Source organism: Triticum urartu, chromosome 7A, assembly GCF_056163025.1.
Source record: "Triticum urartu cultivar PI428250 chromosome 7A, HENAU_Tu73, whole genome shotgun sequence".
NCBI classification, from domain to species: Eukaryota; Viridiplantae; Streptophyta; class Magnoliopsida; order Poales; family Poaceae; genus Triticum; species Triticum urartu.
Genome location: NC_141879.1, coordinates 144,645,355 through 144,717,443, shown reverse-complemented (window position 1 = coordinate 144,717,443; position 72,089 = coordinate 144,645,355). Strand labels below are relative to the sequence as shown.

Sequence of the window (72,089 nt, the reverse complement as noted above, 5' to 3'; positions counted from 1 at the left end):
CTGAGAAGATAAAAGAAATGCATAAGAAGGCGCCGGAGTTGATATGCAAGCTAGAGAAGATCTTCCCGCCAGGCTTCTTTACTCCGATGACACATCTGCTTTTGCACCTCCTGAACGAGGTATTGTTGGGGGGCCCTGTGCAGAATCGTTGGCAGTACGGCCCTGAGAGATAGAACAAGCATCTGAGACAGAAATGTGGAAACAAAGCTAAGATTGAAGCTTCCATAGCTGAGGCAGTTATCCTAGAGGAGGTGGCAGACCTCAGGACAGCCTACTATCCGGACCATGTTCCCACGTTGCACAATAAGGTGTCTCGATACAATACAGAAGAACCCAAGTATAAACCCAAGTTGCCTCTATTCATCGGGCAAGGTGGTAGGGCTGGATGCTCGAAACCTTATCTCATGCCACGAGATGAGTGGGAGGATGTCATGTTCTATATCTTGCACAACATCAAGGAAGTTGAGGATGAGTAGATGAGGTAATACCTTTGCACCATTCTTTCAGTCAATTCGTTATGTTCACTTTGCCTAGCTCTTATACCGCTTTTCTTATTGTAGTCGATTCGTTGAAGAAGAATGGATGGGAATGTTGCCTCCTACTGAAGCGGAGGCACTTGCTCTTCTCCGAAAGGGTGCTGATGGAAGGAAAAATTTCGTTGCGTGGTTCATGGAGAAAGTAATTTTTCACACTTTCAATTAAACTCATGCACCCTATAATTTCAATTAAACTTGTAGGGAAATGATCCGACCGAATCAATGGATGAAGAATTGAGATGGGTTTCCATGGGTTTTGATCCTATCGTCATGACATGCGAAAAATATGATGTGAATGGGTATCGCTTCCATACAGAGGAGCACCAGAACAGTCGGCCTGATCCCAAAACCATAAATACCGCAGTCTTCACTGAAGGAGATAATAAAGTAGATTACTACGGAAGGGTAGGAAAAATATACGAGCTTACATACAAACATGGCCGCGAATACCTAAGTCTCACTGTGTTCAAATGCCGATGGTTCGACCCCAAAAAGGGTCTGAGACATATGCCTTCTGTTGGTTTAGTTGAAGTTAAACCATCAACCGTCTATGCCAGAGCTGATCTCTTTATTGCAGCTACCCAGGCCACACAAGTATATTATCTGCCTTACCCATGCCAGAAAGAGTACCTAAAGGGTTGGGAAGTTGTGTTCAAGGTGTCGCCGCATGGTAAGCTACCGGACCCGAACGATGATGATTACTACAACATAAACCCCATGACATACGAGGGAGTGTTCTATCAAGAGGAACATGATGACGTGGTCCGAAACAACGAGGATGATGACTTGGGTTATGTTGACCTGGACCCGAACGACGACGACGCACGGATTGATGGTGAGGCAGTTGTGAATCAAAGAGACATAATTATGCTTGAAAGGTTAAATGAAGACGCTGACGATGAGGAAGAGCCTCCACCTCCGTCAGACAACGAAGAAGATATGCGTGATAGTGATGATGAGACTGGTCCACAAATAGATTACAATAGTGATGATTCATATGGGTTCTAGAAAATGTAAGTTCTTTTAATGATCATTACAATAGTATGCTTAATGTGCTCTTTTGGTATTAATGTTTTTCCTATATGCTTGTTTAATTGATATCCTTACTAATTGTTTATTCTCTTCTCAATGCAGGTTTGCTAATCATGGGCAAGTCCAGCGGTGCTAGTTTCCTCAGTAAATTTAAAGGACTTACTCGGAGTGGACGAGCCCACAAGGTTCCCTCCCGACTACGCGAGGATGACACCTCACAGGGAGGTGGAGGGGTCAGGGGAGGAGACCCTAGAGGAGGAGGCGGTGGGGGGAGAGCCCCTAGAGGAGGAGGAGGCGGTGGGGGGAGAGCCCCTAGAGGAGGAGGAGGTGGGGGGAGAGGCAGCCGGGGCAAAAAACTCCGGACCGTGTCCGAAATAGGAGGGTCTTCTTCGATGCCCTCCTATACAGAGGCACCTTCTGAGTCTGAGGAGGAGGAGTATGTTCCTGATGGTGAGGAGGAGGAGGCCGAGGAGGAGGGTGAGGACGAGGAGGCCGAGGAGGAGGGTGAGGAGGAGGAGGCCGAGGGGGAGGGTGAGGAGGAGGGCGAGGAGGGTGGAGGGGAGGTTGATCCCGCGTTGTGGCGTGACTTGCCACCGGGTGCTCCGCAGGGGTGGCTGCGTGGTAATGCCGGACTACCTACACCACCTTCTATTGAGGAGCACAAGTGGCTCATTGAACCTATGGGAACAGAGTAAGTGCCTCTCAATCATATTTTCAACACATGACAACATTTTCTTATTGTACACATGGCAATCATTTGATTCTTTTGCAGAAATTGGATCCTTCGCGGAAAGGGCCGTAAACCGAACGTCCTTATCACTGTCCTATCGAAGGAGTTTTGGCCTGGCCTATTCTGCCCGCGGCCAGACAGGGACCCGCAGCAGCGGGTTTTGGCCACGAGCTGGGCCACTACGAGGCTTGCAGCAACGCGGAGTACGGGACGGCCGCTAAGGCCGTGATCACCAAATTTTGGGTAAGTTCTCTTCTAAATCACTTGTATTCAGTTTCGTTCATAGTTTATCATTGAATCACTCAACTCATGCCTTGTTTGCTTCTAGTTTATGCATGATTGCAGCAACTCTATAGAGTTCTTGACGAGCACAAGGCCAGAGCCGACGTGGTCTTGCTTGCGGCTGCGAAGAAGAAAGCTCGTCAGTTGCAGTACGAGGTGCGCTGGGTTGCCGTCTCGCAGTACTACCACTACTACCTGCACCAAAAGATGACCAAAACTCAAGCGCAGAAGCTACGACTTACCTTGAACAGGGAGCAGTTCATGATGGTAACTAATACGAACTTTTCATTGTTTCAAGCAGTCAACTATATGTTTCGTGCTCACATGTCATGCTTCCAAAATTTGCATAGGTTGTTCCTCGTTGGTGCTATGGAAGGCATGACGGATGGGTGAGTTTGGTGGATAGGTGGCTCGGCGCTGATGCAGAGTTTGCTGCCAAGAGCATCAAGGCCCGGGCTAACCGTGGAGACGAAGGGACACACGGCCAAGGAAATAGGAACCACTGGGGCTTCAAGGCCATGAAGGTATATCTATGTGCATGATGCATTTTTGTTCTTCTTTACCGTCATGTTCTTATGAATGGCTGACTTCTATTTGACGTTGTAGGAGGACAAGTTGAAGAGGCCTCTCTCAGACATGGAGTCGTGGAAGCTGGCCCGCGAGCGGAGTCATCGCAAGGAGGGCGAGAGCCAGTACTACGGCAAGACCGAGGAGCACCTGGGGTCTTACATTCATCACTATCAGGAGTTGCATCCGAATGTTCCCGCTGCTGAGGTCGCACAATCTCAGATCGACGACACGGCGGTGGTGGCCATCCAGGGGAAGAAGAATGGCCGGTATCCGTGTTTCGACGGCTTGATCACTCCTTCGATCTCGTACACACGGCTTCGGGCTACCAACCCGAGCCAGTTAGAGAGTACGGGGCGTTCACAGACTCCCTTAGCCCACCAGCATGCTGTAAGTACTTCCTCTTTATCTTTTTCTATCTAGCATTCTCAGTTTATTTTCAGCATTGCTCACTTAGAAACAACCTAAATTATGTAGGCATATAAGGAGTTTGTCGAGCATATGAATCTCGAGGTGCGGGAGTACTTGAAACGAGTGAAGGCAAACGATGATTACAACCGTTAGATGATGACGGTTAGTTTGCCCTCTTAAAAGCAAGCTAAATTTTTGCACTTTCATTCCTTCTGATCTTCTAGTTTGCTTGTTTAACTAACATTCAGGCTATGTTGGCGTCTTGGACTAACCGCACGGATCCACTACAAATGGGACCCCCACCACCACCTGCGGGAGAACCCCCACACGTGCCCACGTTCGATGAATGGGTGGCACTAGGCAGTGATGGTCCGGTTAGTACATTTGCCTAACTACTGGCAAACTAGTGCTCGTTCATGAAACACTATCATATCATATTTACCGTTAGAATCTTTTCTGAAACATGTAGGGGACCGGTGGCTCGACTCCTGCTCCGTCGACCCCAGTCACTCCGATCTGGCAGAGTGGTGGTGGTCGCGATGGCGGTTTTGGTGGAGGAGGTGGTGGTTTTGGCGGAGGAGGTGGTGGTTTTGGCGGAGGAGGTGGTGGTTTTGGCAGAGGTGGTCTTGCTTGATGATTCCGTGCATGTGGCCATCGTGCCATGCCTTTCATATTCCTACTTTTATGAGGTTTCATGTCTTGCACTACTTTTATGTTCATGAACTTCCGTCGGTGATGATCTTTAGATGATGTGATGAACTTGAGTATGTTTAGATGATGATGGTGAACTTGAGTATGTTTAGATGGACTTGAGTATGTTTACATGATGAATTGTCATATTTCTGCATAATTTCATATTGTTCTGTTTTGAAATGCTGTCAAATGAATTGGAAAAGAGAAAACAGGGGGAAAAAACTATGCCTACGGCAAAGCCGTCGGCATATATACGCCCAGGAGTTACCAGGGCTTGCCACGTGGCACATCTATGCCTACAGCAAAGCCATAGGCATAGCTGAAAATCTATGCCGACGGCTTTGCCGTAGGCATAGCCCTGCTGCCAGGAGGAACCAGGAGATGACACGTGGCAGAGATATGCCGTTGGCATAGATTCATCTATGCCTACGGCTTTGCTGTAGGCATACCCCTGCCACCAGGAGTACCATGGGTTGCCACGTGGCAGAGGTATGCCGACGGCTTTGCCGTCGGCATAGCTCTGCGACGTGGCATTGCGTGATTCGTCAACGCTTTTGACGGCGCCGTCCATTGCCGTCAGACGAAAAACACTGCCGACGGCTATACTATGCCGACGGCTGACGTCAGGCCGTCGGCATAGGCCCCTATGCCGACGGCTATACTATGACGACGGTCTGACAAGACTACGCTGACGACATCTACGTCGACGGGCCTATGCCGACGGCAACCGTAGGCATAGATCTATGCCGACGGCCTAGGGGCCTATGCCGACGGCCCGTGGCCGTAGGCATAGACCGCGAGTCTGGTAATGAACACGGAGGGGAGGTGGAGGAGGACAACTGGGAGCATCTCTTAGAGGAATATTCGTTTTTATAGTGTCGTTTACAGAGTCTGTTCCGCGAAAGGTAAAGTCGACCCTTAAAACATGTTTTTTGTGACCCTTATAACAGTTTTAAGGGTCCGCGATATAAGGGACCTGCTAGAGATGCTCTAAGGTGAGACCGTGAGAAGCTCGTTACATCAGAGAAAGTGGAGAGAGATCTAACACGCCAAAGCCAAGGAACAGGTTATACTAGTCTAAGAGACTAAGATTGATGGGTTTCCCTACATCGATCGTAGCTTTCTGTATCACCTTCTCATCAAATAAAAACATTTTGAGAAATGTGTGATATATCTCGGGTGCCCTTACACTATACCTCGCCATATCTCGGGCCGGGCAGGGCCTAAAAAACCGACGTCAACGGGACAAGCCCGAGCCCGGCCTGGCCTGACAAATTCCTACGTTTTCCAGGCCCAGGCCTGGCCCGAGGCAAAGCCCGAAGCTCGGCCCGACAAAACAGCATTACAACACAAGTTTTGATAGTAAACAGTAGTGCTAAACTGCAGTAGAACATTAGGAAAACAGCATAAAAACATAACTAGTTTTGACATCAAAACAACAACAAAAAATCACTAGTTTTGACAGTAGAACGGCAGCGAAACAACACTAGTTTTGATAGTAAAACATCACTAGTTTTGACAGCAAAACAACAGTAGTTTTGATATCAGAACATCATAGTTTTGAGGGCAGCTAAACATTTACGATTAGACAATCAGCATGTAAACATTCCAGTTTCGACAATAGCATCTAAAGTTCTAAATGTTCCAGTTTCGACAAACACAAGTGCATGAATATCATTACATTCCAGAACCGAAATAAAGACTAGTAGATGGCTGGCATGCCTTCTCCGAATCTTCTCTTCTCATTGCTCTAGGAGTGTAGCAACAACTCTACAAGATGGAATGAACAGAAAGTTAGTGGTAGTATAAAGTACAACTTGACAATTGACAATGATATGAACAAACAATAGAGATGTTACATTCTTCATCCGAAGATGAATCTTCATCATTATCTAGCACAATCACTTCTTCTGCCTTTCTCTCATTATCTACAACAATACATTGGGTTAATTATCATTTGGAAGTAAAACATACAAATAAGAATGTGAAACAAACAAGATTACAATAGATACCTTCTTTTTACTGTAGTTTGTAACGATACCAATCTTGCAAACACATTAGGGCCTCAACCATCTTTGGTTTAAGTGAGTTTCGGTTCAGGGTTATAACCTTCTTACTCAAACTGAAAGCGGATTCTGAAGCAATACTTGACACATGAACTGCAAGGATATCATGTGCCATTCTTGCTAGTTACGGATACCTAGCTGCAGACTTACTCCATAAATCCAAGATATTGACATTTACATTCAACCTCTTCATAGGTTCAGCCAAATACAATTCCAATTCAGATCTCTCTTCATGTGAGCTCGTGCTTTCCACGTACTGATCATAGTCAGAAAAGGCACCAAGTCCACACATGCTTGATGATGCACTTGTTGCTAAGTTTTCATTGACATGTACACCACTACCATACTCATTAAAGAAAGAAGTCATTGTAGTTTTAACAAGATCAATGTGCTGAAGGGCATCATCACCATCATATAGCTTGGAGTAGGCATATCCTAAAAACTCGAACTTAATGCAGGGATCAAGAACAGCAGCACAAGACAGAAATATGCTATAGTCAGACCAATATTTCATGAATTTCTCCCTCATAACTGCCAACAAATAGAGGGTGTAAGGCTTACACCCTCTATGAACAGTAAATTCAAAAAAACTAAAACTTTGCGGCATGAAATATGGTCAAACAAGGTAGGTTCTTACAAGTTTTCTTAACAAAATATCATGTTGAGCTCCTCAAATATCATGAGTTTCAGATTTCAGTCCAAAAAGTGCTCAAAACTTTAAACATTGAAATCTTTTTCTTGTGTAGAGCTCCTCAAATGTTTTTTTGGCATGAAAACTTGCAAGCACCTAGAAAGTTTGATCATGTTTGACGTTGCAAACTTTCAGATTTTTTTCATTTTTTTACTTTATTGGGAGCGGAAAACCCACTCAAACATTTTTTGTAATTCGAGCGTCCCTGATGGAGGCATAGAGTACCTTTGATAATATACCACGTCATTCTCATAACTATTAGTGCAGGATGTAGCACTCCATGGCAGGTTGGTGCAAGTTCAGCTACAATACATCGTATATGGCACATGGCGCCGTGTAGACTAGCTTTTTTTCATAGCCATAGGATCCATGAATGGACCAGGTTCCACTATCAAAAGATAACGGAACAAAACATAAAAACATCGTCTAAGGCACAAGGCAGGAAAACAAAAGCAAAGGTTCATCCCAAAACTACAGCTCCCATATCGCATGCGCAAAAAAAGTTCAAACAACATTGCAGACCAGCTGATGGATATTGTAGCATATCGATCCTACACTACAAACTGCACAGGGCACGTTATCACATATATGTCTTCCTTTGCCCCGTATCCTCACCATGTAGTTCCACCATTATAAGATCGTAGCTCTTTCAGCTCCACCCCTTCTCATGAAATCTTCACATATGTTTTGATATGGTTGCAAAATAAGGCTAACACTTCTAGAAAGATTTGTTCCAAGAGCATCTCTAACAAATCCCCTAATAGGCATTAGAGGAGTAAAAATTCGGGTTTCCTCCTCTAAACCGCACCTAAACAATCCCCTATCACTATTAGAAGAGTATTTTTTTTACTCTGGAGCCGACCCAACTCTCAAATATACTTGGCCACCCACCCGTCGAGTATAAGTTTTGCCCTCCATCCCACGCCACATCATCATCGGTGTTGCCTCCGGCGACCACCCTTTCTCTCCGCTGACACATCGTTGTCTCGGCCGCCCTCCTTCCCTACTCCGAGACGGTCACCAGTTGGTGCCCTCGTCGGAATCAAGATCTATCGCCGCCACCAGCGCATCGATCTCGTCGCTAGAAGCACGCACTGCATCTTCTTCCTCCAATCTCCTCCATCGAGTGCCGGCCATCTCGAAGTCCCACCGACCACTAGCTACTTTGGCATTGGCGCACCATCGCTAGTCGGCCGTGAAAATCCCGTCGTCTTTCGAGTGTTCGACATATTACCTAGGTGAGTTATTTTGTGCTTTTTCATCTCTTTTTTCCTTTTGGCAATTGAACTACACCTTGTCATTTCTAGTGTAGATGAAGAGGTTGAGGGAGTTGAACTTTGACAACTCTTCATCGAATGAGGAGGAAGAACATGATGAGAACTTGGAAATGGTCGTTGCCACGATCTTCAACAGGCATTTTCGCAGCCAAGAGTAGGATCACAATTCGACCATATGCACATCAATCGAGATAGAATGAAGGGCCATGCCGAGATTATGAGGGATTACTTTAACCTCGATGCAACCACTACAAAAAATAGGGACAATTACATTTTTGCCCCTAGTTGGTTCCTGCCCACGGTTTTTGCCCTTACTTTTCGAGCTTGCTCAGTTTTGCGCTTACTTTTTCTGTCGAGGTCCCTCGAATGCCCTTTGATCGTTTGACCAAAACTTTGAAAATTCATAACTAATTCATATGAACTCAGAAAAATACAAATAAGATATCAAAATGTTCAGATAAACATTACCTTTATGTGCATATCATTTGCATTCAGGACAAAAGCACCATTTAAACTACTTGAGGTAATTAATGTTATTAACATTATTAAAAATAAAAAGGTATAAACAATATTTTTTTTCATGAATAAAAATTACAAGCAAATGTAGGTGATGTTTCCTGAACATCCTGATATCTTATTTCCATTTTTCTGAGTTCGTATCAATTTGTTATGAAGTTTCCAAATAATTGTCAAAGTCGTTAGAACATTCATAACATGATGATACGAACTTAGAAAAATGCAAATAAGATATCTGGATGTTCAGAAAACATCACCTACATTTGCATGTAATTTTTATTCATGAAAAAATTTGTTTATACCTTTTATTTTGAATAATGTTAATAACATTAATTACCTCAGGTTGTTTAAAGGGCGCTTTTGTCCTGAATGCAAACGATATGCGCATAAAGGTAATGTTTATCTGAACATTTTGATATCTTATTTGCATTTTTCTGAGTTAATATGAATTAGTTATGAATTTTCAAAGTTTTGGTCAAACGGTCAAAGGGCATTTGAGGGACCTCGACGGAAAAAGTAAGGGCAAAACTGAGCAAGATCGAAAAGTAAGGGCAAAACCCGTGGGTAGGAACCAACTAGGGGTAAAAATGCAATTGTCCCAAAAAATACACTTCTGTGATGATACGTGTTTGTCACAGTAGGTCGCGTTTTTTGTCATGCATGTACATCCATGACGATTTTATGATAGAATCAAGATAGTCATACCTGTGCTGTCATAGAAGTGTTCCATGACATTACCAAAATTATCATCACGGAAGTGTGCACTTCCATGACGATAAATCGCGCGTCATAGAAGTGCTTTCGTCAAGGGTGACCGACAGGTGGCATCCACCGTAACGGAACACCGTTCAGCTATCTAGTCGGGTTTTGGATCCGATAACCCGTTAACAGCCCCGACCAATGGGGATTTTCCACGTGTAAAATCATCATCGGCTAGAGAAAACACGTGTCGGCTCATCGTTGGGACATATGTCATCCACTCATTGGACAGAAGGCGCCTATGATACGTCGACACGTGGCACGGCCCAACAGAGACCCATTCCTGTGAAAAGGCCGGCCCGTTTGACTTGGTTAAACGGTGTCGGGCCGGCCCATGGAAAGCCTATTAACGGCATGTTCGCATGTAGCCCATTTACAGCCCGCTAACCCAAGGCCCGTTACGCCCTATCCGAATTAGGCGTCATCTCGGCCATCTAATATGATTCCAGCCCGTTTTCACTTCTGGCCCATGTATGGACCATGACGTCTTTTGGCCCATATGAGGCCCTATGTAACTCTTGGCCTATTAACGGCCCGTGGTGAAACTGGCCCGTACTGCACAGTGTATCACTTTATACCCATTAACGACCCGTTATTCCGTTGGGCCATTTCCAGCCGATGTTATCTTTCGGCCTTCTCAGAGCCCATTTATTCTTGGGCTCATTTCCAGCATTCGTTTACTTACAGCCTGTTACTGTCATTTTCTGCTTGTGGGCCAAATTCAGCCCGTGGTTACAGTCGGCCCGTTTGTGGTCTGTTAATACGTTGGGCCATTTTCATAGCGTCATCAAATACGGCCTATTAACGATGGCCTGTTTACGGCCATAATGCGGCCTGTTATTGGCCCATGTTTGGCTAATCGATCATATGTCCCGTATAAGGCCCATTGATGATACGACCCGTAGAAGGCCCATTGTTTCTAAGGCCCGTAGAAAGCCCATTATTTCTATGTCCCGTAGAAGGCCTACTGTTTCTACGGCCTGTAGAAGGCCCACTGTTTCTACGGCCCGTAGGAGGCCCAGTGTCACTACAGTAAATATTAGCCCATGGTTATTGTGGCCTAGTTTTAAAAAATAGGTTATTGCAGCCACTAGCAAACTGTGGAAAAAGAACTGCACTGACTACAAGCAAACAAATAAACAAGACAACAAGGAAATAAATAAGCAAGCAACTTATGCTAGGCTATCACGGCTATTACACATATTACATCCACTGGGCATCAAAGTTTGCCACCAATGCAAATATAGGGAACAAAGCAGCATATAAACGTAGAAGCAAAACAAGTCCAGAACTGAAACCACTTCAGAAGAGTTCAAGAAACAATATCCTGGGTACCCATAATGATGGCAAGATGCTTAGCAAGATTATTAACTTTCTCTTGTTTGGCGCTTAAATCCTCCGGCGCTTGTTGTTGCACAAGAAAGTATGCATCTGAATTCTATAGGGACTTCCTCAGTCCTTCGGCTTCTTGCCGCAGCACAGCTGACTGATGCCTTTCAGCTTGTAGCTGAGACTGAAGAAGCCGAAGTGATTCAGGTAGCGAGTTCGAAGAGATTGTGCCAGCGGTACTGGCCAGTAACTCAAACACTACATCAACGCAGAACTGTGGGGTTTTCTCACTGTCTACAAGATTGTTTTTATCACCTTTCTTTGAGACCAACAGGGTTGTCTCACTATCTTGAACCTTATCTGCATTACTTTCTCTACCATTGCATAGTGGGGTGCTCTTCTCCAATATTCTGTTTGCATACTATAAGAGAAACAAGCAGACACATCACAGGTTTAGCTTGTAGTATACGAAACTCATTTTGGTAAACCGGTTTAGTAGTAAGGTGGACAGGATAACAGCATGAAACAAACATATATCTATGTACTATGGTCACTGTATTGTCCATATCATTCTAGTTTATGTTCCCTAATCAAGATAGAGACACAGTTCAACTCAAATATTTTTAAGACACAGCAGCGTAGACAGAATATAAGTGTGAGAAATTACACAGCATTGACAGCACATGAGAACATAACTGTTTATACAACTTAAACTGAAATGAACATAGAGCAAGAAGTTAGAACAGCAATCCAGTTAAAGAAATAGGTTTAAAACATAGCCGTTGCGCCATTGGAGTGTCAATTGGATCCTTCAAATTCGAAAGTAGTTGGTATGAGTAAATATAGTGATGCAACAGCAAAGGAGTATGGACCATAGCTACGGAATCTGACCTGAGAACAGTTGCTCTTCTGCTCTAAACGTGGAGTTTGGGTTAGCTGTGGTGGTCTTCGTGCTTTGGGCATTGTATTAGCTTTACAAACTGCTCGTGTGGGGGTACTCTGTGGTGGACATGGTGCTTTGTCAACTATAAGTGGGTTACTATCTGCTGGGGTTGCGGTTAGATGGCTTGTAGCTGGTTCTCTGCCCAACGGTGTAAGTATGCAATCTGGAAGAGTCTCGATTATGTGTGGTGGGGCTAGTTTGTGGGCCAGTACAACCATGGTTCTATCTGTATCGACGGGTAGCACTATCTTTTGTGAAGAACGGGTTTTTGCTTCCTTAGATACTGCCATCACCCCCTCCAATTCAAATGGCTGATAAACAAGAAAAGAAATTGAACATATAGACGTTGTATGATAGACAGATGTGGTAATTCACATATATGTTGTCTAACCAAACAGGACAGCATGACACAGTTTCACATATATGATGCCTAACTAAACATGATAGCATGACACAGTTCCAGATATATGATGGATAACTTAACAGGATATAATGGCATAATTCAACATATGATGAGTACCTAAATAGGATGACATGACACAACTATATGATGTCTTTCTAAAATAGGTTGGGATGAAATAATTCACATACATGTTGTCTAAGTATACAGGATGGCATGATACAATTGACATATTTGATTCATATACTAAGCAGCTGGCACTCACATGTATGATCTCTAAACTAAGCAGATAGAATTCAATATTGTGCATATGATGTCTAAACTAAGCAATGCAAGACACCATATGCATGATATGAGAAATATAAACATTGCAACTTAGAGCATACACCTCAGGTGGGATATAGGACTGGTCATCTGTCTCTGAATCCTCCTCTGAGGAGCTCCCTGTAACCATCAAGATATATGCTTCAACATGTACCATTGCCTGCTCTGAAGACCTTGTTTTCACTCCAGATTTTTCCATAACCGGCTCAAATGGCTGATACACATGAAGAGTAGTTCAATATACACAGATTGTCGACAAATGGAATACGTAATGAAAAAAAAGATGGCATGAGATAATTCACATATATGATGCCTGGCTCCATGGCGGTGCATAATTCACATATATGATAACTGGCTGAAAAACATGGCATTGGATAATTCACATATCTGATATAGAAAGCAAACATGAGGCATTCACACAAAGCATGTCTAATCTAAGCAAATGGCATGGCAATGCAAGACACCATATGCATGATATGAGCAATATAACCCAGCCAAGTTAGAGCATGCACCTGGGGGGGGGGGGGAATACGACTAGTCATCTCTCCATAATCCTCCTTTGAGGAGCTATCTGTAACCAGCAAGAAATTTGCATCGACAGGTAGCACCGACTGCTCAGAAGACCTTGTTTTCACTCTAGATTTTCCCATGACCGACTCAAATGGCTGATGCACAGGAAGAGTAGATGAATGTATAAACATTGTTGACAAATGGAATACATTATGTAAAAAATATGGCACGATACAATTCACATATACGATGACTGGCTAAATAGGATGGCATTGCATGATTCACGTATATGATGCCTGGCTAAAGAAGATGACATTGCATAATTCCCATATACTCCCTCCGTTCCTAAATATTTGTCTTTTTATAGATTTCAAATGGACTACCACATACGGATGTATATAGACACATTTTAGAGTGTAGATTCACTCATTTTGTTCCGTATGTAGTCACTTGTTGAAATCTCTAAAAAGACAAATATTTAGGAATGGTGGGAGTATGATATAGAAACCAAACAGGTGGCATTCACACAAAGCAAATCTAAACTAAGTTGATGGCATATAAGATGTATAATGTAAGCAATGCAAGGCGCCATATGCATGATATGATCAACATCAGCATGCCAGGTTAGAGCAAACACCTTAGGTGGTAAACAGGAGTGGTCGGCTCCTTCTGAATCTCCATCTGAATAGTTATCTTCCTCTGGAATACAATCTAGAAATGCAGGAGGGGGGCACTTCGCCCACCATGGAGCAGCGTCTGCATCACATTATATTCGCACGCAACAGTCTTCTCTTTTTCTCTACATGTTCAGTATGATTGTGTACAATATCTGACATGCATAATAAAAAAATAGTTAGATTTTGTAAGGCCTAAGGGGTGCATGCAAAAATCAAGACTGATGGTAGCAAACGAGTGGATGGATCCAAAACTAATGATAGCAGGTAGATTATAGCTTCAGTTTAAAAAGATAGACAATGGATCATCTATTGTTTGTTACCCACCCAACATGAACCACATAGAAGACCCAGATGAACTAGATAGTAGACAGATACTATTCGTTGCTGGCTCGATATGAGACCCATGGGCAATTCAAAACTCAAGATTAAACGATAAAGTAGCAGGTAATAATAACCGATGTATAACGTAAGCAAACACGAAAGACTGCGGCCTCTCTTCTGGAACTGTGTAGTCCTCAGGTTCATCTGCTCAGTCGATGATGGTAATGCAGTTGGCGCGGCTTCCGGCAACGATGAAGATGATCTGAGGCGGCGAAAGTAAGTCTGCAGGGGGGATTTCTGCTGCAGTGAACGCTTCTATCGATGGTGCACCTCAGGTGGGGTGGATGACGGCATGGCAGGAGTAGGACATAACACACAGAGTTTTCTTTGACGCCTATCTGAAAATGAAGTAAATCTGTAAGGGCTCCTTAGAATTGGAGGATTCTATAAATGCAGAGACAGGAAAAACACAGGAATAGGATAGGAATGCACGTGCAAAACAGAGCATTTGGAAACGTAGGATTTCAGTCAACCTGGGTGTTTGGCTCACATGAATTGGAAGAACAGAGGAATGGAGAAACAAAGTGATGTGACGAGTGTATAACCTCTTTGGCATAGCCTTGTGGACCTCAGCATCATTGGGTTGGACGTGGAGGATGGTGATGATGCTGGTGTGACTATCAGAGGCGGGGAAGAAGATCCGAGGCCTCTAGAAATGGCGCCGAGGGTACTGCTCAACTGTGATGGACGGTTCCGTCGTTGGAGCAGCTCCGCTAAGGTGTACGGTGACGAGGCTGAAGCATGACAAGACAGACAATGTTAATCTGAAGTGGGACCCTAATATCATCTGCAATAGATGATGTAAAATACATCACCAAAAAGTGCTAGATGTAAAACGCATCAGCCACGCCACAGCTGCTCCAACAGATGTTGTAAGTATCGTTCACTCTGAACTTAACTGAAGAAAATGAACTTCACAATCGAAACTGAATTTTACTGTCGAAACTGATTGAGCTAGTAACAGAGCATTGCAATAGATGTTTAGGGCGTTCGAGCACTAGTAGCAGAGAAGCAGTGATCTAAATCAGTAGACGCTCGAGCAGGGAACGCACTACCAGAGAGCAGGTCCTGCAATAGCACCGCGAGCGAGTGCTAAAGCAGCAACTCCTGTAGCTGCCGGAGGTCGTGCAGCAGTAGCAGCGCAAGCAAGAGCAAGAGCAGAGCAGCAGCATGAACGAAAGCAGGAGCAGTGCAGCGGCGCGACCGACAACAAGATCAGAGCCGCAGTGCGAGCGAGAGCCGGAGCAGCTGCTGCTAGTGTCGTTGTGGAAGTTGCCGCCGAGGGAGCAACGACGTGGGGAGAGACGCCGTGGATGATGTGGCCGGCAACGGCGCCGTCGATGGAGACACGCCATGTCTGCTCGGTATCGAGCACCGGCAACCCCGTGAGATCGAATAAAAGATAAAATGCAGCGGTGAGTGCAGAACCTCCTTGGTGGCGCCGAGTTGGCCTCAGCTTCATCGGAGGAATTGGTGAGGGTGTTGCGGTTTCGGTGGGGCAGGTCAAGACGGCGCTGTGGGGATTGAGGTGGCGTGATAGACGAGGCGAACGTTGGGGCAGCTCCTTGGAGGTGGAGGACGTGGCGGCTGATCCGGCGGGACAACGAGATCGACAGTGGATCCTCATCCGGTGCGGTGGATGAAGGACGGCGAGCTGTTCCGGTGGACGACGTAGTCGGGGAAGAGTCTCCGGCTGGGCGGCGGTCGGGAGGCCAACGGAAGAGCATGGGGTTTCGTAGGTTTTGGCGGCCTCAGTGTACGAATGGGGGCGAAGGGGGAGGGGTGAGCCAAGCTTAGGGACGCGCTTGTCCGAAATGTAGGGTAAGTTACCAGCGTACCCCCACCGGTTTTGACACCGCGACGTGGAACTTCATTTCCGGTTGAGGTGTAGAAGGGGGATTTCGCGTGTCTGGGCTGCGGGAGCGATTTCGGATGAGGAGGGAGTTCTCGCGCGCGTCCAAATTTGGGGATAACAAGTCGCGGCGCGGGTTGAAGAAGCGGGAGTTTCAAAGCATGTGAGACAAAAGATACTCGAGCTTGAAAATTTCGGGATAACAAGGTGCGGATTCCTTGTTCGGCAGAACAAACTTAATGTGTAAAAAACAATTCATACAAGACACAAAAGAGTCATGTCCCCTTTTACTATATTGCTATAGATGCCATTGAAAAAACTACAACAAAAATGTAAAAAAATTGGGAGAACAAGATTACCCTGCACAGTACCAAATTGATTCGCACTTCCCTCAACAACAACAAAAAACAAAATCAATTCCCACCAAAGAAAGAGTAATGTCCCTTTTTATATGATTACAGATGCCATGATCTCCAATTTCAATTTTTGAATCCACGTTATGTTGAATTCGAATATATCGTTAGGTGACCTTGCGGTTTATAATTGATGTAGTCATACATTTTGATCTTCCATCATATATGAACATTTTACTCCACCATGTGAACATATATATTGTCGTCTACCATATGGACTAAATTTGAATCAATTTTCCTTACTTGAATACAATTGTTGTCAAGTTATACAATAATTTAAATATTATCTTGATAACAAAAAACATACATATAGCAGTAATCATATTTCAATATGAACTACATGTATATACCATACACTCTCCAATTCAAATATTTGTATCCATTTTATGTTGAATTCAAATCATAGTACATTATTGGTCTAGGTAGCGAGATGTTTGGGATAATCTAAACCCTATTTTCATACATATAATTTTTGGCTGAATTGGGACAAGTTTTGGTATAAGCCTCTTGCAAAACCGGAGATTCTCTCAACAAGCCTCGTGGTTCCGAGAGGGAACGTGTCACCTTTGTGTGCGAAATGATATACGCTGCCTCCTCTGGTTTTATTTACAGAGGCAACATAGAACTATATGAGTGCCCTATTAAATTTTGGAATTATTTCGGGTTCATTTGGCCTTTTTATACATTAATTGAGTTTCTGGACTTTTAATGTGCATAATCTAAATATGAATTGCATGCACATGCTCCGGTGCACCAAAGTGGGTTGAAAAATCACATGTGTGTCCCTGGTTGAATTTCTAGGTCCCATGGAAGAAATGAGAATGAAATTCAAAGATCTGGGTGTCATGACTCGGCCGAGAACATCAAGAAACTTTGATTTTAAATTCATGTAAATCAAACTCGCGTGGAAATCATGAAACTTGGCATGGTGTCATGTCATGGCACTAACATGTTGTGGTAAAAAAATGGGCCAATTTGGAAGCTTGTGGTTCTAAGAGGGAACGTGCCACATTTGAGTGTGAAACGATATACGCTGCCCCCCCCCCTTGAGTTTCTTAACAAAGGCAACATAGAACTACATTAGTGCCCTGTTCAATTTTGGAATTATTCCAGGTTTGTTTGTCGTTTTTTATACATTAATTGAGTTTCTGGTCATTTAATGTGCGTAAGTCAAATTTGAACTACAAGCACGTGCTCTCGTGCACCAAAGTTGGTTGAAAAATCACATTTGTGTCCTCGGGTGAATTTCTAGGTCCCATGCAAGAAATGAGAATAAAATTAAAACATTTGGGCATCGTGGCTCGGCTGAGAACATTGAGAAACTTGGTTTTAAAATTATTGTAAATCCAAAACACGTCTGAAAATCATGAAACTTGGCATGGATGTCATGTCATGGTACTACCATGTTGTGGTAAAAAAATGGCCGAATAGGAACAGATTTTGGTATAAGCTTTGGCAAACCGAAGCATCTCTCAAGAAGGCTCGTGGTTTTGAGAGGGAACGTGCCACCTTTGAGTGCGAAACGATATACATTGTTCCCCTTGAGCTTATTTACAAAGGCAACATAGAACTACATGAGTGCCCTGTTAAATTTTGGAATTATTCCGGCTTCATTTGGCCTTATTTACCCATTAATTGAGTTTTTGGTCATTTAATGTGCATAATTCAAATTTGAACTACAAGCACATGCTCCCGTGCACCAAAGTTGGTGGAAAAATCACATTTGTGTCCTCGGGTGAATTTCTACTCCCTCCTTCCATCTATATAGGTCCTAATGCGTTTTTCGACTCTAAGTTTGACCAAACGTTAGAGCAATAATATATGACATGCAACTTACACAAAGCATACCTTCAATTTTGTATGTCAAAGGAGCTTCCAATAATATAATTTTCATAGTATACATCTCATGTGCTATCAATCTTGTCAATAGTCAAATGCTATCTTGAAAAACACATTAGGCCCTATATAGATGGAAGGAGGGAGTAGGTCCCATGCAAAAAATGAGAATAAAATTCAAACATCTGGGCATCGTGGCTCGTTTGACAACATTGAGAAACTTGGTTTTAAAATCATGAAACTTGGCATGGTGTCATGTCATGGTAAAAAAATTTGCCGAATAGGAACAAATTTTGGTATAAGCTTCTTGCAAATCGGAGCTTCTCTCAAGAAGGCACGCGGTTCTGGAAGGAACGTGTCACCTTTGTGTGCATAATTCAAATTTGAAATACAAGCACATGTTCCAGTGCACCAAAGTTGGTTGAAAAATCACATGTGTGTCCTCGGTTAAATTTCTAGGTTCCATGCAAGAAATGGGAATGAAATTCAAAATTCTGTTCGTCGTGGCTGGGTTGAAAACATTGAGAAACTTAGTTTTTTAATTCCTGTAAATCCAAAACACACATGAAAATAATGAAACTTGGCTTGGTGCCATGACATGGCACCAACATGTCGTGGTAAATTTGCAGTCCGATTTGCAAAGGCGCACAAATTAACAATCAACAAAGTCATTTTGGAACAAGTGCTATCACGTTACAATCGGAAACACAAGTATTATTGAAACCGTGGGCGTTCTACTTACTAGTACCATTTACGTGCCACCATGCGTCCCCATTTTTTATTATCTAGGAGGCGTCGTGCAGGGTAACTATTTGAGTACGAGAGGCGCGTGATCAGACCCCTGCGCATGCTTATCGGGAGGAGAGCCCTTTGACCTCCATCTGCCGTCCACCTCTCTCCCAAGGTCTCCATTAATTGCGCCCGACCCTCTGTTTAATGGCATGGCTATGTCTCACTCGACTGAGATTTAAGAGAGAAAAAAGAAAATCTGAAAGCATGGATCTTGATGTAAGATCCGACGGACCTATATAGCATCTACTGCGACTTATAGCAAGACTGATGAATATATAAGGACGATTAAAAAAATTGATCAAAGAAGGGCTTGCCCCTTCTGATTTTCATTACTAAAAACCACCACAATTCACAAGAAGTTTAGCACAACTCCAGCCTAACACGAAGGACTAAAAGCTACCAGATTGAAATCTCAACATCCCAGGAGGCCAACAAAGGCCAAACATCCGCGCTAGAACCCAACATTTCACAACCGACGACACAATCCACATCCTAAACCGATTATTACATCAAAAAAAACCAGGAAACTAGTCTCCGCGGCGAGCGGTGATGAGCTCTTTCGTGTCCTCAAGACGCTGCTTGAGAACATCCACGGATTCCTCCACCAGCCTTTGGCGCTCATTGCGGAGCATGTCATTTTCGTCCATAAGTTTCTTCAACAAGGCACTGGTCTCCTCCTGCAAGTCTGCACTTCGGACGATCTTCTCGCTCAGTAGGTCGCGCTCGGCCCGGAGCCTCTCATTGCCCTCCCTTAGTTGCCAGATGACGCCCGTAGCCTGTTCAAACGAGGCTATCATGTCGTCCTGCAACCTTGCCGAGCCGGAGATCTGATCCATCTGGCTATGGACGATCGCATGCATGCGCCTGTAACAGTCGTCGCCTGCCCGCGAGAAATTTCCCAGGCCACCGCGGCGCGGCGGGACATCTCTGCTGCATTCGTGGCGCGGCGGGACATCTCTGCTGCTTCCACGGCGCGGCCGGACCAGTCTGCTGCATCGACGGCATGGCGGGACCTCCGTGCTGCTTTAGCGGCGCGGCGGGACCTCTGTGCTGCTACTTCCGCGCGGTGGGACATGTCGGGTGCTCTCGCAGGGAGGCGGGACATCTCTCGTGCTTCCGCTTCCATACTAGCCTCTCCCTGGTGGCAATCTCTCGACCCAGAACTCACGCTAGCCATGGCAGACACAAGGGAAGGATAATGAATGAATTGTTTGTTTTTGTGGATGAGCAGTTGAGGAGGAATGTGCAGTCATCTTGGCATACTAGTATTTATAACCGAGTACTAATACACTCCTAAGTGGGAAACCGTTTAGGTTGTGATCGGTGTGAACAGGTTTGCAATTCAATATAGCATGGAGTAATTTGGAATGTGACGAGATGCAAGCTCAAAATTTATTGACGGTTCTAGTTTCAAAGTGCGGCACTATTCTCAGATGGAGTACTTCTTTTTCTACTCCCTCCTTTCCGGTTTTATAGGGCTTATCTCAAAATTTTAGTTTTTCCATTTTATAAGGCTCAATTTGGTTGTCCCCAACACATGTTCAGATTCCAAGGTGCATTAAATCATTGCATGCAAGTATTAAGAGAAATTGACCAATGCATGCATTAAACCTATCTCTCGGGACTTCTTGCACACACCATCGTGCCACCCACAAAAACTTGTACTCTGAGTTTAGTAGTACGTTATACAGGAAGAGAAGAGGTGCACGCACGCACTCGTCCTCTCACACACGCGTCTGTTTTTTCTCGAAAAGGAGGATGATGACCCCCGGCCTCTGCATCTGGGAGTCACACACGCAAATTATTGAAATATATCGAGTGTAGTGCTTTGATGTGTCACGTCAACTCGTACATCAATGAGAAGTTTGATTATCCTCTCCCTCGTGGACTTAACTGCACCTGCCTTTGGCTGTATGACAGGTTGGCCACACACCTATAGGGCCCACCTGTCATACACGCAAAGGCAGGAGCGTCCCTCCCTCGCCCATGAGCGTGGTGGCTGGCAAGACTAGGAGAAGCTTTCGCTACACGCTCTCCCTCCCGCACGCGGTGGACATGCAGCAGTTCAATCGGTGTCAGATGGCCAGAAGCGTACTGTAGTACTCCTCCAGTGCAGTAGTATTCCATCATTGTTCGACTTCCCGAAGAGGCGAAGAGCCAAGCACAACCCGGATGCTCGTGTGGCAGTTTCATGTGTATAGTAGTCTAGGATAGTGTGTACCGTGCCTGTAAGCTTAAAATCGTTGGGGTCGGCTACATGCTATGTGGCCGTCTCGAAGTTTAAAAAAAATTAAAATAGTCTTCTAGCCCTACCCGAAAACTGCCGCGCGTACTGCCCGAGAAAAACCCCGCCGTCAACTTTTAACTACGTGAAAATAGTTCGAGCTTGTTCGTTCTATATAAATACAGTACTTACTGTATGTTTATTCACCCATGGGGTTGTTCAATGAATGGAGTTGCGGGAAGCACAAGTGAACAATACTGTAGTACTACTAGTAGTAAGTAGGAGTCGTACAGTAGTCACCTTAAATAGAGAGTTTCTTTTCTTTAATGTCACGTACACAAATTGAAACGCTTGTTGTGGAGAGAAAAAAGATAATCACTCCACTATATATGGACGCAGGGGCCTGAGCGCTTGCTTTACTAGGGTTGCTCTCTTCATTCTCTCATCCTCTCCAGATATAAACAAGATAGCGGTAGCGACATTTTCTCTCTGCTCACCGCTGGTCACGGATCCGGCCGGATCCCTTCGGCCAGTGTGTGTAGAGCACTAAAAGGTGCATCATTCACGCGGTCATCGCCACCGAGGGAGGAAACCCACAGCTGCCGGAGGGGCCCGATCCTCTGCCCGTGCCGTTCTCTCCGACACATGGCCGGCTCGGGAGGTCCTCTGACCCTTCTTCCTCCCTGCCGTATTGTCCGCAGATCCGACCTGCCGCCGCCGACATCCCGGCGACCCTCAGGTATAAGTTCTTCAAAAGAGGCCTTGCTCTACCGCCCCAGCTCCCCACGTGTCTGCATGTGCATCTTTTTCTACTCCCATCAGCTCTTCCAAAGCCACCTAAATTTTTAGTATTATTAGAGGTAAAGCTACTTCATGCATTCGAATCTAGGGCTTTGTTCAAACAACTAAGAAAGGGGGGGAAGTCGTAGCATGAATCTAGGACTTTATTCAAAGAGGAAATAATATGGTGAGGGTAGTAGAGACCGGATACCCAACCGGTCTCTTGGTTGAAAAGGGAAATAATGGGAAAACGCAGTACAAAATGGATAAGGAACAGATCTATTATTGGTTGAAAAAAGGATAGAAAGTGGCGGCTGGTGGACAAGTCAACATAGTATGTCCAGGATTAGATTTGCTGCCATCACATAGTAAAAGGTCTCTAGGATTAGATTTGCTGCCCTCACATAGTAAAAGGTCTCAGGATTATATTTGCTGCCCTCACATAGTAAAAGGTCTCCAGGATTAGATTTGCTACCCTCACATATTAAAAGGTCTGCAGGATTAGATTTGCTGCCCTCACATAGTAAAAGGTCTCCAAGATTAGATTTGCTGCCCTCACATAGTACAATGGCACTCCTGCTGTTTTCCCCAGTATGATAAGTAAGTTGCTCCTTTACGCTGCTGAGTGTCCTGGTGTCCCCACGGTCCCATGCCCTTAAACCAACTCTTTAGCTGCTGTTGATTTACTGTGTCTGATAAACAAGCAATGCCACCATTAAAGTAATCCCATATTTGAGGAATCTCATTGTTGATCGTAATGCTTTTAGTAACATGAAGCATTGCTGACGTTTTAAAATTTCTACTGTCCTTGCATGATTGCCATGAACATAATTAAGATGCTTCTTTTCATTTTGTATATGTTTCATATATTCTTATTCACCAGCAACTATTTACTTTCTATCTTTTTGTGCAGATAGGGATGTCCATTTCACCTTGTTGCTATTGTGACCTTTTGGTGAACTGCACAAAACACTTTTTTTTGAATGAGTGTCTTGTGCAGTTCAACTAAAATGTCACGTGGGCAACATCTCTCAATTTTGGTGGAACTGCACAAAATGGTGATTGGAGTTTCCAAAATCTCCGTCAAGTTCTGCTGGTAATCTCGTGCAACATTTTATTAGCCTTTGCAAGATGGAGCCGTCACTGTCACCACAATGGCACTTTATTTTAGTGGAACTGCACAAAAGGATAAGAAAATTATAGTTGCACCTTACATGAGCCGGACAGCCAACATTAATGTTCCTCAATTTTAGTGCAACTACTAAAGAAGAACCTACCAGCTCACAAGAGCAATTACTTCTTGCTAGCTGGATGATGCAATCTTTGCTTCATTTCAGGTGAACTGCAGAAAAAGGCACATGAATTGAATCATGGAACTCCAGGCAGACCTCATCCAAGTAGAGCTGGAGGTTGAGTTCAAGGAGGCCACTATTAAAGCGAAATCATGCTCTCCTATCTCCTAGTTTGTGCTGTGCAAACAGGAATACTCAACTACAGATGTTGTGACGGTCAAGAGCATTCGCCAAGTTCTTCGATCGTATGACATGGCTAGCCAAGATGGATTTAATCCTGATATTCACTTTATCAAAAGGCTCTAATGGGTTGGTTCTGAATCTTGCAAGCTGGGAATCAGTGAGATGTGTAGGCATCTTTGTTGTACTTATTATTTTGATCTTATTTGTTGGTTCTGAATCTTGCAAGCTGGGAATCAATGAGATGTGTAGGCATCTTTGTTGTACTTATTATTTGGATCTTATTTGTTGGTTCTGATTAACGCGAAATTATTTGTTCATCTAGCCCAGCAAATGGACTGTACATTCTAGAAAATGTGGGTTAAATATATGCCACATTTTTGCAGGCTGACATGTGGGCCAATAGGTCGAAGCCTATGCAGGGCATTGTCAACTTGGTCAACAAATGATTGTGTCATCCACAGCCATTGGATTTATATCCAATGGCCGGCATGCACCTTCAATATCTCGTCTTCTTCCTCCAACGTCGCCGGGACCGCCTGGTCCGGCCTCCGGCGGCTAGCGGCTCTGCTTAGCACGCATCACTGCGAAGCGCTACCCCACTGCCGGCCAGGCTATCCCTCTACCCCTCGACACCTCCTGTTATTCTCCACAGACTACAGCCCCACGCCGCAACAGAACTAGTTATAACCCTTCTCCTCCTCTCAATCTGTGACTCCACTGCCGCGTTTTCCCATCTCCGAGTCGTTCCCGTCTGGGGCCTCGCCATCATCCACCGCCTCGCTGCATTCGGTGCAGAGTGGTCAACAAACGAGAGTAATCGGAAGAGGACTTTACGTGGAGAGCCTGACGGCTGGGACCCACGAGGTCCATGGTCGCACGCAAGGAAAGTTCCTCCTTATTAATATGAAAAAATGTTACCTCCACCTGACAGCTGGGACCCACCGGCTGTATCTTCACACGGAAGGAAGTGCCTCCTTGTTTTGCGAAAAAAATTATTCATCCCGTTGACAGCTGGGACCCGTCAGATTTGGTGACTGACTTGTGGGCCTACTAAGCGGACGTGTACGCATGGCTTTGTCAACTTAATCAACAAATGATTCTAGCAGCTGGACCGTTGGATGTTAATCCAACAGCCGTGCTCCTTCTTCAACCTCTGTTCTTGCTCGAACTAGTGAACCCGAACCAGTGAAGTTTCCCACTCCTCTCCATCTGTGACTCCACTGTAGCTTAATAAATAGTAACGTCTTTTGGTTTTAGCCCGGTTTTCCATAGATTAACCAGGAAATTCTCTTCTTCTTAATTAATCGACGAGGCAATTCTTTTGCCTCCGTTTCGAAAAAAATAGTAACGTCTAACTGAGCCAGTTAGTTAGATGCGTACACTTGGTGTAGTAGGATCTTTATTTAGTTTGATGCATACACTTGTTCTTTTTTGGTAGCCATTTTGTAATGATGGCTGATGTTTGGTTTGGAAGAGAGAGTTGCGTCTTCACTCTTCTGGCCTGCTTACTGCTTCTGTTGCACCCCCAGCCCTGGTTGCTGCTGCTGCTGCTGTTTTCAATGTACAATCAGTAGTATATTTGTCTGTTGGTTGAATAAATGTGTTGTTAGAACGACAAACACAATGTTTTGGAACTCGTTGCACGGTTCGATCCTTTAGTGCCCTGTACCGTACGTAGCGCATACTATTTATCGTACGGAACACATTTTTTTTGAAACTCGAAACACATTTTCCACTTGTTGATAACATGCAGCCCACTGATGAAGGCCCAATAGAGAAGCCCATAATTAACTGGAAGGGAGGCTCTCACATGAATCCGACCCAGGTACATGCTCATGGTCCCTAATCATAAATAAGTAAATAAATAAAGCTAAATGCTCATGCACCAGTTCTTTGGGAAAATAGGTAGCCCAGTATTTCTTTTTGAAGAATACCCAAGCTAGGCCTATTTGTTTTCTCCGAATTACTAGGCTGCAAATCTTTCAAGATGAGGAGGGATGCATTCCGGCCTGGCTTAAGAGTATGGTCAATGTCTGTTAAAAGTAATATCAAAAGGGGTTAAAAATTCCAAAAAATTTATAGCAAATGGGATATAAGTTTCTTTTTTTGTTTTTGTTCTTCACTGAAATCTTATACGTATTTCATTGGATTTAACATGACATAGTACTAATTAATTTTTAAATTTTTTTAGTATGGCTATTAATTTTTGGATTAACAATATTTCGTTCCCCAGCAAAAATTTGCGAATTTTCAAAATATCCCACATATTTAGTTAATTTTTTGACCCTGGTACTGACCAGAAAATGGCCAGCAATTCTGAAAATGGAAAACGGGCTGCAATAAATTCCATATGAATTAGAAAATGAGTAAAAATTATAAAAATAATAGCAAATGGGATGTACACGCCACAGATCTTGAGGCTGGCTTGTTTACGCAAGGCTTTGTCAGTGAACACACGATTCTAGCAGCAGTTAGTGATGGATGTCCATCCAACGGCCGACGTGCTTCTTCAATCTCTGATCTTCCTGCTCTAGCCGCCTAAACTAGCGACGGCGGGACTCCCTGCTCCCTCCTCTTGTGGCCCGCTATGATGCCGCGCAGGCTTCCCCGACCCACCCTACTCCCTCCGCTGGCCTGGCCGCACGCAATCAACTGCCTCCTTATTACGTGAAAAAATGATTCCTCCCACTGACATCTGGGGCGCACCGGTTGGGAGGCTGACCTGTGGGCCTACTAAGTTGACACGTACACAGGGCTTGTCAACTTAGTCAACAAACGATTCTAGCAGCAGTAACCGTTGGATTTGAATCGAACGGTCCTACTGCTTCTTCAATCGCTGCTCTTCTTGCACCAGCCGCCCAAACCAGCGCAGGGGAGACCGCCTGCTCCTGCCTCCAGTGGCCGGCTGTGTTGCCGATGAGGCCTCATCGCCCCCTACTACTCCCACCGCTAGCCCTGCCCTGCGGCGACGGCAGCCTCACACTGCAGCCGAACCAGTGAACCCTCGTACTCCTCTCTGCGTGGGCATCCACTACCGCGTCTTCCCTGGCTCCGTGTCGTCCCCTTCCTAGGCCTCGCTATCGTCCACCGCCTTGGTGCTCTCGGCGCGGCGTGGTCAACATGGTCAACGACATTCCATCGGAAGAGTATTGTACGTGGAGAGGCTGACAGCTGGGTCCACGGCCACAACCCAGGTTTTTTGTGATTTGCCAAGTAAGTCGATTTGTCAGGCCTGTTGGACTGCAAATCTTTCAAGACGAGGAGAGCTTTCATTTGGCTGGCCGAGAAAATGGCCCATCAGTAATGAGAAATGGGTTGTAAATTTTTAAAACACATCAAACCGGCAATTAGTTTCAAATATCTTTTTTCATTTCGAGATTTGAAATTACATTAATTTTTATGCATGGAGAATTTGTTGGATTTTATATTGATATACATTTATTTTTAAAATCAGTTTGAATGTGAGTCGAAATTTCAGGATTAAAAACAGTTCGGACCGCACCGAAATATGCAAAATTTCATATAATTTTTTAACCGTGGCCACAATATGGGCTGTAATGCTAACAAAAAGAATATGGGCTCCAAAAAAACCTTAATAATTAGCAAATGGGGTGTAAATTATTAGAAATAATGGTAGATGGGCTGTATGCTGTTTTCCACAGAGTTGATACTTTCCTAGAAAAAGGTTGACACACAAGCAGTGACTGTTGGATGGCCATCCAACGGCCGTCGTGCTTCTTCAATCTCTGCTCTTCCTGCTCCAGCCACTCAAACAGGCGCCAGCGGGGCTGCCTGCTCCCTCCTCCCCGCGGCCAGCTCTGCTGCCGCGCAGGCCTCACCGCCCCATCGTACTCCCATCGCTGGCCTAGTCATCCCTCTACTCACCCACACCTGCTGTTATTCTCCGGCGACGGCAGACGAACCAGTAAACCCTCGTACAATCGTACTCCCCTCCGCGTGGGAAACAACTGCCGAGTCTTCCCTGCCTCCGTGTCGTTCCCTTCCTAGGCCTCGCCATCATCCACCGCCCTGGTGCTCTCAGCGCGGCCTGGTCAACGTGGTCAACGACCGACATGCATCTGAAGTGGACTTTACGAGGAGAGGCCGACAGGTGGGTCCACGGCCGCACGCAAGGAAATGCCTCCTTATTACATGCAAAATAATGATTCCTGCACCTGACATCAGGGACTGAAAGTGCAACTATCCCTGGGTGGTTTTGGTAATTCCTAACAACATATAGCTCACTGAGCTGACATTATTCCAAGATTAATATTTCAGGAAAAGCTCAATGAATGGCATGGCATGGATGAGGAAAGTGGATCCCTCAAAATTTTAAGGACAAAAAGTTTGGCTCAAGCATGAAGCTCAAGACTCTACATTTTATATTTTAGTGATCCAAGATCACATTGAGTCTATAGGAAAAGCCAATCCTATCAAGGAGGGATGAGGTGTTGCTTAATGGCTTGCTTGCTCAAAGTGCTTAGTGATATGCTCCAAAATCCTCAACTACTCTCCCACATCCACATATGACCTAAACCAAAAGTCAAACTCAGCCCCACCGATTCTTTCTATCCGGCGCCATCGAGTTTCAAATGTCATAGCCACTGCCACAAACCCTAGGCAAATCGGTCTCACCGATGGGGATCTCGGTCTCACCGAGATGGGATTGTAATCTCTCTGTTTCCCTTTGTAACGTTTCGGTCTTACCGAGATGAGCGATCGGTCCCACCGAGATTGCAATGTAAACTCTCTGTTTCCCTTTTGTAACATTTCGGTCTCACCGAGATGAGCGAATCGGTCCCACCGAGTTTACCTGACCAACTCTCTGGTTAGCTTATTACCAAAATCGGTCCCACCGAGTTTGTGTAATCGGTCACACCTAGATTACGTTATGCCCTAACCCTAACCATATCGGTCCTACCGAGTTCCACCTCGGTCCCACCAAAAATCCTAACGGTCACTAGGTTTGCTGAATCAGTCCGACCGAGTTTACCCATTCGGTCCCACCGAGTTTGGCAAATTGTGTATAACGGTTAGATTCTGTGTGGAGGCTATATATACCCCTCCACCCACTCTTCATTCGTGGAGAGAGCCATCAGAACATACCTACACTTCCAATACACATTTTCTGAGAGAGAACCACCTACACTTGTGTTGAGGTCAAGATATTCCATTCCAACCATATGAATCTTGATCTCTAGCCTTCCCAAGTTGCTTTCCACTCAAATCTTCTTTCCACCAAATCCAAATCATGTGAGAGAGAGTTGAGTGTTGGGGAGACTATCATTTGAAGCACAAGAGCAAGGAGTTCATCATCAACACACCATTTGTTACTTCTTGGAGAGTGGTGTCTCCTAGATTGGCTAGGTGTCACTTGGGAGCCTCCAACAAGATTGTGGAGTTGAACCAAGGAGTTTGTAAGGGCAAGGAGATCGCCTACTTCGTGAAGATCTACCACTAGTGAGGCAAGTCCTTCGTGGGCGACGGCCGTGATGGAATAGACAAGGTTGCTTCTTCATGGACCCTTCGTGGGTGGAGCCCTCCGAGGACTCGCGCAACCGTTACCCTCCGTGGGTTGAAGTCTCCATCAACGTGGATGTACGATACCACCACCTATCGGAACCATGACAAAAACATCTGTGTCTCCAATTGCGTTTGAATCCTCCAAACCCTTCCCTTTACATTCTTGCAAGTTGCATGCTTTACTTTCCGCTGCTCATATACTCTTTTGCATGCTTGCTTGAATTGTGTGGAGATTGCTTGACTTGTGCTAAGATAGCTAAAATCTGCCAAGAACTAAAATTGGAAAAAGGCTAGATTCTTATTTGGTCAAGTAGTCTAATCACCCCCCCCTCTAGACATACTTTCGATCCTACAGGGACCCACCGAAAGGGCCTCTGTATTTTGCGAAAGAAACATTACCGCCACTGACAGCTCGGACCCACCAGCTATATCTTCGCACGCAGGGAAGTGCCTCCTTATTACGCACAAAAAGAATGAATACTCCCCCTGTTAGCTGGGACCCAGTATAGTGGCAGGCTGACTTGTTGGCCTACTAAGTTGACGGGGACGGAGGGCTTTTTCAACTTAGTCAATATGCACGATTCTAGCTCCAGTGACTGTACGATGTCCATCCAACGGCCGTAGTGCTTCTTCAACCTCTGGTCTTCTTGCTCCAGCTGCCCAAACCAGCGCCGGTCGTGCCTCGTGCTCCTGCCTCCCGTGGCCGGCTGCGATGCGGTGGAGGCCTCACCGCCCCCTACTACTCCCACCGCTGGCCAGGCCATCCCTCTACTCACCCACACCCCCTATTATTCTGCGGCGACGGCAGCCTCACACCACAGCGAACCAGTGAACCCTCGTACTCCTCTACGCGTGGGCATCCACTGCCGCGTCTTCCCCGGCTCCGCGTCGTCCCCTTCCTTGGCCTCGCCGTCGTCCACCGCCCTGGTGCTCTCAGTGCAGCGTGGTCAACGTGGTCAAGGAACGGCTTCCATCGGTTGTGGACTGTATGTGGAGAGGCTGGCAGCTGGGTCCACGGCCGCAGCAAGGAAGTGCCTCCTTATTACGTGCAAAATAATTATTCCTCCACCTGACAGCGGGGACCCACCGGACGGGCCACCGTATTTCGCCCCCTGACTGCTGGGACCCACCAGCTACATCTTCGCACGCAAGGGAGTGCCTGACAGTCGGGACCACCTGGTCGAAGCGTACGTAGCGTTGTCATTCTGGTCGCGAACGTGTATGTACATATATACTGGTGGATGTAGAGGCGCGCATGTGTCGTAGTAGAGGCGGCCAGGGTGCAAGAAAGAAAATACGGCCACGTATGTGTACATACGGGCGGGGTCTCGAACGCCTACTTGCGCATACGTATGGCCAGGGCTTGTGTACATGGCTAGGTCGGAACTGAGAAACAACGTCATCGTCGTGTTCATGGGGAGGCAACGGAATGCGTCGTGTTCATGGGGAGGCAACGAAATGCAACGTGTTCATGGGGAGGGAACTGAATGTGTGGTCGTGTTCATCAGGAGGGCTTGGACGGAACAGGCGATGGAAACGAGGCGTGGCGTACCGCAAAACAGAGGAAACGGCCTTGTGTTCGACCGGCCATGTTCTAAACGGGATCCTGTTCATCGGGAGGGGTCTGGCGTACTGCACAACGGAGGAAACGGACCTCCTACGGTCGAAACGGGGGTCCTGTTGATCGGGAGGGGTGTGGCGTACCGCAAAACGGAGGAAACGGACTTGTGTTGGTGCGCTACGGTCGAAACGGGGGTCCTGTTCATCAGGAGGGGTGTGGCGTACCGCAAAACGGCACTCCACGGGATACTGTTCATCTCCATCGTTGACCCCCTCCAGACTCCACGATCTACTGTTCACCCACTGTTGACCTCCTCCAGCCTCCACCTGCGACTGTTCATCCACGGGCTCCTGTTCATCCAGCCTCCACCGCGCGCTACTCCATCGGCTACTGTTCAACCAGCCCTCTCCACGGGCTCTTGTTCAACCACCCCTCCACGGACTACTGTTCATCCTGCCCTCCATCGTCTACTGTTCATCCAGCCCTCCATGGGGTGGTCCTGTCCATCCAGCCCTCCACAGGGTCCTGTTCATCCAGCCCCAACCGGCTCGATCGATCGTGGTCCTGTTCATCCAGAGGCAACACCACAGGGTCCTGTTCATCCACCCCCCCCCCCCCCCCCGCAACGCTCACTCTTCATCCAGAGGCAGCATCGATCGGCTTCAGTTAGCAGCAATAGCGAAGGAATCGCTTGATCGGGTTCAATTAACAGCCATCGATCGATCGCTCGGGTTCAGTAATGCGTAGCCTGCAGTGCAATCGCTCGGGTTCAGTTAGAGCCCAATGCCTTGCTCAGGTTCAGTTAGAGCCAACGCCTCGCACACACGCGCGTACGTGTACGAGAGAAGCGCGCATCGCTCGGCCCCCGACCTCCCACCGTAACCGGGAACTCCCCAAAATTTTCCTCGCCCTCGCTTCTACCACGGTTTTTTCCGTCATGGACAGCCCAAAGAATGTCATGCAGCTGCGTCTCCAGCCCGCCCAGGACGACAAGCCCATTTTCTGTCATGATTTTTTGTCATAGAAGTTGGATCCCACCACATCTATGATGATACCGGGTTTTGTCACAATTATCGTCATAGAAGTGTCATATGTATGACAGAAAAAAATTTCGTTCGGCCCAAAATGTCACGGATGTGTCTTTTTTTTGGTAGTGAACCTGTCCGGGGAAGTATTTTCTCCGGCGTTTTCGAATGCACACAATTCTCTTCATCACCATTTCCAAAGATGTGGAGGATCATGATGATTGGTTCAAACTCAGGAGGAGTGCATCCGGAGAGATTGGTGCGAGCCCTTTGATGAAGTGTATCGTAGTTGTTCGATTGCTTGCCTATGGGTGTTTGGCCGATGCCCTTGACGAATATGCTCGCGTTGGAGAAGATACAATCTTGGAGGCCGCTCGAAGGTACACAAAAGCCATGAGTGAGATATTTGGGTCAGAGTACTTGAAGGCACCCACCGGTGAAGACAACGAGAGGCTCTTGGGAATGAGTGATGAATCATGATCTCCTCGGATGCTTGGATCAATTGATTGCATGCACTGCACAAGGAAGAATTGCCCTGCGGGGTGAAAAGGTTAGTACAAAGGCCACTGCAAAGATCCAACATTCATACTTGAGGCTGTTGCGTTGGAGGATCGATGGATTTGACATTAATTCTTTGGATTCCCTGGCTCTCATAATGACCCAAATGTGTTGTCGGCATCACTATCGTTCGCTAGGCTTGTTGCCAGAGATTCCCCTCCTTACAACTATGTTATCCATGGCGTCAGTACATGCTAGGTTACTACCACACAGATGGCATCTATCCTCCATAGTCCACATTCTCAAGACAATCCAACGTTCCAAAGGGAATAAGAGATCTTACTTTGCAATGCGTTAGGAGTCAGCAAGGAAGGATGTGGAGAGGACTATCGGTGTGCTTCAGCAGCACTTTGGCATTATTCGGGGCCCTACCGAGTATTGGAACCCCAAAGTCCTATGGAAAATAATGACATGTTGCATCATCTTGCACACCATGATCATTGAAGATGAGACAAGCATGCCACAGAACTTTTGGTACATCTCCATTGTGAATCCTGTTGAGACGGAGCATGATGCAAACATGATACAAAGATTCGTCGCAATACATCGAAGCATGGAGAATCAAGAAATTCATTCCCGGCTTCAAGATGATCTTGCTGAGCATCAGTGGCAACTCCATATCACTTCATAGTTGTGCTCTTATCATGATCTTTACTTCATTTAAACCCTTTCATGTGTTTGGCTTTGACTATTTGGTTTGTAAACTCTGAATTTGTAATATTCACAAATTGTGTGAACCTTAATTATTATGTTTGGATTTAATATGTAGTTGACATGTTGTATATAAACTTAAACGTGAAGATTTGGCACGGAAAAATTAGGGTGTTAAGTTTAGGTGATTGGTTAGGAACACTACTTTTTTAAGGAGCAAATATAAGGAGTTAAAGGATAAGAGCCAATATAGGGGCCTAAATCATAAGGGATCGCTTAGAGATGCTCAAAGAAGGCTATCTGTCCTTCTGTTGCTTTGTATTTCATTTGTTAGGGCATCTCTAGCCGAAGTATGGAAAGGACTTAACTCCTTAAAAGATTCCCTTTTGAGGTTAAACTGGATCCAGCCAAACCCCCAAAAGGGTTAGCTCTTCAAATATTTTAGGAGACGCATCAGCCGCCTCTCAATTTTGAGCAGGTGAAACAAATTCTCGGCAAAGCATTCCCTTGCCTAGCACAGTTGCTCTCTTCCCCACTCGATGTCCTCCACACCGGTCCTAGCCTCCTTGACTCTAAAGGCCAAAATGCAGGCACGATGGCACCCTCAGCCCCTGCCTCTCTCCCCACCCAACTTTGACTTGTTTGGCGCCCACCATTCTCGCCTGATTCGATGCATCTAGAGATCATCGCCGCCACGCTCTCATCGATGAGGAGGACCACCGTGGAGCCACGAATCATTCGGAATGGGTCCACATAGCCACCGCGAGTGCCTGTTCCATCCTCAGACCTCTTGTTTGAGCCACCACTGCCTCCTTGAGGTCCATGTCACAGACCGCCTCCGCGAAAGTATCGCGATGTGCATCAGCAATTGTTGTCACTTACAGTGAATATCCAAAATACAGAGACGCGGGAGAAGAAGTGGTTCGGCACATTCGCCACTATGGAGGAGGTGACATGCGTGTATGACATGACGGTGGTCCACAACTTTGGCATCTAGACGAAGTTTAACTTCCCCCTCGGCACTCCTGTTAGATTGCTCTCCCACACTGAGGAGAAGGAGCATTGCAATGCCTTGAACCAGCTCGAGGCTGAGTGCATCGATAAGGCCTTCGTGGCTGAGTTAATTGTGAAGAATCCATAGGTCCTCGCCGAGAATGGCGTGTGGTTCGAGTAAAAGGAGAGTGACTGTATATTGGAAGATCTCATGGTCGAGCCCTCCGATAAGGAGGAGGATATGTTGTTGACTTGGCCTTGCACCAATGATGATGTGGTCACCCCCTTTGGTAGTGGGGATGATCCCTATCTCCTCCGACTGGGATGACTTTGACGCGTACTGTGCCCAAGGCGGAGACGATGTTTTTTCTCTATTATGCTAGCTATTGATAAATCGTCTAATTGTGCTTTGTATGATGTGCGACCTTATGCAATTGAGTAGTTTACAATTGTGTTTGAAATATGTTTTGCAAATTTTTGATGGAGTTAAGTTTGAGTTCAGCTAGGAACCACTCTTGTTAACTCCTCATATTTGAGGAGCTAAGGTTTGAGGAGGCGTTTGAGGGGCTCAATTTTAGGAGTTCGGCTAAAGATGCCCTTAACTCTGCATGGTTCGAGTCTAATGTATTGATGCAGTTCTAACAATTGTGCACTCATATATTAGGATGAATTAGTTTTACTAAAAGTTACATTTTTAGAGTTGGGACTATTAAATTGTACTGCTTGCCAACTTTTCTAGATAATCCAAGAGACTTAATGGCTATTTTAATCTATTAATGCCTCACTTTATAATAACTAATCATGCGCTTTTGCTTCTTTTAATTTGCAACTATGCATTCAATTAGTGATATGTTTGATGATGACTTTTTAATATAGTCTTGATTGCAGAGTCGGTCAGATTATATTTTGTTTGGGATATTATGCACGTTAATTGCCACATCATGTATGAAAATAAAGATATGGTGTTCATCAATTTTTTTTTTGCATAAATAATTTCTTTGTATCCCTTTTCCCACTCCAGTGTTATGTTTAGTCTACTAAATGCTACATCTGATCAGTCTCAGACATTAAGTATTGAAGGGAAGTACCAAGTTTGTGCAATGCTAAGTAGTAGCATTATGAGAATTTCGATACTGGGTGCAAGCAAGGTATATATTATGATCTAGGAATGCTTACAGAATGTTATTATATTTTGTATCGCTTTCAAATCGGTTTTCTTTACTTTATGACCAACTAACGGAGACATGTTAATAGTTTCTATTATTTTTTAACACCCAGTTTATACAACTCACAAATTATAGCTCATGATTAAACTTAATATGTTAATATTGTTGTGCTCAGTAACAAACAGAAGGAAAGGATGGAAATCTAGGAACACATCTTTTGAACTGCACAGTGCATTTTAATACAAAGGTCTATTTTATAAAAAAAAACAAGTTTACTCTATGAAGTTCAATTAGTTTTACAAACTATCTTACTAGCACTTTACCACATGTCACATTGGGTGAGCATCTTAGTAACACTATCACGACATGTCACATGTAGTCAGCGATAATTAATATCAAATGATTCTCTCAACATTAGTTTAATTAGCTGATTCAACCTTATGTAGTTTGTCGTAGATTTTTTTCATCCCATTCACAAATATGTGGTATTTTGTAGTTAAAATTTACTCTCCATAAAAAACGCAATAAGATATCCATATGTATGGAAATATGTGAGATCCTATCATATACAAATGGTTTGTGATATTGATTAGAAAAAGTAATGTCGCCAAAATATAAATTCTCCATATCACTAGGTGAATATATTGTTCCTATGCAGTACCAAAGTAAACTACTTCATGGTCCTTTCAATTCATGGCTTCTTTTTTTGTATATCCCGCAATTCTGGAAAAGAAATTGTCAGAGAGCTTCCCCTCATTTATGTTGTAAAAAATATTACTAGCCCATGTGAATTGGTTGATGACTATCTTTTGCTAATAGTAATGCATGCCTAACGTACTCTGGTCCCTAAACAAGTAGATGTATAAGCCTATAACCAGTTTGGTGGAAGAGTCCATATATACCTTTCAATGCACTACCATAAAGTACATGTACAAACCATGAAGGTGAATTTAGTACTCAAAGTACTATGCACTATTGCAGAAAACCAAAAGGCAAAATTAATACTTTCCTATGAACTCAATAACATGTGTTAGATTACATATGAATCAGAGCAACAACTATATAGTAAGTAAATCGTTTCAGTCTACTACTTACATATGTGGGAGTGAGACTTGTGGTTTGCTAGTTAGGACAACAATTCTACCATGCTTCATACCTATCCCTCCCGGTGACTGCTTAAACAAAACTGATCAATAATGTAGCCAAAATTAATTACAAAGTAGTATTAGATTCTTAAGGATAACAAAATCTATCTTCTCTCTCTCTCTCAGAGGTGAATGCCACATACCAGGAGTTCCTAGATAAAATCTAGTAATCTGTTCAAGTGGTGATGAACGAATATCTGCTAGCACTGTTTTCTGAGGAGGATGTTATGTGGGATGTCTTCAGCATTGGAGACTTCAAGGCCCCTCGGCAAGATGGGCTGAACCAATTTTTTCCAAGAAATATTGGCATATAGTTGGGCAGGATAGCACACAGGGGATTTTGCAGGACATAAATACTAAGCAGATTCCTGATGGACGGAATGATAACACTATGGTTTTTATACCGAAGGCAGAATCTCCTGAAACTATTCCATAATTTCGTCCTATTAGTGTTTGTAATATGTTATATACAAGATTATTTTAAAGATGCTTGCAAAGAGATTTAAAATGACCCTTTTAGAAATTTTGCTCCGACACAGAGTGCTTTCGTCCATGGTAGGCTTATCACGGATAATGTATTGATTTCATATGAATGTGTTCATAACATAAAAAAATAATAGAAATGAAAAAGAAGGTAGTCGTGCTATAAAATTGTACATGCATAAGGCTTATGACATAGTAGAGTGGGGATTCCTAAGAGATATGATTTGAAAATGGGATTTTACAGTGTCATAAGCCTAGTCTACTATGCATAAGGCTTATGACATAGTAGAGTAGGCTTATCACTTATGACATAGGAGAGGTATATAAAAAGACTCACAAAAGAAGGTAGTCGTGTTGTAAAATTATACATGCATAAGGCTTATGACATCGTAGAGTAGGCTTATGACATAGTATTTCAATTATTAAATTACCAAAAGGTGTTTGCAAGGGGATTTCTTATGCTATTGCGAAATTATGGTGGGGAGATGATGATGAAGGTAAAAACCTTCATTGGTGGGCATGGTGGAAACTCTATGTTCTGAAAGATCAAGGAGGTATGGATTTTTATGATTTACATTCCTTTAATCTTTTAATGCTGGCTAAACAAGGTTGGAGGATCCTGGATTTTGCTAATTCTTTAAGTGTGCAAGTGCTATGAGCGAAGAACTTTGCAGATCGAAATCTGCTGGCTGCCGACCATAAGAAAGGATTATCCTTTACATGGCAAAGCCTGGTCACGGGTATCCAAACATTCATGCGGGCATGCATTTGTAGAGTTGCAAATGTTGAGCACATTAACATTTGGGAAGATGCATGCGTCCTCTCAAGTCCAAACCATAAGATCATCTCTTAGAGAGGGGCGCACTCATCAAAAGTTAGTTGGATCCATGATCAATTTTGATTCTGTGATTAATTATTCAATTCATATACATTTTTTTAATTCAAAAACATTTTTTTGCATTCATGAACATTTTTTGAACCCACAAACAATTTTTGAATGCCAGCAATTTTTTTAAAATTCATGAATATTTACTCTAATCCATAAATAGTTTTGAATCCAAATTTTTTTTGAATATAGTGAACATTTTTCTCATTGCGAGCATTTTTTCAATTATGCGAACATTTTTCAAGAGGCCATTTCTTAGAAAATTATGAGCATTTTTAGAATTTGTGAAACTTTTTAAATAAAGATAGGAATTTTTCTACTTTGTGACCATTGTTCAAACGTTGCATAGTGAAAAAAACAAAAGGAAAAAAGATCAATAGGCTGAGGGATACAAACAATAAGTTTCACTTATTCGTCCCCTTCTTTCATATACCTCTCCTTCCTCTGACTTAACACCGGTGGTCTTTCCGGGTTCCAAACTCATAGTGGCTACTAAACACGAGGGTTGCACTCGTTGCAAGACTTAACCCAACACCTTACGACACGGGCTAACGACAGCCATGCACCACTTGTGTCCGTGTTCCTGAGGGCACCCGGTACGGAGCCATCGTCATCTTCGGCGTAGCGTGAGGACCTTACTATGATATTTGAGTCGTTCTTGCCTACGGAACAAGCACCAGTAAATTCAACCGGCTTGTGGTCGGGACATCGCCTTCTTCTCTAGAATCACACAAGTAGTACCACTCCCATGGTGAGGAGAAAAACCTTAAGGCCCAAGGAGATAAAAGCAATGGAAGAATTGCATGTCCCTTCGAAATTAATGAAATAAAGTAAGTCAGATTATTTTAGAAAAAACAGATCCTAACCGGATGCCACCTTTTTAATTCTTTCATGTGTTTCCTTGTTATTTCTATGTATTTTTCCTAAATGTAACGATTGTACTTTTTGTACAGGAACAAATAAGTTTTTTTAGGGGAAGGAACAAATAAGTACAATCGTTACATCGGTAAACCTGGCCAATGTAGGCAATGCATGGTGAATTAAGTGGTGTCAGCCCAAACCAACCTTCTCTTTGAACCGTTTTGGAAACATTCTAGAAGATTCCACAGATTTTTTTGGCTAGTTTCTTTATGGTATTTTGGGATCGAGTTTTCCTAGGTATTTGCTTTTTCTTTTCTTTTTTCCTTTTTATGAATTTTGCAGATTCTTGAAAAAAATTTGGTGAGTTTATTAAATAGACAAACATATTGTTCAAATCCATGAACTTTTCCTCTCAATTTCGTCATGTTTTTGTATTTTCATGAACATTTTTTTCAAATTCATGAACATTTCCAAATTCGTGAACATTTTTTTGTTCGTGAACTTTTTCAAATTCAGGAACTCTTTTTGTTGCGATGTTTTTAGATTCGTGAACTTATTTTTCAAACTCTTGAACTTTTTTTGAATTCCATTTTTTTTCAAAAATTTGAAAAGTCAATGGTTAACCGGTGAACCAAGGACCGAGCCAGAAAAGAACCGACCGAGGATTTGTGATAATGAGCCGGCCCAGCTTGTTACGCCCGTGATCGCTAGCTGGCCAACTGGCGCCGAATAGGAGGGCTAACCCTATTCGGCGTACAACCCCTCCCTCTAGGTACACTTTGGCTGGCCCAACCGGCTCTTTCCCTGTTTTGGAAAGGTTCTTCTTTCGGCTCTTTCTGCTTTTTCATTTTCGTTCTTTTATTTTTTTTCTTTTTTTCATTCATTTAATTTTAAATTTTTATTTTTACATTCGGCTTCATTTTTCATTTCTTCACCATTCCCCCTTTTCCTTTTGTGAACATATTTTCAAATTCGTAATTTTTTTTCTGATATCAAGGATAGGTTTTTTTAATCTTGACCATTTTCTTTCTAAATTTACAAACATTTTTATGAAATCATGAACATTGTTTTTTCCTCAGAAACATTGTCAATCTGCATATGGCTCCACGTGTAGGCTCTACCTTTGATGGGCAATTAAACCAGGCTTTGTGTGCGCATAAATTCTTTGAAAGTTATCATATCAGAATAATGCGCCCTGGTTTGTTGCAATTCCTGGGATGCGAATGAAATTGTAATCTCCTACTAGAAGCCATTCTTTATCATGGGGGATGCTTAATCCAAAAATCCAGTTGGTATAATTCACTCTTTGTTCTCCATGACAAGGCCCATAAATGTTAACTAGTGTCCAAGATTCTGCAGATTGTGTTGACCGAAAACGAATTACCATGTAGATGTTTGTCTGTGTGCTCGTGCCCATATGATCATGTTACTTGGCACATTCAAGTCACAAATTTATCGCAGGATGGATCTTCAGTTAGGCAATAAAAGCCGCCATAGTTAATGTAGGATTAGTTATCCATTATCATCGCGGTCCATGAATGCACTAAGTGCCATTACGGTTTTCACATGCAAAAATTATTGTTGTATAGTTGTCAGCAAAGAATGTAACCATAAAAAGCACGACTACTTTTTGTCGAGCATGTAGTATACACGGATGCATAGCTTCCATATATTTTACAAGCTTAGCAACTTTTAAACACATTAAACAGTCAAAACTAAACATGCATTTGTGTTGCTAAAGAGTATGATTGTTCTCCAAACTCATTTTATAATAAGGCCTGCTTTGATTATGCTACCTGATACTTAGTTTGTTTGATCTCAAACTCTAATGAAGTTGATATGAAGTGCTTTGCAAACTCTACTAGATAAAACTTTAGAACATATTAAATCTGACTGCTGACAGGCTTCTTGCAAAACTTCAGATTTTATTTGAATTATACTTAACACAATATAGTTTGTACAAATTGTATGGTCAAATACCATAACAAACCTGAATAAAATCATGTGTAACAACCATAACAACAAAAATAAATATAGAAACAATGTGTACTATTAAGCATCCATTGGAAATGAACACAGATAACATGTTGACATGATGCCTCATACAACCGTGCGCGCATAGGATATATGTTTTTTAGCTTTATGATATATGTTTTATTCCAGCATGTAATTTTGGAAACAACATATAAAGAATCCACTTCTGTAGTTTACATGAAGAACATTTTCACACATGTACGAATGTCAACTTGTATGTAAGCGATATGCCCAGTATACACGTGAAAGATTTTTCGTAACACCACCATAATTATAGAATATGTTGTTGCTAGAATGCATATATGCTTTTCTTGTTTACTAATCTACAACTATACCTACTTCACAACAATCCCCACAACTAGTAATTCTAAAGTTATTTACAGTGAACAAAATTTATAGAGTGCACACAATACATTAGCTTGTGAAACATTATTCACATAAATAGAATAAAAATATATGCCACCCCATATAATGCGAAGCACACAATATAACTCACATAAATCAAGTATTAACATAGACTAAGCATGGTACGTAAAATCTTACATTTACTTTACAAGAAACAGTCATCCTGCATGAATGGAGGAGTACACAGAGAGGTGCACAGGGAGCATAACGATCCCTTGCAAACATTTATATGCTATAATTGATTTTAGCGCGGATCTTTTAATCTGTAATCATCAAGTGGATTAGATTATTCTATATTATAAATCACACCACGATCAAAATTAATTTGCTCTAGCAATAAGTATAAACTAATAGTTTAAACTTGCTATTATAAATTTACTCGAAGTATTGACTAATTTTAAACATTTTAAAGCTTTTTGACAGTCGATTTTGTTTGTTTGTCTAGAGCATCCCGGATGTCATTTCTCCATGAAATACTCGAGCATCTTTGATTTTTTAAGTTCTTTGCTAGCTACTTTAGTTGGAATTCACTGTTCATGAGAGCAAATGAGCTCGGTCACAAAAAGCAATTTCCTAATGTATTACAAATCAACTAAGCATGAAAGGAAATATATATAAAGAGAATAACAACATATTGTTTTCTGCAAATACGCAATGCCGCGGATCATTTCATTTATAGGGGGAAAAGAAAATACAGGGTCCAACTCTTTGAGGCCCATGCTGGCGTCCCAAAGAGTGTAAGTTGAGCACCGGCGCGCGCAGCCTCCCATTGCACCAAGCATGTAGCACATCGGCTCTGTGGTAATCGGCTCCCAAATTTACATGAAAAAAAAGCAAGCGAGCCTGCTTGCAGCATGGAATGGGTCATCTCTCAAACAAATAAGCACGTCACCTTTGAGAGTGGATTTTCTACTCCCGTGCATGCATCCACCACTTTTTTTTTCTATGTGGAATGGGACCACCTACATACATCTACATGGTATTCTCTACTCACTAAGTTACATTCAAATAAATTGTTCTAATGTATATAATGAAATAAAAGTTTGATTTACATTCTGTTTGCACAATTGTGTTTTTACTGCCGAGATCTTTAAAACAAGACTAATGTTGAATATATTTTTAGAAATTAAATTTTTAGACAACTAAATCACCATGCGTCAAACTTGTTTCATACAAATTTATTAATTCCATGTGAAATATTCAATAATGTTTATTCTATTTCGCAAAAATACTTTATTTTTTATTATGGCTCACTATGTTCCACTGGGAATCACAATTTTAAAACTTATTGAAGTAATTCAAAAGTGGTCTCGTTTTGAAGTTCTCATCATCATAAACACAAAAATGCAAACAGGTCATAAGTTATATTTTTGGTTTAAAAATGAAATAGATTTAACCTTGGAAATAAAATGAAAAAGTATGGGATGGTGGAAACACTACCGGACTCGCGGGCTATGCCTACGGCGACGGGCCGTCGGCATAGGCCCCTAGGCCATCGGCATAGATCTGTGCCTACGGCTGCCGTCGGCATAGCCCCGTCGGCGTAGATGTCGTCAGCGTAGTCTTGTCAGACCGTCGGCATAGTATAGCCGTCGGCATAGGGGCCTATGCCGACGGCCCGACGTCAGCCGTCGGCATAGTATAGCCGTCGGCAGTGTTTTTCGTCTGACGGCAACGGACGGCGCCGTCAAAAGCGCTGATGAATCACGTAATGCCACGTCGCAGGGCTATGCCTACAGCAAAGCCGTAGGCATAGATGAATCTATGCCGACGGCAAAGCCGTCGGCATATCTCTGCCACGTGGCAGTTCCTGGGTTCTCCTGGCAGCAGGGCTATGCCTACGGCAAAGCCGTCGGCATTGATTTTCATATATGCCTACGGCTTTGCGGTAGGCATAGATGTGCCACTTGGCAAGCCCTGGTAACTCCTGGGCGTATATATGCCGACGGCTTTGCCGTAGGCATAGTTTTTTTATTATTTTCCCTGTTTTCTCTTTTTCAATTCATTTGACAGCATTTCAAAACATAACAATATGAAATTATGCAGAAATATGACAATTCATCATGTAAACATACTCAAGTTCATCTAAACATACTCAAGTTCACCATCATCATCTAAACATACTCAAGTTCATCACATCATCTAAAGATCATCACCGACGGAAGTTCATGAACATAAAAGTAGTGCAAGACATGAAACATGATAAAAGTAGGAATATGAAAGGCATGGCACGATGGCCACATGCACGGAATCATCAAGCAAGAGCACCTCCGCCAGAACCACCACCTCCGCCATAACCACCACCACCTCCGCCAAAAGCACCACCTCCGCCAAAACCACCACCACCACCTCCGCCAAAACCGCCATCACGACCACCACCACTCTGCCAGATCGGAGTGACTGGGGTCGACGGAGCAGGAGTCGAGCCACCGGTCCCCTACATGTTTCAGAAAAGATTCTAACGGTAAATATGATATGATAGTGTTTCATGAACGAGAACTAGTTTGCTAGTAGTTAGGAAAATGTACTAACCGGACCATCACTGCCTAGTGCCACCCATTCATCGAACGTGGGCACGTGTGGGGGTTCTCCCGCAGGTGGTGGTGGGGGTCCCATTTGTGGTGGATCCGTGCGGTTAGTCCAAGACGCCAACATAGCCTGAATGTTAGTTAAACAAGCAAACTAGAAGATCAGAAGGAATGAAAGTGCAAAAATTTAGCTTGGTTTTAAGAGGGCAAAACTAACCGTCATCATCTGACGGTTGTAATCATCGTTTGCCTTCACTCGTTTCAAGTACTCCCGCACCTCGAGATTCCTATGCTCGACAAACTCCTTATATGCCTACATAATTTAGGTTGTTTCTAAGTGAGCAATGCTGGAAATAAACTGAGAATGCAAGATAGAGAAAGATAAAGAGGAAGTACTTACAGCATGCTGGTGGCCTAGGGAGTCTGTGAACGCCCCGTACTCTCTAACTGGCTCTGGTTGGTAGCCCGAAGTTTTGTGTACGAGATCGAAGGAGTGATCAAGCCATCGAAACACGGATACCAGCCATTCTTCTTCCCCTGGATGGCCACCACCGCCGTGTCGTCGATCTGAGACTGGGCGACCTCAGCAACAGGAACATCCGGATGCAACTCCTGATAGTGATGAATGTAAGACCCCAGGTGCTCCTTGGTCTTGCCGTAGTACTGGCTCTCGCCCTCCTTGCGATGACTCCGCTCGCGGGCCAGCTTCCACGACTCCATGTCTGAGAGCGGCCTCTTCAACTTGTCCTCCTACAACGTCAAATAGAAGTCAGCCATACATAAGAACATGACGTAAAGAAGAACAAAAATGCATCATGCACATAGATATACCTTGATGGCCTTGAAGCCCAGTGGTTCCTGTTTCCTTGGCCATGTGTCCCGTCGTCTCCACGGTTAGCCCGGGCCTTGATGCTCTTGGCAGCAAACTCTGCATCAGCGCCGAGCCACCTATCCACCAAACTCGCCCATCCGTCATGCCTTCCGTAGCACCAACGAGGAACAACCTATGCAAATTTTGGAAGCATGACATGTGAGCACGAAACATATAGTTGACTGCTTGAAACAATGAAAAGTTAGTAATAGTTACCATCATGAACTGCTCCTTGCTCAAGGTAAGTTGTAGCTTCTGCGCTTGAGTTTTGGTCATCTTTTGGTGCAGGTAGTAGTGGTAGTACTGCGAGACGGCAACCCAGCGCACCTCGTACTGCAACTGACGAGCTTTCTTCTTCGTAGCCGCAAGCAAGACCACGTCGGCTCTGGCCTTGTGCTCGTCAAGAACTCTATAGAGTTGCTGCAATCATGCATAAACCAGAAGCAAACAAGGCATGAGTTGAGTGATTCAATGATAAACTATGAACGAAACTGAAGACAAGTGATTCAGAAGAGAACTTACCCAAAATTTGGTGAGCACGGCCTTACCGGTCGTCCCGTACTCCGCGTTGCTGCAAGCCTCGTAGTGGGCCCAGCTCGTGGCCAAAACCCGCTGCTGCGGGTCCCTGTCTGGCCGCGGGCAGAATAGGCCAGGCCAAAACTCCTTCAACAGGACAGTGATAAGGCCGTTCGGTTTACGGCCCTTTCCGCGAAGGATCCAGTTTCTGTAAAAGAATCAAATGATTGCCATGTGTACAATAAGAAAATGTTGTCATGTGTTGAAAATATGATTGAGAGGCACTTACTCTGTCCCCACAGGTTCAATGAGCCACTTGTGCTCCTCGATAGAAGGTGGTGTAGGTAGTCCGGCATTACCACGCAGCCACCCTGCGAAGAACCCGGTGGCAAGTCACCCCACAACGCGGGATCAACCTCCCCTCCACCCTCCTCACCCTCCTCCTCGGCCTCCTCCTCCTCACCCTCCTCCTCGGCCTCCTCCTCCTCGCCATCAGGAACAGACTCCTCCTCCTCAGACTCAGAAGGTGCCTCTGTATAGGAGGGCATCGAAGAAGACCCTCCTATTTCAGACATGGCCCGGAGTTTTTTGCCCCGGTTGCCTCTTCCCCCACCTCCTCCTCCTCTAGGGGCTCTCCCCCCACCGCCTCCTCTAGGGTCTCCTCCCCCGACCCCTCCACCTCCCTGTGAGGTGTCATCCTCGCGTAGTCGGGAGGGAACCTTGTGGGCTCGTCCACTCCGAGTAAGTTCTTTAAATTTACTGAGGAAACTAGCGCCGCTAGACTTGCCCATGATTAGCAAACCTGCATTGAGAAGAGAATAAACAATTAGTAAGGATATCAATTAAACAAGCATACAGGAAAAACATTAATACCAGAAGAGCACATTAAGCATACTATTGTAATGATCATTAAAAGAACTTACATTTTCTAGAACCCATATGAATCATCACTATTGTAATCTATTTGTGGACCGGTCTCATCATCACTATCACGCATATCTTATTCGTTGTCTGACGGAGGTGGAGGCTCTTCCTCATCGTCAGCGTCTTCATTTAACTTTTCAAGCATAATTATGTCTCTTTGATTCACAACTGCCTCACCATCAATCCATGCGTCGTCGTCGTTTGGGTCCAGGTCAACATAACCCAAGTCATCATCCTCGTTGTTTCGGACCACGTCATCATGTTCCTCTTGATAGAACACTCCCTCGTATGTCATGGGGTTTATGTTGTAGTAATCATCATCGTTCGGGTCCGGTAGCTTACCATGCGGCGACACCTTGAACACAACTTCCCAACCCTTTAGGTACTCTTTCTGGCATGGGTAAGGCAGATAATATACTTGTGTGGCCTGGGTAGCGGCGATAAAGAGATCAGCTCCGGCATAGACGGTTGATGGTTTAACTTCAACTAAACCAACAGAAGGCGTATGTCTCAGACCCTTTTTGGGGTCGAACCATCAGCATTTGAACACAGTGAGACTTAGGTGTTCGCGGCCACGTTTGAATGTAAGCTCGTATATTTTTCCTACCCTTCCATAGTAATCTACTTTATTATCTCCTTCAGTGAAGACTCCGGTATTTATGGTTTTGGGATCAGGCCAACTATTCTGGTGCTCCTCTGTATGGAAGCGATACCCATTCACATCATACTTTTCGCATGTCATGACGACAGGATCAAAACCCATGGAAACCCATCTCAATTCTTCATCCATTGATTTGGTCGGATCATTTCCCTACAAGTTTAATTGAAATTATAGGGTGCATGAGTTTAATTGAAATTATAGGGTGCATGAGTTTAATTGAAAGTGTGAAAAATTACTTTCTCGATGAACCACGCAACGAAATTTTTCCTTCCATTAGCACCCTTTCGGAGAAGAGCAAGTGCCTCCGCTTCAGAAGGAGGCATTCCCGTCCATTCTTCTTCAACGAATCGACTACAATAAGAAAAGCGGTATAAGAACTAGGCAAAGTGAACATAACGAATTGACTAAAAGAATGGTGCAAAGGTATTACCTCATCCACTCATCCTCAACTTCCTTGATGTTGTGCAAGATATAGAACATGACATCCTCCCACTCATCTCGTGGCATGAGATAAGATTTCGAGCATCCAGCCCTACTACCTTGCCCGATGAATAGAGGCAACTTGGGTTTATACTTGGGTTCTTCTGTATTGTATCGAGACACCTTATTGTGCAACATGGGAACATGGTCCAGATAGTAGGCTGTCCTGAGGTCTGCCACCTCCTCTAGGATAACTGCCTCAGCTATGGAAGCTTCAATCTTAGCTTTGTTTCCACATTTCTGTCTCAGATGCTTGTTCTGTCTCTCAGGGCCGTACTGCCAACGATTCTGCACAGGGCCCCCCAACAATACCTCATTCGGGAGGTGCAAAAGGAGATGTGTCATCGGAGTAAAGAAGCCTGGTGGGAAGATCTTCTCTAGCTTGCATATCAACTCCGGCACCTTCTTATGCATTTCTTTTATCTTCTCAGGACATACTTCTTTAGCACAAAGCGTGCGGAAGAAATGGCTTAACTCCACAAGCACACGCCAGACACGCTCGGGAACATAGCCCCGAACCATCACCGGCATAATCCGCTCAATCCATACATGATAGTCATGACTCTTGAGCCCGGTCACTCTGCATGCACACTGGGCAAGGCATCTTTCCACTTGTACACCATCCGCAGAACAAGGCATAACCGGGAAAGTCATGCATGCAATATTGTAGCCAAACTTTCATCAAGAAATTTTTCTGCAGATGTCGGTCGTTTGTCAACCTCGGGAAGTATCAAGAATGGTTCAAATCATCCACCAACGGCTGCATAAACACACTCAAATTCTTCCCCGGATATTCAGGCCTCGGAATTATAAGCGACAGGAACATGGTCTTGCGTTGCATTATGGCGCCGGGAGGGAGATTCAGCGGAATAACAAATACGGGCCAACAGCTGTATGGATTAGACGACATACCATATGGATTGAACCCATCACCTGTTATAGCAATTCTGACATTCCCAGCCTCGGCTGCTTCCTCCGGGTACTCTATATCGAATGACTTCCATGCTTCACCTCCTGATGGATGTACAATTTTTTTTGGATTGTACCTTTTCCCTTCCTTGTGCCACTTCATCATTTTGGCAGACTCCTCGGTGATGAAAAGGCACTGTAGTGTTTTTATAAAATCAAGATACCGAAGAACCTTCACAGGGATTTTTAGCTGCTGCTTCTGACCATGCTTATCGACCACCTCAATATACCGAGAGGAACCGCACTTCCTACAGTACTTGTCATCCGCATACTCATGCCTAAACAAAAGGCAATTCTTTGGACAAATATGTATTTTCTCATAGTCCATCAAGAGCGCCTTCATGATTTTCTTCGTACCGTACATGGTTTTCGGCAGTTCATGGCCCTCAGGCAGGCTGTTAGCCCATACTCCCAGAAATGCTTCGAAGCAACCTCGGCTACAGCCGTACTCAGCCTTGACTGCCATCAGTTGCGAGATGGCATCCAACACAGACAGCTTGGCACCCTCATAGAGAGGTTTCTTTGACGAGGCCAAGATTTCCAGGAAGGCCTTTGCGGTTTCCTCCGGCTCCTCCGGTTCATTCGCTGAATGTGACGGAGGTGTCGGCTGTGCAGCAAAGACATCATCTAGCATGTCTCTAACCCCATCGTCCTCATAACCAGCGACGCGTTGTCGTATCACATCCTCTCTACCACGGTCCCGCTGGGCAAAGTTTATCGGCATATTAAAGTTGGGCATAAATCCATGCGTGCGAAGGTGCTTAGTCATCTCACTCTTATCTCTGCGGATACGCCTCTTACATCTGGCACACGGGCATTCTGGCACCATCCTCATTTGACTACGGAATATCTCTTTCAAAAACACATCAGTTTTCTCGACCCACTCTGTTGTTACTTGATTCCGACGGAAAAACCCACTATACATCCATTGATTATCTGCCATCTCTGCTTTATTGGAAGCCACACAACAAAATTAAGGATTCATTTAAATTACTCACATCAATATTTTATTTTTTACAAGGTTGATGAGAAACGACATTTAATCCACCTACATCTCTAATAGGTAAAGATGGGTCCTAATCCCACCCGAGAATGTGTAGATTGAGTACGTTGTCCATGCTCTACCCCATTCCGAGACAAAATTTCGGCAGCACCTCCCCGCTGTTCTCCAAATACACGTCTCGGCAAAATGCCGAGAGAATGTGCATCCGGAGAACAACAGGGAGGCGCCGCCAAAATCCTGTCTCGGAACGGGGTAGAGCATGAACAACGTACCCAATCTACACATCCTCGGGCTGTCCGTGGAAAGCGCTGGACAATCCGAAAGAGCTGCGGTGATAAATATGCAATTGAATGCATATTTATCGATGCAACCCTTTCGGACGGGAGACCTAGGTTACGCGACTTGATGTGAAAATTTAATCTAGTGACATGGAAAAAAAGTGGACGAGGTCATGAAATTGTTGCTCACCCTCCGATGTAGAGGATGTAGTCGATCAAAGGAGGGACGATCCTGGACCAACACCTCCAACGTCGACGGTCACTCCACGAAGATGGGAACACCACAAATCCTGTTAATTCCATCAAGTGAAAAAAATTAGGTCTTCACCTCACATTAACCATTTGGCACAACATTATGAATCGACATGAAACAACATGTCAAATTGCAAAAAAAATCTTTATTAAGTATTTTAGCAACCAAACGTCGGTGGCGGCGGCGAGCAGTTCGGGTGTGCTCGGGGTCGGGGGCAGCTAGCTAGGGGAGAGAACGAGTGGACAGGGTGGTGAGCGAGGGGATAAGGCAATCTATGCCGACGGCTGACGTCGGCATAGATGCCACGTCAGCGATCCGCGTGACGCACCCCCACTGGCCGCAGCTATGCCGACGGCTTAGCTGTAGGCATAGCTGTATTTTTTATTTTTTAATGTTTTTAATAGTTTATATTTTTTCTTCTTTATGTTTTTTTATTTCATATAATTTTTTTGATGTTTTTTATAGTTATATTTTTCCTTTTCCATGTTTTTTATGTATTATTATTTCATATGGATTTTGAATGTTTTTTTAACGCCGCCGGGAGGGGGTCGTCGACGGGGGGGTGGGGGGTGGGGGTGGGGGCGGCAGCGGATCCGGGGCACCGGAGACGCGTGCCGCCTCTTCGGACATGCCACCACACCACCCCGCATGTATGAGGGCCCGGTGCGATGCTCCGGTGGCATTGCTACCCCCAGGGCCCCCGTCCCGCCTAACCCTGTAGCGTTTGACCACGGGATCTAGCCCTTTGACTTTGCACGGACGGGATTTGACCAGTGGACCTCTCCACCCGGTTGTGTTAGGTCAGCCCATAGGAACACTTTGGAGCAACATCCGGGCCAGACCCACAGCAAGATCCCCTCCGTGTAGACCCGACGCGTCTGTTTCCCCCCTCCAGGTGCCGGCGGTGGCGCCATCCGTGAGGGGGGCCAAACCCCGGAGACGCGTGCCGCCTCTTCATACATGCCACCACACCACCCCGCATGTATGAGGGCCGGTGCGATGCTCCGGTGGCATTGTACCCCCCAGGGCCCAGTCCCGCCTAACCCTGTAGCGTTTGACCACGGGATCTAGCCCTTTGACTTTGCACGGACGGGCTTTGACCAGCGGACCTCCCCGCCCGGTTGTGTTAGGTCAGCCCATAGGAACACTTTGGAGCAACAACCGGGCCAGACCCACAGCAAGATCCCCTCCGTGTAGACCCGACGCGTCCGTTTCCCCCCTCCAAGTGCCGGCGGCGGCGCCGTCCGTGAGGGGGGGCACACCCCGGACACGCGTGCCGGGTGTTTGCAACCACCACAACACTTCCAAACTTGTGAGAGGCCGCCTACGCAAGATTTGGCGGCATGCTAGCCCCCGGAGGCCACGGGCCACAGCCGTAGACGCGCGAAGGGCAATCCGTGTAGAGGGAATTTTTCGGATACTTCTCCATCACCAAAAATTATGAAAAAAAATATTATCGTTCCTATAGCACATGTGCCCACGTCGTGCAAAAAAACTCATGATTTTATCGCGCTCCGAGTATTTAATAATATTCACGCCGCATCGTTACCGCAGAATGGCTACTACCGTGTCATCGCCGTCCGTTAGGGGGGGCCACGCCCCGGAGACGCGTTCCACCTCTTCGGACATGCCACCACACCACCCCGCTTGTATGAGGGCCCGGTGCGACGCTCCGGTGGCATTGCTAGCCCAGGGCCCCCGTCCCGCCTAACCCTGTAGCGTTTGACCACGGGATCTAGCCCTTTGACTTTGCACGGACGGGATTTGACCAGTGGACCTCTCCACCCGGTTGTGTTAGGTCAGCCCATAGGAACACTTTGGAGCAACATCCGGGCCAGACCCACAGCAAGATCCCCTCCGTGTAGACCCGACGCGTCCGTTTCCCCCCTCCAGGTGCCGGCGGTGGCGCCGTCCGTGAGGGGGGCCAAACCCCGGACATGCGTGCCGGGCGTTTGCAACCACCACAACACTTCCAAACTTGTGAGGGGCTGCCTACGCAAGATTTGGCGGCATGCTAGCCCCCGGAGGCCGCCGACCACAGCCGTAGACGCGCGAAGGGCAATCCGCATAGAGGGAAATTTTCGGATACTTCTCCATCACCAAAAATTATGAAAAAAATATTATCGTTCCTATAGCACATGTGCCCACGTCATGCAAAAAAACTCATGATTTTATCACGCTCCGAGTATTTAATAATATTCACGTCGCATCGTTACCGCAGAATGGCTACTACCGTGTCATCGCCGTCCGTTAGGGGGGGCCACGCCCCGGAGATGCGTGCCGCCTCTTCGGACATGCCACCACACCACCCCGCATGTATGAGGGCCCGGTGCGACGCTCCGGTGGCATTGCTACCCCAGGGCCCCCGTCCCGCCTAATCCTTTAGCGTTTGACCAAGGGATCTAGCCCTTTGACTTTGCACGGACGGGATTTGACCAGTGGACCTCTCCACCCAGTTGTGTTAGTTCAGCCCATAGGAACACTTTGGAGCAACATCCGGGCCAGACCCACAGCAAGATCCCCTCCGTGTAGACCCGACGCGTCCGTTTCCCAACTCCAAGTGCCGGCGGTGGCGCCGTCCGTGAGGGGGGCCAAACCCCGAAGATGCGTGCCGCCTCTTCGGACATGCCACCACACCACCCCGCATGTATGAGGGCACGGTGCGACGCTCCGGTGGCATTGCTACCCCCCAGGGCCCCTGTCCTGCCTAACCCTAGAGCGGTTGACCACGAGATCTTGCCCTTTGACTTTCCACGGACAGGCTTTGAACAGTGGACCTCTCCACCCAGTTGTGTTAGGTCAGCTCAGAGGGACACCTGGGAGCAACATCCAAGCCAAACCGACAGCTACATCCCCTCCGTGTAGACCTGATGCGTCCATTTTCCCCCTCCAGGTGCTGGCGGCGGCGCCGTCCGTTAGGGAGGCCACGCCCCTGAGATGCGTGTCGCCTCTTTGAACATGCCACAACACCACCTCGCATGTATGAGGGTCCGGTACGATGCTCCGGTGGCATTGCTACCCCCCCCCCCCCCAGGGCCCCCGTCCCGCCTAACCGTGGAGCGGTTGACCACGAGATCTAGCCTTTTGACTTCCCATGGACGGGCTTTGACCAGTGGACCTCTGCACCCGGTTGTGTCAGGTCGCCCGTAGAGACACCCGGGAGCAACATCCGGGCCAAACCCACAGCTACATCCACCGTGTAGACCCGACGCGTCCGTTTCCCCCCTCCAGGTGCCGGCGCTGTCCATGAGGGGGGCACACCGCGGACGTGAGGGGGGTCACACTCTGGAGACGGGTGTCGGGCGTTTGTAACCGCCACAAAACTTTTGTCGGCATAGCTGTTTTTGATTTTAATAAAATATAATGATCTATATTCAAAAGAACATGACCGCACATTATTAACGTGCTCGAAAAAATACAAACCATATATATATATATTCATAATATATGAAAAAAATACAAACTACATATATATTCATACGTATGTTTATATTTAACATGCTACATGTTAGTTTATATAATAATACATAAAAAAGCTTAAAAAAACACATATGAAAAAAAAGTCTACCTATGCCGACGGCTATGCCGTCGGCATAGAGACGGCCAGGTTTTAGGCGGTGGGCGGCGTGCCGCGGATCGCTGACGTGGCTGGTATGCCGACGACAGCCGTCGGCTTAGCACGTGGACGGTGCGCCGCAGATCGGTGACGTAGCATGACGATATATGCCGATGGCCGCCTGTCCAGGCCGTCGGCATAGATTTGACGACGTTAGCCGCTGGTCACAGGCGGGGTCGCCGGGCCCACGGTTATGCCGACGGCCTGGGTATGCCGACGGTTGCTGTCGCCATGTTCGCAGCTGGGCCGACGACATATGTATGCCGACGGGTGCCGTCGGCTTAGCTCGTGGTAGCCCGACGGCCAAGATATGCCGACGGCCAAGACGTGGCTGTCGGCATAGCGCAAAGTAGGCCGACGGCAGCCGTCGGCATTGATTTGGCCGTCGGGGTAGGGCCATTTTCCAGTAGTGAAAATAGCTGGTACAATGTGCTTGCATGCGGTCAGAAAAATATCTAAGAAAGTACAAGCTCAATCAATGCGTCTGGCATCTAATCTCTAAGCAAAATCAAGGGCTCTCTCATGCACGGGACCTCCTGTGCATGGGAGAATTGCTTTTCTCCGTCACCTTCAGAATAGGACTGCGTGATATTTTCCAGGAAGTACTCTAGCTACTCTCTAAAGTTTTGCAGCTCTCAAATAATGGTAATTCTGGCAAAAGATTAATTAGTAGGTAAAAAAGACGGAATTAAGTCATTCTAATATATGTGCACTCACCAAAAGAGAGGAGGAGATGCAAACGCAACACAAGAAGCGGGGGCTCTCGAGCAAGATGGACGAAAGAAGCCAAGGAGCGGGGCTTCTCGAGCAAGATGGACGAAAGAAGCCAAGGAGCGGGGGTGGTTAGTAGATGGAGCCAAAGAAGGAAACGACGATACCATGGGTTGGCAGTGAGCAGCACAATGTTGGCGTTACCAAGGCTTCTGTATAAATAGGAGGGCACCGGCCGGGAGGGATCACACATCAGAGCAAAAAGCCATCGCTCCCCTTCCATCCTCTCCTTCTATAGCCAGCCTCCGAGAGAGAGCGAGCGAGAGCCATGGACTTCGGCGACCACCAGCAGGGGGCCTCCGACAGCCAGCAGCAGCTGCAGGAGCGCCGGAAGCGCCAACGCCGCCACACACCGGAGCAGGTCCAGAAGTTGGAGGAGTAGGTTCTAATCTCTTAATATCTTATTTTTTGTCCATTTCCCGTGATTTGATGTTCTATGCATCTTCATACTACTGCGTACTAGACACTATAGTGATTGGCAGAAACTAATCAATTATGTATGTGTGGTGTGCGCGCTCAGGTCGTACAAGAAGTCCGATCACCCCAGTGAGATCGAGTGCGCTCAGCTTGGACGCGAGCTTGGTCTGGAGACCAAGCAGGTCAGATCCTGGTTCCAGAACCACCGGACACAGATCAAGGTATGGGTTATGGACTGGATCTCTGATTTGCTCCATAGTTCTCTATTTTTTCATTTTCTCGATCTCGTGTCCTCGATCCGTGATGCAATTAACGGGCTGGAATCTTTATGATGGCATGGCTGATTGAGCACGAGCGGCTGGAGAACCGCTTCCTCCGCTGGGAGAACACAAGTCTCCGCTCCGAGATCATGGCAGTGCGGGAGGCGCTCAAGAACTCCGCCACCTGCCCCCACTGCGTCCTCAAGGATTGCATCGACCAGCAGGAGCTCAATCGGGAGAACGCTCGCCTCAAGGCGGGGCTCCTCCACTGCACCACATCTTTCCAAGTAGGGCTGGACGTCCGAACGGGCTAATGGGCTCGGCTCGGAGCTTGCTCCAGCTCGGCCCGACTCAGCTCGGCCGGAGAGCTAAATAGGCCGAGCCGAGCCACGTGAAATGGGCCCGTTGGCCGACCGAGTCGAGCCTGTTTTGGCCCGGTCCAGCTCGGTGGCTCGTCCGAAGCCGAAGCCCAGGACGCGACGCAATCACGCAGCCCAGCAGAGGAGCGCAACCAGCCCAACCCAGCGAGTCGCATCGTCTCCACTGTCTCCTCCCGCTAGGGTTCGCTGCCGCCGCCACCGCCGCCCCACGCTTCTCGCCAAGCTATTTCCTGCATGCCACCACGACGCATCCTGCCACCGGCGTCGGCACGCACGAGCGCATCCAGCGGCGGCAGCGCACGCACGCATCACCAGCCTGTTGATTGATTCTTGGACACAAGTACAAAACTTGAAGCACGTTGATTGAATCCTGGAGTTGGCTGGATGCACACGTACGAGAGGAAGCAAGATCAACTGCTACGGAGGCTAGCCACCTGCGTTCGACGCACCAGACGCCCGACCTCGCCATGCCGGCACGTCTCCGTCGTGCTCCCCTCAACGCCGTCAAGCCAACCTCGCCTGAGGCGCCCGTACGCCCACGCACCCAGCCTCCAGAGGCAAAACGAGCTGCTCGGGCTGGACCGAGCCATAGGCAAGACGAGCCAAGCCTCCAGATGCGGGCTCGTTCAACTAGCGAGCCGAGCCAAGCATGGCTCGTTCATGGCGAGCCAAATCTAGGCTCGGACCGAACTCGGCTTGGCTCGGCTCGTGTCCAGCCCTATTCCAAGATGAACCCTAGCTTTACTTTTTGCATGTCGACGTTCCTCCGCCATGCTTTCGGCGAGGAAATGGTATGACCAAACATGCATAAGTTCGAATAAACTAGTACAAGGTTTCGAATAAGAGACATGATTTGGTCCTGAATAATTCTTAGTTGTCAGATCTTCATCGAGTCGTGGGCAATTTGTTGTGCCTTTGTGTTGTAACTGAGGACTGTGCCTACACAAACTGCCGCAGAAGTCTTGTACTCTAGTTCGTACTCATTTATTAGTTGGAGCCACCATAGGAAGCTCCAACATTACTCCTGGGAGAAGTCAGAACAAAGGAGATCTACCTACTCAATTCGATGTATGAGATTATATTTCATGAAAAGTCGGTTCTGCTACTTCTGTAAGAAACATGGTTTCCTTCGATAATACTAGTAGATAGCGTCGTTCCTTGTGTTGTGTGTTGTGACTTGTGAGTTGTAACTATTGTCTCGCTCGTCGACCGGCAGGACGCGGCTGCTTGGTTCCTCTCCGCAGCGTCAACCCTGTTAGATGTGAGACCGTGAGAAGCTCATCACCACATGGTCTACATCAGATAAAGTGGAGAGAGATCTAAGTATCTAACACGCCAAATCCAAGGAACAGGTTATTTGTTTAACAGCCTAAAATTGATAGGTTTTCCTAAATTCATCGCAGCTTTCTGGGCCCTTCTCATCAAAATTTAAGCATAAGATGGATTGTAGCATATCGATCTGACAATGCATACTGCCACGCAACTCAAAAAAATCCTGGATATGTTTGCCAACGCTACTGTCCTCTTGCTGAATCTTCACAAGACTACCTTCCTAGCTACCCATCCACGTCCAGCCCTCCATCGCTGCGGATGCGCCGTTTCTACCTCCCCCCAGCCCTATCTAGGCCTACTTCTTTCCCCCACCAAGCTCCCCTCTTCAGCCTTCCAACCGATCGTCCAATGCTCTCTCAAATACCTCAGCGGCTCGATTTCCTGTCTACTTTCTCGGCTCTCGGGGTGCTAGGTTGACCTTTCTTTCTTCTGTACTTGACTCTTGTTGTCTATTTCATGTCTGTTTTCGCATTTCCAACTTTTTTTTTTGAAAGAACTTGATGCAATTCGTCAAGCCTTTTTTTACGGCAGAGGAAACTTATAGAGACTCAATGTGTTATTGCTTGAAAAAATGTTTGCAAACCAAAAAATATGATGGTCCAGATTTGAAGAACTTTGCTTACTGAATAATTATGTACTAATGAAGTTTTCTCTAAATTAGTACCATAGTGGCTATATACACATGCTATTGCTGACAAACATAACCATTCGTTCCTCTGGAAAATTATAAACTCAAAACTCCCCACCCTTCAAAAAATCTCAATCGTCGTCACGAATAATGGCCTCACCACTTTCTTTTGGACTGATACCTGGGTCTCCTTCCAAACACTAGCCGCTCTCTGCCCACACTTTTTTTCCTTCTCATTTAACTTAACATCCTAGTGTCGCAGGTCTTGCAGGGCGGAGAACCTCTTCCTCCGCGAGGAGAACACGAGGATCCTGTCCGAGAACATGGTCGTGCGGGAGGTGCTCAAGAACTTCATCTGCCTCAACCCCAACTGCATCACCAAACACTACATCAACTAGCAGGAGGAGCTCAATAAGGAGAATGCTTGCCTCAAGGCGGGGTCCCTCAGATGCGCCACATCTTTCCAAGATGAGCTCTAGCTCTACTTTTTGCATGTCGACGTTCCTCCTCCATGCTTCTGGCAAAGAAATTGTATGACCAAACATGCATAAGTTGGAATAGACTACAAGGTTTTGAATAAGAGTTATGATTTGCTCCTGATTCTTGGTTTTCAGACTTCCATCCAACCACGGGGCAATTTGTTGTGCCTTTGTGTTGTTATTTGTAAGTGATGAGGACTGTGGCTACACAATCCGGTTCGATCTGCTACTTCCGATTCCTTCGATATACTACTAGTTGTGACTATTGTCCCGCATCGCCGGTCGGCAGGATGCGCCTACTCAGTTCCTCTCCGCGGCGTCACCCTTGTCAGAGCATCTCTAGCAGACCCCGTAAAACCGGTCAAACCCTTATAATTTTCAGATTTTAAGGGTTTGGCCGAAAAAAATGTGCAGAACAGAAACCGTACAAGTGGTCCGACCTTTAATATTTTAAGAGGCACCGTAAACCCACACCCGAAACCCATATATTTGAAGGTTCAAAGGCCAAACTAAGGGCGACCCTTATACCGGTCAAACCTCGTCGGGAAGGATGCGCTGCCGCAATTCCACCGCATAGCTCACCAGAATCATCAGTTGCCCACCAGAATCGGCGGCCACCCGCCGGAATCAGACGCCGGTTGTTCAAATTGGGGACGGAGAAGGACGGGGCGAGGTGGCCGGGATGAGCGCCATCTCGCGGATGTGACCGGCCGCCGCCGGGGGCGTTCGGGGGACGGCGGGGAACCACTACCGGAACAGGGTGCTACCCCGACGGCCAAAACAATGCCGACGGCCACCGTCGGGTTCCTCGGAGATATGCCGACAGCCTGGTCCTGGCCGTCGGGGTATCCAGGCCGTCAGGTTAGACGGAGCTAAGCCGACGGCACCCGTCGGCATAGAACGGCCGTCGGCCTATCTGCAAGTACGCCGACAGCTGCTGTCGGCTTACAAGGGCCGTCGGCATAGTGGTGGGCCCGGCGACCCCGCTGTTGACGGGCGGCTAACGTCATCAGAGCTATGCCGACGGCCGAGGCGGGGAGCCGTCGGCATAGGTCCGCACGCCACGTCACCGATCCGGGCCGCACCGTCCAAGACATATGCCGACGGCTGCCGTCGGCATACCTGCCACGTCAGCGATCCGCGGCACGCCGCCCGCCGCCTAAAACCTGGCCGTCTCTATGCCGACGGCTCATAGCCGTCGGCATAGGTAGACTTTTTTTTTCATATATATATTTTTAAGCTTTTTTATGTATTATTATATCAACTAACATGTAGCATGTTTAATATAAACATACATATATATATATATAGTTTGTATTTTTTCGAGCACGTTAATAATGTGCGGTCATGTTCTTTTGAATATAGATCATTATATTTTATTAAAATAAAAAATAGCTATGCCGACAAAAGTTTTGTGGCGGTTGCAAACGCCTGACACCCGTCTCCAGAGTGTGACCCCCCTCACGTCCGCGGTGTGCCCCCCTCATGGACGGCGCCGACACTTGGAGGGGGGAAACGGACGCGTTGGGTCTACACGGTGGATGTAGCTGTGGGTTTAGCCCGGATGTTGCTCCCGGGTGTCCCTACGGGCCGACCTGACACAACCGGGTGCAGAGGTCCACTGGTCAAAGCTCGTCCGTGGGAAGTCAAAAGGCTAGATCTCGTGGTCAACCGCTCCACGGTTAGGCGGGACGGGGGCCCTGGGGGGGGGGTAGCAAAGCCACCGGAGCATCGTACCGGACCCTCATACATGCGAGGTGGTGTTGTTGCATGTTCAAAGAGGCGACACGCATCTCAAGGGCGTGGCCCCTCTAACGGACGGCGCCGCCGCCGGCACCTGGAGGGGGAAAACGGACGCATCGGGTCTACACGGAGGGGATGTAGCTGTCGGTTTGCCCCGGATGTTGATCCCAGGTGTCCCTCTGAGCTGACCTGACACAACCGGGTGGAGAGGTCCACTGTTCAAAGCCTGTTCGTGGAAAGTCAAAGGGCTAGATCTCGTGGTCAACCGCTCTAGGGTTAGGCAGGACAGGGGCCCTGGGGGGGGGTAGCAATGCCACCGGAGCGTCGCACTGGCCCCTCATACATGCGGGTTGGTGTGGTGGCATGTCCGAAGAGGCGGCACGCGTCTCCGGGGTTTGGCCCCCCTCACGGACGGCGCCACCACCAGCACCTGGAGGGGGGAAACGGACGCGTCGGGTCTACACGGAGGGGATCTTGCTGTGGGTCTGGCCCGGATGTTGCTCCAAATTGTTCCTATGGGCTGACCTAACACAACTGGGTGGAGAGGTCCACTGGTCAAATCCCGTCCGTCCAAAGTCAAAGGGATAGATCACGTGGTCAAACGCTACAGGGTTAGGCCGGACGGGGGCCCTGGGGGTAGCAATGCCACCGGAGCGTCGCACCGGGCCCTCATACATGCGGGGTGGTGTGGTGGCATGTCCGAAGAGGCGGCACGCATCTCCGGGGCGTGGCCCCCGCTAACGGACGGCGATGACACGGTAGTAGCCATTCTGCGGTAACGATGCGGCGTGCATATTATTAAATACTCGGAGCACGATAAAATCATGAGTTTTTTTGCACGACGTGGGCACATGTGCTATAGGAACGATAATATTTTTTTCATAATTTTTGGTGATGGAGAAGCATCCGAAAAATTCCCTCTACACGGATTGCCTTTCGCGCGTCTACGGCTATGGCCGGCGGCCTCCGGGGGCTAGCATGCCGCCAAATCTTGCGTAGGCGGCCTCTCACAAGTTTGGAAGTGTTGTGTGTTGGAAATATGCCCTAGAGGCAATAATAAAAGCATTATTATTATATTTCCTTGTTCATGATAATTGTCTTTATTCATGCTATAATTGTATTATCCGGAAATCGTAATACATGTGTGAATAATAGACACCAACATGTCCCTAGTAAGCCTCTAGTTGACTAGCTCGTTGATCAACAGATGGTCATGGTTTCTTGACTATGGACATTGGATGTCATTGATAACGAGATCACATCATTAGGAGAATGATGTGATGGACAAGACCCAATCCTAAACATAGCATAAGATCGTATAGTTCGTTTGCTAGGTTTTCCAATGTCAAAGTATCTTTTCCTTAGACCATGAGATCATGTAACTCCCGGATACCGTAGGAGTGCTTTGGGTATACCAAACGTCACAACGTAATTGGGTGACTATAAAGGTAGACTAGGGGTATCTCCGAAAGTGTCTGTTGGGTTGACACGGATCAAGACTGGGATTTGTCACTCCGTATGACGGAGAGGTATCACTGGGCCCACTCGGTAATGCATCATCATTATGAGCTCAAAGTGACCAAGTGTCTGGTCACGGGATCATGCATTACGGTACGAGTAAAGTGACTTACCAGTAACGAGATTGAACGAGGTATTGGGATACCGACGATCGAATCTCGGGCAAGTAACATATCGATTGACAAAGGGAATTGTATACGGGGTTGCTTGAATCCTCGACATCGTGGTTCATCCGATGAGATCAACGAGGAGCATGTGGGAGCCAACATGGGTATCCAGATCCCGCTGTTGGTTATTGACCGGAGAGCATCTCGGTCATGTCTACATGTCTCCCGAACCCGTAGGGTCTACACACTTAAGGTTCGGTGACGCTAGGGTTGTAGGGATATGTATATGTAGTAACCCGAATGTTGTTCGGAGTCCCGGATGAGATCCCGGACGTCACGAGGAGTTCCGGAATGGTCCGGAGGTAAAGATTTATATATGGGAAATCCTGTTTCGGCCATCGGGACAAGTTTCGGGGTCATCGGTATTGTACCGGGACCACCGGAAGGGTCCCGGGGGTCCATCGGGTGGGGCCACCTGTCCCGGGGGGGCCACATGGGATGTAGGGGGTGCGCCTTGGCCTACATGGGCCAAGGGCACCAGCTCCAAGAGGCCCATGTGCCTAGGGTTTCAAGGAGGAAGAGTCCTAGGAGGGGAAGGCACCTCCTAGGTGCCTTGGGGAGGAAGGATTCCTCCCCCTTGGCCGCACCCCCCTAGGAGATTGGATCTCCTAGGGAAGGCGCCCCCCCTTGGCCCTCCTATATATAGTGGGGGAAGGAGGGCTTTTCATCCACGCCTTTGGTTGCCTCCTTCTCCCTCTCCAACACCTCCTCCTCCTCCATAGCGCTTGGCGAAGCCCTGACGGAGTACTGCAGCCCCATCATCACCACGCCGTCGTGCTGCTGCTGGAGCCATCTTCCTCAACCTCTCCTTTCCCCTTGCTGGATCAAGAAGAAGGAGACGTTACGCTGACCGTACGTGTGTTGAACGCGGAGGTGCCGTCCGTTCGGTGCTAGGATCTCCGTTGATTTGGATCACGTCGTGTTCGACTACATCATCCCCGTTCTTTGAACGCTTCCGCTCGCGATCTACAAAGGTATGTAGATGCATCCGATCACTCGTTGCTAGATGAACTCATAGATGGATCTTGGTGAAACCGTAGGAAATTTTTTGTTTTCTGCAACATTCCCCAACAGTGGCATCATGAGCTAGGTCTATGCATAGTTCTTCTTGCGCGAGTAGAACACAATTTGTTGTGGGCGTAGATGTTGTCAACTTTCTTGCCGCTACTAGTCTTATCTTGCTTCAACGGTATTGTGGGATGAAGCGGCTCGGACCAACCTTACACGTACGCTTACGTGAGACCGGTTCCACCGACTAACATGCACAAGTTGCATAAGGTGGCTGGCGGGTGTCTGTCTCTCCTACTTTAGTTGGAGCGGATTCGATGAAAAGGGTCCTTATGAAGGGTAAATAGAAGTTGACAAATCACGTTGTGGCTTTCACGTAGGTAAGAAAACGTTCTTGCTAGAACCCTACTTCAGCCACGTAAAACTTGCAACAACAATTAGAGGACGTCTAACTTGTTTTTGCAGCAAGTGCTTTGTGATATGATATGGCCAAAGTTGTGATGAATGATGAATGATCTATATGTATGAGATGTTCATGCTATAGTAATAGGAATCACGACTTGCATGTCGATGAGTATGACAACCGGCAGGAGCCATAGGAGTTGTCTTTATTTTTTATATGACCTGCGTGTCATTGAGAAACGCCATGTAAATTACTTTACTTTATTGCTAAACGCGTTAGCCATAGTAGTAGAAGTAATAGTTGGCGAGCAACTTCATGGAGACACGGTGATGGGGATCATGATGATGGAGATCATGGTGTCAAGCCGGTGACAAGATGATCATGGAGCCCCAAGATGGAGATCAAAGGAGCTATGTGATATTGGCCATATCATGTCACTATTATTATTTGATTGCATTTGATGTTTATCATGTTTTGCATCTTGTTTACTTAGAACGACGGTAGTAAATAAGATGATCCCTCATAATAATTTCAAGAAAGTATTCCCCCTAACTGTGCACCGTTGCGACAGTTCGTTGTTTCAATGCACCAGATGATGATCGGGTGTTTGATTCAAAACGTTCACATACAATGGGTGTAAGACAGATTTACACATGCAAACACTTAGGTTGACTTGACGAGCCTAGCATGTGTATAGACATGGCCTCGGAACACAGAAGACCGAAAGGTCGAGCATGAGTCGTATAGAAGATACGATCAACATGAAGATGTTCACCGACGTTGACTAGTCCGTCTCACGTGATGATCGGACATGGCCTAGTTGACTCGGATCATGTTATACTTAGATGACTAGAAGAGGGATGTCTATCTAAGTGGGAGTTCATTGAATAATTTGATTAGATGAACTTAAATTATCATGAACTTAGTCTAAAATCTTTACAATATGTCTTGTAGATCAAATGGCCAACGTAGTCCTCAACTTCAACGCGTTCCTAGAGAAAACCAAGCTGAAAGGCGATGGCAGCAACTATACGGACTGGGTCCGGAACCTGAGGATCATCCTCATAGCTGCCAAGAAAGATTATGTCCTACTAGCACCGCTGGGTGACGCACCTGTTCTCCCTGCAGAACAAGATGTTATGAACGCTTGGCAGGCACATACCGATGACTACTCCCTCGTTCAGTGCGGCATGCTTTACAGCCTAGAGCCGGGGCTCCAAAAGCGTTTTAAGAGACATGGAGCATATGAGATGTTCGAAGAGCTGAAAATGGTTTTCCAAGCTCATGCCCGGGTCGAGAGATATGATGTCTCCAACAAATTCTTTAGCTGTAAGATGGAGGAAAATAGTTCTGTCAGTGAGCACATACTCACTATGTCTGGGTTACATAACCGCTTGACTCAGCTGGGAGTTAATCTCCCGGATGACGCGGTCATTGACAGAATCCTTCAGTCGCTTCCACCGAGCTACAAGAGCTTTGTGATGAACTTCAATATGCAGGGGATGGAAAAGACCATTCCTGAAGTATTTGCTATGCTGAAATTAGCAGAGGTAGAAGTCAAGAAGGAACATCAAGTGTTGATGGTCAATAAAACCACTAAGTTCAAGAAGGGCAAAGGTAAAAAGAACTTCAAGAAGGACGGCAAGGGAGTTGCCGCGCCCAGCAAGCAAGATGCGGGGAAGAAGCCAAAGAATGGACCCAAGCCCGAGACTGAGTGCCTTTATTGCAAGGGAAGTGGTCACTGGAAGCGGAACTGCCCCAAATACTTAGCGGACAAGAAGGCCGGCAAAACAAAAGGTATATATGATATACATGTAATTGATGTGTACCTTACTAGTACCCGTAGTAGCGCCTGGGTATTTGATACCGGTGCAGTTGCTCACATTTGTAACTCAAAGCAGGGGCTGCGGAATAAGAAGAGACTGGCAAAGGACGAGGTGACGATGCGCGTCGGGAATGGTTCCAAGGTCAATGTGATCGCCGTCGGCACGCTACCTCTACATTTACCTTCGGGATTAGTTTTAAACCTTAATAATTGTTATTTAGTGCCAGCTTTGAGCATGAACATTGTATCGGGATCTCGTTTAATTCGAGATGGCTACTCATTTAAATCCGAGAATAATGGTTGTTCTATTTATATGAGAGATATGTTTTATGGTCATGCTCCTATGGTGAATGGTTTATTCTTAATGAATCTCGAGCATAATGCTACACATATTCATAGTGTGAGTACCAAAAGATGTAAAGTTGATAATGATAGTCCCACATACTTGTGGCACTGCCGCCTTGGATACATAGGTGTCAAACGCATGAAGAAGCTCCATGTAGATGGACTTTTAGAGTCTCTTGATTATGAATCATTTGACACGTGCGAACCATGCCTCATGGGTAAAATGACCAAGACTCCGTTCTCAGGAACAATGGAGCGAGCAACCAACTTATTGGAAATCATACATACTGATGTCTGCGGTCCAATGAGTGTTGAGGCTCGCGGTGGCTATCGTTATGTTCTCACCCTCACTGATGATTTGAGTAGATATGGGTATATCTACTTAATGAAACACAAGTCTGAAACCTTTGAAAAGTTCAAGGAATTTCAGAGTGAGGCTGAGAATCAACGTGACAGGAAAATCAAGTTTCTACGATCAGATCATAGAGGAGAATACTTGAGTCACGAATTTGGCACACACTTAAGAAAATGTGGAATAGTTTCACAACTCACGCCGCCTGGAACACCTCAGCGTAATGGTGTGTCCGAATGTCGTAATCGCACTCTATTAGATATGGTGCGATCTATGATGTCTCTTGCCGATTTACCGTTATCTTTTTGGGGCTATGCTTTAGAGACTGCCGCATTCACTTTAAATAGGGCTCCGTCGAAATCCGTTGAGACGACACCGTTTGAATTATGGTTTGGGAAGAAACCTAAGCTGTCGTTTCTAAAAGTTTGGGGATGCGATGCTTATGTCAGGAAACTTCAACCTGAAAAGCTCGAACCCAAATCGGAAAAATGCGTCTTCATAGGATACCCTAAAGAAACTATTGGGTATACCTTCTACCTCAGATCCGAAGGCAAGATTTTTGTTGCCAAGAATGGATCCTTTCTAGAAAAGGAGTTTCTCTCGAAAGAAGTAAGTGGGAGGAAAGTAGAACTTGATGAAGTACTACCTCTTGAACCGGAAAATGGCGCAGCTCAAGAAAATGTTCCTGAGGTGCCTGCACCGACTAGAGAGGAAGTTAATGATGATGATCAAGATACTTCTGATCAAGCTCCTACTGAAATTCGAAGGTCCACAAGGACACGTTCCGCACCAGAGTGGTACGGCAACCCTATCTTGGAAATCATGTTGTTAGACAACGGTGAACCTTCGAACTATGAAGAAGCGATGGCGGGCCCGGATTCCGACAAATGGCTAGAAGCCATGAAATCCGAGATAGGATCCATGTATGAAAACGAAGTATGGACTTTGACTGACTTGCCCATTGAGCGGCGAGCCATAGAAAATAAATGGATCTTTAAGAAGAAGACAGACGCGGATGGTAATGTGACCATCTATAAAGCTCGGCTTGTCGCTAAGGGTTATCGACAAGTTCAAGGGGTTGACTACGATGAGAGTTTCTCACCGGTAGTGAAGCTGAAGTCCGTCCGAATCATGTTAGCAATTGCCGCATTTTATGATTATGAAATATGGCAGATGGACGTCAAAACTGCATTCCTTAATGGTTTCCTTAAGGAAGAATTGTATATGATGCAGCCGGAAGGTTTTGTCGATCCTAAGAATGCTGACAAGGTGTGCAAGCTCCAACGCTCGATTTATGGGCTGGTGCAAGCATCTCGGAGTTGGACCATTCGCTTTGATGAGATGATCAAAGCGTTTGGGTTTACGCAGACTTATGGAGAAGCCTGCGTTTACAAGAAAGTGAGTGGGAGCTCTGTAGCATTTCTCATATTATATGTAGATGGCATACTTTTGATGGGAAATGATATAGAACTCTTGGACAGCATTAAGGCCTACTTGAATAAAAGTTTTTCAATGAAGGACCTTGGAGAAGCTGCTTATATATTAGGCATCAAGATCTATAGAGATAGATCAAGACGCCTCATAGGTCTTTCACAAAGCACATACCTTGATAAGATATTGAAGAAGTTCAATATGGATCAGTCTAAGAAGGGGTTCTTGCCTGTGTTGCAAGGTGTGAAATTGAGCTCAGCTCAATGTCCGACCACGGCAGAAGATATAAAAGAGATGAGTGTCATCCCCTATGCCTCAGCCATAGGTTCTATTATGTATGCCATGCTGTGTACCAGACCTGATGTAAACCTTGCCGTAAGTTTGGTAGGAAGGTACCAAAGTAATCCCGGCAAGGAACACTGGACAGCGGTCAAGAATATCCTGAAGTACCTGAAAAGGACTAAGGAAATGTTTCTCGTTTATGGAGGTGACGAAGAGCTCATCGTAAAGGGTTACATCGACGCTAGCTTCGACACAGATCTGGATGACTCTAAGTCACAGACCGGATACGTGTATATTTTGAATGGTGGGGCAGTAAGCTAGTGCAGTTGCAAGCAGAGCGTCGTGGCGGGATCTACATGTGAAGCGGAGTACATGGCAGCCTCGGAGGCAGCACATGAAGCAATATGGGTGAAGGAGTTCATCACCGACCTAGGAGTCATACCCAATGCGTCGGGGCCGATCAAGCTCTTCTGTGACAACACTAGAGCTATTGCTCTTGCCAAGGAGCCCAGGTTTCACAAGAAGACAAAGCACATCAAGCGTCGCTTCAACTCCATTCGTGAAAATGTTCAAGATGGAGACATAGAGATTTGTAAAGTACATACGGACCTGAATGTAGCGGATCCGTTGACTAAACCTCTCCCTAGAGCAAAACATGATCAACACCAGAATTCCATGGGTGTTCGATTCATCACAATGTAACTAGATTATTGACTCTAGTGCAAGTGGGAGACTGTTGGAAATATGCCCTAGAGGCAATAATAAAAGCATTATTATTATATTTCCTTGTTCATGAAAATTGTCTTTATTCATGCTATAATTGTATTATCCGAAAATTGTAATACATGTGTGAATAATAGACACCAACATGTCCCTAGTAAGCCTCTAGTTGACTAGCTCGTTGATCAACAGATGGTCATGGTTTCCTGACTATGGACATTGGATGTCATTGATAACGAGATCACATCATTAGGAGAATGATGTGATGGACAAGACCCAATCCTAAACATAGCATAAGATCGTATAGTTCGTTTCCTAGGTTTTTCCAATGTCAAAGTATCTTTTCCTTAGACCATGAGATCGTGTAACTCCCGGATACCGTAGGAGTGCTTTGGGTATACCAAACGTCACAACGTAACTGGGTGACTATAAAGGTAGACTACGGGTATCTCCGAAAGTGTCTATTGGGTTGACACGGATCAAGACTGGGATTTGTCACTCCGTATGACGGAGAGGTATCACTGGGCCCACTCGGTAATGCATCATCATTATGAGCTCAAAGTGACCAAGTGTCTGGTCACGGGATCATGCATTACGGTACGAGTAAAGTGACTTGCCTGTAACGAGATTGAATGAGGTATTGGGATACCGACGATCGAATCTCGGGCAAGTAACATATCGATTGACAAAGGGAATTGTATGCGGGGTTGCTTGAATCCTCGACATCGTGGTTCATCCAATGAGATCATCGAGGAGCATGTGGGAGCCAACATGGGTATCCAGATCCCGCTATTGGTTATTGACCGGAGAGCATCTCGGTCATGTCTACATGTCTCCCGAACCCGTAGGGTCTACACACTTAAGGTTCGGTGACGCTAGGGTTGTAGGGATATGTATATGCAGTAACCCGAATGTTGTTCGGAGTCCCGGATGAGATCTCGGACGTCACGAGGAGTTCCGGAATGGTCCGTAGGTAAAGATTTATATATGGGAAATCCTGTTTCGGCCATCGGGACAAGTTTCGGGGTCATCGGTATTGTACCGGGACCACCGGAAGGGTCCCGGGGGTCCACCGGGTGGGGCCACCTGTCCCGGGGGGGGCACATGGGCTGTAGGGGGTGCGCCTTGGCCTACATGGTCCAAGGGCACCAGCCCCAAGAGGCCCATGCGCCTAGGGTTTCAAGGAGGAAGAGTCCTAGTAGGGGAAGGCACCTCCTAGGTGCCTTGGGGAGGAAGGATTCCTCCCCCTTGGCCGCACCCCCCTAGGAGATTGGATCTCCTAGGGCCGCCCCCCCCCTTGTCCCTCCTATATATAGTGGGGGAAGGAGGGCTTTTCATCCACGCCTTTGGTTGCTTCCTTCTCCCTCTCCAACACCTCCTCCTCCTCCATAGCGCTTGGCGAAGTCCTGACGGAGTACTGCAGGTCCATCATCACCACGCCGTCGTGCTGCTGCTGGAGCCATCTTCCTCAACCTCTCCTTTCCCCTTGCTGGATCAAGAAGAAGGAGACGTTACACTGACCGTACGTGTGTTGAACGCGGAGGTGCCGTCCGTTCGGTGCTTGGATCTCCGGTGATTTGGATCACGTCGTTCGACTACATCATCCCCGTTCTTTAAACGCTTCCGCTCGCGATCTACAAAGGTATGTTGATGCATCCGATCACTCGTTGCTAGATGAACTCATAGATGGATCTTGGTGAAACCGTAGGAAAAATTTTATTTTCTGCAACATTCCCCAACATTGTGGTGGTTGCAAACGCCCCGCACGCGTCTCCGGGGTTTGGCCCCCCTCACGGACGGCGCCGCCGCCGGCACCTAGAGGGGGGAAACGGACGCGTCGGGTCTACACGGAGGGGATCTTGCTGTGGGTCTGGCCCGGATGTTGCTCCAAAGTGTTCCTATGGGCTGACCTAACACAACTGGGTGGACAGGTCCACTGGTCAAATCCCGTCCGTGCAAAGTCAAAGGGATAGATCCCGTGGTCAAACGCTACAGGGTTAGGAGGGACGGGGGCCCTGGGGGTAGCAATGCCATCGGAGCGTCGCACCGAGCCCTCATACATGCGGGGTGGTGTGGTGGCATGTCTGAAGAGGCGACACGCGTCTCCGGGGCGTGGCCCCCCCTAACGGACGGCGATGACACGGTAGTAGCCATTCTGCGGTAACGATGCGGCGTGAATATTATTAAATACTCGGAGCACGATAAAATCATGAGTTTTTTGCACGACGTGGGCACATGTGCTATAGGAACGATAATATTTTTTTTCATAATTTTTGGTGATGGAGAAGTATCCGAAAAATTCCCTCTACGTGGATTGCCCTTCGCGCGTCTACGGCTGTGGCCGGCGGCCTCCGGGGGCTAGCATGCCGCCAAATCTTGCATAGGCGGCCTCTCACAAGTCTGGAAGTGTTGTGGTGGTTGCAAATGTCCGGCACATGTCTCCGGGGTTTGGCCCCCCTCACGGACGCCGCCGCCGCCGACACCTGGAGGGGGGAAACGGACGCGTCGGGTCTACACGGAGGGGATCTTGCTATGGGTCTGGCCCGGATGTTGCTCCAAAGTGTTCCTATGGGCTGACCTAACACAACCGGGTGGAGAGGTCCACTGGTCAAATCCCGTCCGTGCAAAGTCAAAGGGATAGATCCCGTGGTCAAACGCTACAGGGTTAGGTGGGACGGGGGACCTGGGGGTAGCAATGCCACCGGAGCTTCGCACCGGGCCCTCATACATGCGGGGTGGTGTGGTGTCATGTCCGAAGAGGCGGCACGCGTCTCCGGGGCGTGGCCGCTCCCCCCCCCTAACGGACGATGATGACACGGTAGTAGCCATTCTGCGGTAACTATGCGGCGTGAATATTATTAAATACTCGGAGCACGATAAAATCATGAGTTTTTTTGCACGACGTGGGCACATGTGCTATAGGAACGATATTATTTTTTTCATAATTTTTGGTGATGGAGAAGTATCCGAAAAATTCCCTCTACGCGGATTGCCCTTCGCGCGTCTAAGGCTGTGGCCGGCGGCCTCCGGGGGCTAGCATGCCGCTAAATCTTGCGTAGGCGGCCTCTCACAAGTTTGGAAGTGTTGTGGTGGTTGCAAACGCCCGGCACGCGTCTCCGGGGTGTGCCCCCCTCACGGACGGCGCCGCGCCTGCACCTGAAGGGGGGAAACGGACGCGTCGGGTCTACACGGAGGGGATCTTGTTGTGGGTCTGGCACGGATGTTGCTCCAAAGGGTTCCTATGGGCTGACCTAACACAACCGGGTGGGGGGGTCCACTGGTCAAAGCCCGTCCGTGTAAAGTCAAAGGGCTAGATCCCGTGGTCAAACGCTACAGGGCTAGGCGGGACGGGGGCCCTGGGGTAGCAAAGCCACCGGAGCATCGCACCGGGCCCTCATACATGCGGGGTGGTGTGCTGGCATGTCCGAACAGGCGGCACGCATCTCCGGGGTGTGCCCCCCCTCACGGACGATGCCGCCGCCGGCACCTGGAATGGGGAAACGGACACGTCGGGTCTACACAGAGGGGATCTTGCTGTGGGTCTGGCCCGGATGTTGCTCAAAAGTGTTCCTATGGGCTGACCTAACACAACCGGGTGGAGAGGTCCACTGGTCAAATCCCGTCCATGCAAAGTCAAAGGGCTAGATCCCGTGGTCAAACGCTACAGGGTTAGGCGGGATGGGGGCCCTGGGGGGTAGCAATGCCACCGGAGCGTCGCACCGGGCCCTCATACATGCGGGGTGGTGTGGTGGCATGTAAGAAGAGGCGGCATGCATCTCCGGGGCGTGACCCCCCCTAACGGACGGCGATGACACGGTAGTAGCCATTCTGCGGTAACGATGCGGCGTGAATATTATTAAATACTCGGAGCGCGATAAAATCATGAGTTTTTTTGCACGACGTGGGCACATGTGCTATAGGAACAATAATATTTTTTTCATAATTTTTGGTGATGGTGAAGTATCCGAAAAATTCCCTCTACGCGGATTGCCCTTCGCGCGTCTACGGCTGTGGCCGGCGGCCTTCGGGGGCTAGCACGCCGCCAAATCTTGCATAGGCGGCCTCTCACAAGTTTGGAAGTGTTGTGGTGGTTGCAAACGCCCGGCACGCGTGTCCGGGGTGTGCCCCCCTCACGGACGGCGCCGCCGCCGGCACCTGGAGGGGGGAAACGGACGCGTCGGGTCTACACGGAGGGGATCTTGTTGTGGGTCTGGCCCAGATGTTTCTCCAAGGTGTACCTATGGGCTGACCGAACAAAACCGGGTGGGGAGGTCCGCTGGTCAAAGCCCGTCCGTGCAAAGTCAAAGGGTTAGATCCCGTGGTCAAACGCTACAGGGTTAGGCGGGACGGGGGCCCTGGGGTAGCAATGCCACCAGAGCATCGCACCGGGCCCTCATACATGCGGGGTGGTGTGGTGGCATGTCCGAAGAGGCGGCACACGTGTCCGGGGTGTGCCCCCCCCTCACGGACGGCGCCGCCGCCGGCACCTGGAGGGGGGAAACGGACGGGTCGGGTCTACACGGAGGGGATCTTGTTGTGGGTCTGCCCCAGATGTTGCTCCAAAGTGTTCCTATGGGCTGACCTAACAGAACCGGGTGGGGAGGTCCGCTGGTCAAAGCCCGTCCGTGCAAAGTCAAAGGGCTAGATCCCGTGGTCAAACGCTACAGGGTTAGGCGGGACGGGGGACCTGGGGGGTAGCAATGCCACCGGAGCGTCGTACCGGGCCCTCATACATGCGGGGTGGTGTTGTGGCATGTCCGAAGAGGCGACACGCATCTCCGGGGTGTGCCCCCCATCACGGATGGCGCCGCTGCCGGCACCTGGAGGGGGGGGGAACGGACGCGTCGGGTCTACATGGAGTGGATGTAGCTGTGGGTTTGGCCCGGATGTTCCTGCCGGGTGTCTCTATGGGTAGACCTGACACAACCGGGTGGAGAGGTCCACTGGTCAGAGCCCGTCCGTGGGAAGTCAAAGGGCTAGATCTCGTGATCAACCGCTACTGGGTTAGTCGGGACGGGGGCCCTGGGGGGTAGCAATGCCACCGGAGCGTCGTACCGGCCCCTCATACATGCGGGGTGGTGTTGTGGCATGTCCGAAGAGGCGGCACGCGTCTCGGGGTGTGGCACCCCTCATTGACGGCGC

At 46.7% G+C, this 72,089-nt stretch overlaps 1 protein-coding gene across 1 annotated transcript; it reads left to right on the top strand.

The window, feature by feature from the left end:
- The first annotated feature begins 53,859 nt into the window (after positions 1-53,859).
- LOC147958638 (homeobox-leucine zipper protein ROC8-like) lies at positions 53,860-57,274 on the top strand. The gene is made up of 3 exons (XM_087535739.1): positions 53,860-54,035; positions 54,178-54,295; positions 56,937-57,274. Exons 1-3 carry the CDS (start codon positions 53,926-53,928, stop codon positions 57,087-57,089), a joined length of 381 nt encoding a protein of 126 aa, XP_087391865.1. The 5' UTR covers positions 53,860-53,925; the 3' UTR covers positions 57,090-57,274.
- The last annotated feature ends 14,815 nt before the right edge of the window (positions 57,275-72,089 follow it).

Coding starts and splice junctions, on each gene's coding strand:
- LOC147958638 (XM_087535739.1), top strand. CDS start 53,926: ATGGACTTCGGCGACCACCAGCAGGGGGCCTCCGACAGCCAGCAGCAG. Junction 54,036..54,177: donor CAGGTCCAGAAGTTGGAGGA/GTAGGTTCTAAT, acceptor GTGCGCGCTCAG/GTCGTACAAGAAGTCCGATC. Junction 54,296..56,936: donor ACCACCGGACACAGATCAAG/GTATGGGTTATG, acceptor CTAGTGTCGCAG/GTCTTGCAGGGCGGAGAACC.